Here is a 67,751-nt window from a genome sequence, read left to right on the forward strand (position 1 = left end):
TGAATAGGCCAGAAGAGCTCTTTTGGGCAAGCCTGAGCAAAGCTATTCGATTATAAAGCCTGATATGCCATGACAGGGCTCGATCTACCCCGGCTCGATCTAGGCATGCTCATTGATCATCTCTAATGGAGACATCTATTATTCCGATTTGGCTAGGCTATATATACAGAAAGGAAAAAATAAAAATTTCAATAAGGGCCGTGTGGTCTGTCGAAAACTATAAACAAAAAATTCCTTACAAAATATTATGAAAAGCAAAGCCAAGGAAGGCAAGCACCTCTTCTACCTCTCTCAACTAATGCAATCCTATCCTTTTGTTATCGACAGTCAATTAACTTGTGACATTGTTGACTCTGCATTATTCTAATTACCTCTTTTGTTTCCACGGACACTTAGAATAATTAGACAATATTTTATGTAAGGAAAAAAGTTTCGCATTTGAAACTAGTATAAATGATGTAAGAATTGCTATCATTAAAAGTCTCTCAAATTATACAGAAAATGCAAGGGAATTAGAAAAGAAACTGCATTAAACCATGGCTCTGCGTGATCTAGTGCAGCCATTCGTAGACTGATTACCCCAGCCCAGCTATAATTAATGAGGAGGGCGTAACCGATCAATCTCATCGTCCATCCGGTATGCATTTCAATCAACTTTTACGAATGAATCTCGAAACCCTACTTTCTAATCTATGGATATCTCCACGCGTCATTATCTTTGACATGGTCGCCTTTAAAAAATGCTCTCTTTATGGATATCTCCACGCGTCATTATCTTTGACGTGGCCGCCTTATAAAATGCTTTCTCATGATGGGATAGGGGCTGAAAAGGAACCAATGGTCGGGCTTCTTCGGTAGCACAGAGAAGTTAGTCCCAGATATGACGGAGATTTTGTCGGCGTTCCGCTGACACTCCGTGTTCGCCATTCCCATTCTCGACGTCCTTCCCCCGGATGAGAACGGTGAAACGCCCTTTTCCAAAGCGAAACCGCTTGAAGAGATTTGAGAGTCATTCATAGACCCCACAAGCATCTAAAAAGTCTCAGACATCAACCACTTCAGTCAGCGACCATGTTCGCTGGTCTTGTCTTCATGGGTTTTGCCTTCTAAACCTTGCCCGAGTCATGGTTCAACGTAATTCATGTTCAGAGCAACAGGAAGCTTTAAACGACGAGTGAATCAGGAAGCTTCGTCGTGTACAGCTAATAGAGAGGGGCCTTAGCAGCATAAGAGGACTTACCCATTACAAACGCTTTTGTATCCCAGCCATATTTTAGAGATCACACGCTCGAGATGGATGTATAAATCAAACGAGAGAGACAAAATACATCTGGTGAAGTCGCTCACATCACATTTGGCAACAAACGACGTTGTTGAGTAAGGCAAGTTTCAAGACATCAATATCAATCGATCGATCCATAAAAAGCATTGTAATGTGTCGTGAGAAACAGCTTAGATTCACACAGCCGGCACCATTACTACTAGTCCAAACCAAAAGTAGGGTTTTGAAAAAAAAAAAAAAAAAAGAGTCTCCACCAGCAAAGTGAACATCCCAAGGTGAAAAAACCCACCTTCCTAGAACACACACCAAAAGAGTCCTGCTGCAGCCATGACTGGTCGGTCAATGTTTACGCGACTAATTAATTTAATATCATGTCTCGTCCCTCTCGCACTCCACCGCCCATCAACCCTGTCTTAACTAGTTACTTTGAATTTCATTCCATTACAAACATAGTACTAAGTGGATTGCCCAGTGACTAACAACAGCCATCAAATCACGGAACTATTCATAATTGACAACAAAAACCAATCAGTTCAGATATGGACATGAGATTTGTGTGTGAGTGTGTGTGTGAGAGAGAGAGAGAGAGAGAGAGAGAAACTTTATGGTCAATATAAAGAGAGAAATCGAAATGAAATGGACGCATAAAGGATATCAATCATCGTGATAAAAGGATGTACAAATTCACTGAAATATGCAACGGAATTATGAACATCATGCTGCTGCCTTTATGGTCCTGGAAGAGGTGCACCATCGACAAACTTGACGTGTAATATGCATTTTGGCAGCAGATCCAAGATGAAAGATTTGAAAGCAGCCTCCAAAAAAGTTGCTGTCCACTAAAGATAGAATGATAGTAACTAGTAAGCTACCACGTGATACGAGCAGTGAACAACATGAACCCAAGCATATGGTTACCACTCATATGTCACACGACAAAACTTAACCCACAAAAGCCACACTAATCATTTAGCTATGTTGTGATCTTTCCTCATAAAAGCCTCAGCAATGAAATATCTAAGCACAATAGTACTGGCACTAGCAGTTACAAATCCAAAAGGAGGGGAAAAAGGCAAAGCAAAAGTCTCAGTTAGAGCAACCCGCCGATGTTTTGTTGCATTAGTTAAGCAATCGTCTGCTTAGTCATGATGATGTTCATTTGTATTACTCAAGCATCACTTGAAATTAAAGTCGCCTCTGTATGGTCAACAAACACCATCCTACAACAAAGAAAAAGAGAGTCCGTGGACACCCCAGAGGCAATCGTCCACTGGAAAAAGTACATCATACATCGTTGATATTTCAGGGCGTAATAACATGATCAACCAGCCAATCAAGTGTTCTTGCTTTCATGACACCCCCAATTTCTTGCCGTTCTTTGTCCGAAATTATGATGACCAAAGACGTTTGATTGGTTACATGGTATCATTAACATGTGTATTCTTTACTTGTCCATTGTGCCTCAAACAAAAAAGATTCCGCACAACATTCCATAACAAGCAAGAAAAGTGAAATCAACTGGATGCCAGCATCACAAATTAGTCAACTATGTTGATCAAATGAAATCAAAAGAACAAGCTACCACGAAAGCCAAACAAAAATAATAAAACCATCGCCAAAAACGGGACAAATCTCTTCAACATCCTATCGCAACAAGAAATTGTGCAGAAATGCAGCAGAGCTAAGAGCAATTCTGCTCTCTGAGGTCAAATGTCGATCAAACAAACAGAATCCTGATTGTTATTCCCATGAGAAAGCACTATCCAAATTGAATTCAAAGCCTTAAGAGAAGATGCTAATTTGGTACCTACGTCTTGCTTAGGAGGAGTTTGCCTTTCAGAACCTATTAACATGCCCTCCACAAGAATCTCAGTACGACAGGCAATGCGAAATCTTCAATCGAATTCTGTCCGTCGGGCCAGAGAATTGAACCGCACAATCCAGTCACAATTCTCTATAGATGAAAACTATTACCAGGATTTCGGAGTGGAATTAATTGCGTTTCCACACTTTCATGTTCCTCAAACACAAGTCTTGGCCAAAGAAAACAAAACAACATAATTCTCCTGAAGATGAAATAAACAGCAACTCTTAATAAATGTGACAACTGCATGGTTTCATCCATCTGCCACTTAGGAGAAAGTGCTCCATGTAAACTACACCAGAACTACCAGTCTTGAATCTCTATATCCCGCAGCAGTAGTCCAGCCACCCTAGATCAATAAGCGTCATAGGCAATAAATGCAAATAGGCAATGTGGAAGCATTTTGCCACGGAAATCACCTCATAACAGCCAGCACCACATCCGCAAAATGGGTGAGAAAGGGAAAACGGAGAGGAAAACATAACTCATGTTGCTAGTGCCTCCCATACAAACAATTTTGACTTTTATAACATGGTAAGGATAGCACATAATTATTAGTGTCCTGAGTTACCAACAAGGTAATACATGATGTACAAAAGTTGTCCACAAGGCCGTGGGTACATCCAATCAACAATCATTTTGTCTTCAAACATAAGACCAAGAACGAAAATTAATTTATTTCCCCTCATATTGCTTTCTATTATTCTGAATAACCAGCTTCAGTATTCCTGCATTCAAAGTGAAGTATGCTACATGCAAATTTAACATCCCAATAATAGTGGATGTGAATAAATATTGCCAAGTTTCACTTCAAGTCAGCCAATTCAATAACAAAGAAAGAAAGCATTGAAGAAAATTGGAAAGGACAAAACTCAATTTAATTAGAATCAGCATGGTCAAAGTTTGACCACATGATGTCAAGATCGCAAAAGAAATAATTTAACCTGCATGACTATCTTGAAATTGCATTGTTAAGAGCTATATCAATGAAAGACCGTAAATATCAAACAAGACAAATTCATCTTATAGAGAACGCAAGAGCAATAATGTTTTTTTGACAGGTACAAAGAAACAATATAGCATGAGAATGACAGTTGAAATTGCATTGACAAGATATATATCAAAGCAGTACCCCAAATAACAAGAAGACAGATTCACCATCAAGTTCTGAACTCGATGGTCTAAAGTAGGATGGCTACCATCCTAAGCTGGAATAATAAAGCAACACCACAGGAGACATGCTCTTACAGGGGCTTCCAACAGTATGATCCAACACAAGTCGTAGAAGCAGCTTCTGTACCACGCTGATGTAGTTAGAATATTTAAAAAACCTCTTCCTACATACAAAGAGACGAGGGGGCTTCTATCCACTAAATTTGATGCAGATAGAAGGCGCGAAAAATCGTTGTCTTGAGCCATATGCAAGTTACTAGAGATAAGAGTTGCTTAATAAAAAAATGCGCTAAGAGTTAATAAAGCTTCAAAAGTAATAGCATTATTTTGGCTTCCACTTTTTTCAGGGGTTGCTAGTTACTTATTTGCAAAAGGCATACACGATACCACATCAGGATTTAATTTAAAATTTCACAGAATTGGATAAAGGAGGATATGGAAAATCTGATCTTCACTTTCTAGAGTATCAGGTGCTAAATTGCCAAAAAGGAAGAGTATCAGCTTCTACTTTAACAAACAGTTGTTATCCATCTGGTATTTCATGATTGCCATCCATAGTCCATAAGCACATACACAGATGCAAACTTTGTGAAACAACACTTGGCTTCTTATAATCGAACTTGCAAAGAGTGAAAGAAAAAACAGTCGAAAGTTTCTCCATCGTGCAGGGTGCTAGGGAGAATCAATAGTCGGACATCAAATGCCCCACCCCACTCTCTCTCTCTCTCAGAGTATCAGCTTCAACTTTAACAAACAGTTGTTAACCATCTGGCATTTCAAAATTGCCATCCATAGTCCATAAGGTCAAGCACATACACAGGTGCAAACTTTGCGAAACGACGCTTGGCTTCTTATAATCGAACTTGCAAAGAGTGAAAAAGAAAAAAAAAAAGTTGAAAGTTGCTCCATCGTGAAGGGCGCTCGGGAGAATCAATAGGGACATCAAATAATAACCCCACCCCATCCGCTCTCTCTCTCTCTCTCTCATTTTTCAGCATTAGCAAGGAATAGATGTCAAGAGATCATAGGTTATCTTCATCATTCATATTCTCCATCAAGGTCTTCACGCAACAAAGATAACTTCGGTCATAATGTGTAAATCAGCTGTTTCAGCGAATGTTGCTAGAATTGTCTTCTTCAAAATAGCAAGCCAAGGTTGTAAATTGGCTACCAAAATCACATCTAATGTTTAAGAAGTTTTTGTGACCTCTGCCATGTAGCTAGTCATCTTCCACGAAAATCCAATTCACCGACACTAGAAGAGCAACATGAAGTGACTGAAACAGGTCACTTGAACAAACAGTTCCACCCTGAAGGCCACTCTACTTCTAGTCCTAGTCTTCGAACTTTTGTTAAGCTTATCACATTATTATGCAATTTACATGGTTAGCACAAACTCTCTAACAGCTGAAATTACTTGTACCAAATGGACAGTTGCAAAAGCTCTCACGGGCACCCCCGAATAACTCGGATTGGAAAAGTAGAGACAAAAATTGACTGAATCATATGTGGTACATGTAAGTATTCAAATGCTCCAATGTAGCTCTTGTTCTGGTTATGAAATTCAATCCGAATCATCAATATGATATCTCTGCCACATCGACTGAGCATCCAACCACATAGATATAGATGATAAACTAAAGAATGAATCGATTCAAGTTACTAGATCCGCAGAATTGGCGAGTAATCCGCCAAAATTATTTCATAGATGACAACAATTTCCTCAAGGGCACACTTGTACATATTCATCAATCGAGAAAACCTGTTTGCCGAAAAATGGCGTTACGAACTTGCCTCAGATCCCTCCCCTTGAGTGTCCTCCCAGCGCCTTCAAGCACAGAGCACGCAATCATCGGCGACCGGGCCAAACTCCTCGCCACAATCTCGTGCGGTGGCAACATCGCTCCATCTCCGTCGTCGTCGTCGTCGTAATCATCATCGATCTCACCGAGTTCGCGACATCTCCTCAACATCAACGTCGGCGGGAACGCCGGCACGTTCACCGGCGCCGATCGGTGATACCTCGAGCCGGAGCTGAACGAGGCAACTGGCAACAGGCGCTCCGGTGGAGGCTTCGGAACCGTCGGGATTGAGATCATCCTCGAGGACGAAGCCGAGGAGGAAGCGGACGAAGACGAGGAGGAGATTGACGCTTTGTGGTTGAAGACGGAGCGAGGTTCGTTCTCCGGCAGGGCCGCGAGGACGCCGAAGCTTTCCGACGGACCGACCGGCGACGCCTTGCGGAGGTGATGCCGCGGATCGGAAGGGAAGGAGGAGGGCGGAGGTGCCGACGACGGTGGCTGCGCGCTACCGGCGGCGAAGTCGCCGGTCCAGAAGACGTCGTCTTCGTCGAGCTCATCGCCGCCGGCCGCGGCGGAGGAAGTGCTGGCTCCGGCGGGACGAGGTGGTGGAGCGTGAGGCAACAATGCACCCAGGAGGCGCTCGGCGGAGAAAGATTTTCCTCGGCGGAGCCGGGCGGGCCCGTTTCCTCCCATCGGAGATCCGACCCGGCGGATCTCGCCCGAGTACAGGGGAAGGTGGGGGCACCAGCAGTTGGATGATTTACGCCGGAGACGAAAATGACGTCCTAGATTGGGGGTATATATATATCTATATACACATATAAATTGGAGGGCTAATTACCAAAAACAAAATCCTAACTTTACGTCCAATATCAATTTTGCCCCAAACTTTAGTCCCAAATCTGCCACTGCGATTAAAAATCGCCATTGCCAACGAGAGTATTGATGAATACACAAATTCTAATGATGGAGTTCTAATCGGTAAGGGTGAGTGGTTCCATGGTTGGGCCGGTCCAATCCTAGAACCTACTTGAACAAGATCGGTTCTCTGATTTTGAAATTTGGAACCAACCCCGGTCCAGTCCTACGGTTGATCCAAAAAACTGGCCAACTATTTTTTTTTTTTTGTCAGTTTTTGTAATCCTTTAAAGGATAAACTTACACTTGCAAGGTACATGTCGATGAACACACAATATCTAGAATTGCGATACTTAGCAACAAAACGGTGAGAAATAAAACACCGGTAGAGGCCAAATAGAAATCTAAAGCAATCAGGAATTATCCAACTCATTCCTTAGACAAGCAAAAAGAAAGCCAAAATAACAGTATACATCTCCACTTGCCAAAAGCATCGACTCTAGTGTTAAAAAAAATAAGCAATAAAGAGTTCAATGTACATAACATAAAACATGAATTTTAGAACTTCATTTCTAATTCATCCGTCAATGATTGCTCCAAATTCTAACCAACTGAAAACAAAACAAATAACAAGCATAATTAAAAGGGGTTCAGTTCAGGGGCGTGATAATATTCATGGGCATATTGCATTTGAATAATTTTTGTTGAATGGTGAAATGCAGAATCAAACTTTTAATATTAGTCTTGAAATTGACCCCTTAAAAAAAAGCCAAAAGAAATATATATTAATTTCGGCCCAATTCCAAAAAAAACCCTCAACTTTATACTTTGTCCCAATTATATCCTGAACTTTTTTTTGTCTCAAGAAAAACCACAAAATTTTATCCAAGTCCCAAATCTACCCAACCGTTACAAATCCGTCCATTTAACGTCAAAAAAAAAAAAAAAAAAAAAAAAAAACAGAGAACCGGGAACGAGCGGCGGCCAAGCCTTCGCCGGTGGCCGCCGCCACAGCCGCCGGGAAGGAGCAGCTGCCCTCGCCTAGGCCTTCCGGAGGCGGCGACCCTCGCCGCCCCGGGCGAGTCGCCGGCGAGGGCGTGCGGCCCGATCCGGGCGAGGGTTGCGCCCTCCCCAGATCGGGGTTGCACGCTCTCGCCGGCGACTCGCCCGGGCCGGCGAGGGTCGACGGCCTTCGGCAGGCCTCCCGAGGGCCGGCGACCCTCGCCGCCCCGGCGAGTCGTCGGCGAGGGCGTGCAGCCCCCGATCTCGAGCGAGGGTCGCCGGCCCGGCGACCAGTGCCGGCGGGCGTGCGGCACCCGATCTCGGGGGAGGGTCGCCCTCGCCCAGACGGGGCCGCACACCTCGCGCCGACTCGCCCGGGACCGGCGAGGGTCGCCTGGCCTTGGCTGGGCCTTCCGAGGGCGGCGACCTCGCCGGCCCGGCGAGTCTCCGGCGATTGGCGTGCAGCCCCGATCCGGGGGAGGCGCGACCTCGCCCCCAGATCGGGCCGCATGCCCTCGCCGGCGACTCGCCCCGGGGCCGGCGAGGGTCGCGCCTCGGAAGGCCTGTGGGGCGAGGCGCCCGCTCCTTCCCGGCGGCCGTGGCGCGGCCACCGGCCGAAGGCTTGGCCGCCGCTCCTTCCCGGTTCTCTGGTTTTTTTTTTTTTTCTGACGTTAAATGGACGGATTTGTAACGGTTGGGTAGATTTGGAACTTGGATAAAAGTTTGTGGTTTTTCTTGAGACAAAAAAAAGTTCAGGTTATAATTGGGACAAAGTATAAAGTTGAGGGTTTTTTTTGGAATTGGGCCTATTAATTTCTAAAATTGATCGAGGGTACTTTGGAAACAAAAAAAAACCTTTACAAACACCCATCAACTTTAATACCAAAAATAAACCAAAAGCTAAAAATAACCAAAATAAAAGAAAAAACCTTGCCTACCAACTCTCCACCAAATGAAAACATGAAATGTCGAGCACTGAGCCTCATGATCCTTTTACAATATGGCTATGTGTCCCCTCAGTCCAACTTAATATGTATAGAATTATATCTAATGAACGATGGCTCTAAGTTGCTGATTAAGGTTAACTAATGAAATGATCTTCTCAACTTTGGTTTTCTTATGCATTACTTTTCTGGTATAATGTGTAATGAATATATTCTGGACATTAGAATAAAAAACACTTGTCGACAAGACTTTTATTAAAATAGTTTTGTTTTACTTCGAAAACCAAAATGCACACTCTCTATCTCTTCCTCTGAATTCAAGCTCGACGTCGCTCCTCTTCATCTGTGTTGAAACAGTTTGTTATCGTGAAAATAAGTAATTGTTAGATATGAAAAGAAGTGATTGTTGGATATGAAAAGAAGTTATTATTGACGTGAAAAGGATGGATGGTTGATCATGAAAAGTAGTGTTGGTGAGGATAAGATGTGCTGATTGGTTATTGTGAATATGGACCAAATCACACATTGTTCATAATAACTACGATTGTTCAAAACAACAACTTCTTCTCCATAACTCTCTCTTCTTCTCTTTTCACACACAAATTTTACAACATTTACAAGGTGAAACTCCAAGAGAAAAATTAAATAATTAGCAAACTCGTTTCTTTGTGGCTTTAGTATATATCATAGAAGTATATTTGTTATAAACACGGCAGCAACAATAGTGGGAACAAATACTGTCATAAGAATAATGATTATCACCACGCATCAAAGCATTACGAACTACTACTGCTCTATCTTCATTAGTAATCAAATTTCCCCAACCATCTGTGCACATGAGCTTGTGAAGAATCTCGAGCACAGCGCTCACGGCATCACTCGCGCGGCAACGAGTTCTACGTTGTCACACGAGTTGGCTAACAGGATCCAGGCTTGATCACCCTCCCATACCACATCTAGTCAATGGCGATGGAGATTGAGCGTACAAAGGAAGTGGAGAGAGAGAGAGAGAGAGAGCTCCGGCGATGATCTAGTTGCTAGAGATGGTGGTGGCGAGGACGCCAGCGGGCGGTCAGAGGCTGAGGCGGAGGAGGAGAAAGAGTGCATGCGAAAGTGAAGGATGAACACGGCACAGATTCAATGGCTAGATATGTTTTGCATACCTCTACAGCCGACCAGTTTTGTTTCTATACAACCATAATTGATTCGAGTAGGAATACAGTACGAATGTCTAACATTACAAATGTTATGCTCAAACCAGTACACGCCAATGCGTAGACCATAAAAACTTTATTGCACATCATCAACAAATAAAAAAGTCATCGACTGATGGGATCGAGACGTGACGCTTGTTCCTATAGAACGTCGATCCAAGTCAAAATCATGCGCCGGCGTGCAAAACCGAATAATCAGCCGGAGCACACACCAACTCAACGGGGTTTGTTAACGGCTCGGCAAGATTTCCTGACTTCGCCCGGCAGGCGGCCCTGGAGCGTCCCCAGCTTGACCATGGCGCGGCCGAACTGGGCGGAGAAGTCGGTCGCATTGGCCAGCGTCATCGCCAGGGACTTGCTCAGCTTGTCCACCGCCAGCTCCTGGTCAATCTGCAGAATCCCTCTCCGGAGGAATATCTGCTTGTAGAAGGAGTTGTCGACGATGAGGGCGCTCGAAGCGTTCTGGTCCAGGTTCACGGGGTTGTTGACGGTCGAGAACTTCGGGCACCTCAGTCGGAGGGCGGCCACGAGCTTGGGATCCATGGTCGGGTCGGGCTTCCCCAGTCCGTTGAAGTTGTAGAGCCGGTCTTGGATGAAAGAGCAGTGCGTAACCCCGACAGTGTGGCCACCTACGAACCCAAATTACCCATACATACATTAAGGTTCAGAGTCCTTTTGCATATGTGCCAATTGAGTCTATCTAATCAATTTTGATCGGAAATCGCTGATATGAACGTCGGCTATTATAGTCAATAAAAAGAGAACAACGTACCTAGAAGAACGACCATGTCCGAGATAGTAAATCCCTTCTGAGCAAAGGCCGCAGCAGCCTGAGAAACCGTCATGGAAGAACCTGGGAGATTCACATTTTGGGCTAGCGATACCTTGCCATCAAGCCTTCCTGATTGCACACTATACTTCCCTCCTTTGGCCTGCAGTGAATGTGTTTTGCACGCAAAAAAACAATTTTCAAGATAGCATTCGGGCAAATCCGAACGTCGCGCGATGAAATTCAAATCAAATGTGGCCGAGTTTAAGTCATTTTCCGTTACCAAAGCGACAGCATCCCGAGTTGCCATGACGATGATGTCGGCGCAAGAAACGACTCCCGGACAAATAGCCTCAACCACGGCCTTGACTGCGTCGATAATGTCGTAGCCCCTCACGCTGAAATTCGGCCCTGCGGTTTTCTCGGCTGAGGTCCCATCTATCAGGATCGATGCATCACAGCCCTTCAAGATGAAAAAAAAATTGGTTAACATTAGCATCAATGGGTCATCAGGACAACTTTGGGGTACATTGGAAGTACATGCTCTGGAAAGTATAGGATGAATTATGCGAGATTTACCATGACGAAGCAATCGTGGAACTGCAAGCGGAGCAGCGCGGCGACGATGGACGGGTCCTTGGCGAACCGAGAGGCCATGATGGTCGAGACCACGGACTCAACATCTACGAGGCCGCACTTGTTCTTGTAGTATCCCACCTGGAGAGCGGCGAAGCACGGGGCCGCCAGGGTCGAGAGGACGAGACCCAGGGCCAACGCCAATCTGCCTCCCCTCGACATCGTCGGGTTCGCGATGGTTTCCACTCGAGGGTTTGAATTTTGGTCACGAATTGAAGAGCAAGCCCTTCTTCTTCTTCATGTATAGAGAGAATAGATTAATGCGTTGCACGACCATCACAACGTGGGGTATGATCTCTTCGAATGGTGTAGCTGTTTGACCACCGACGTGCATACAGTGATAAACCCTGAGGCAAGAGAGATACGTATCTATGCGAGATTATACATGTTTATATACTTTACTACACAAATTGCTTGTACGTGGTCCAATTCAAAGGAAGAACGTAAGACGTGTGCACGAATGATGATCTCTGGTTCTTCCATGTTAGCCTTTTTTAATGTTATTTTTTTTTTGGAGTGATTGCCACGTTTTGATCGATTTCTAATGCTCGTTTTTGGAGTGATTATCACGTAGTGATCGGTTTCAATTGAAATTAGACACGGTATACCCTTTTTTTTTTTGGTCAAAAGACACTGTATAATTAAATAGAGGATGAATCGATCTCGTCTCGCATCTTTTAATTATAGGTGCTTGAACGGTCTCACCAAACATTGACTTCAAATTTCGCGACAAATTGCATTCTCCTGCGACTTATATGATCATGGTCGAAATGATCGGGACATCATATCACCAGACTTATTCTTAAACTATAGACTAACTCATTCCCGGGATCAAGTTCCTATACTCAATCGAGGAGCGAGAGAACATGATAAGATAACACAAACGAAACCGGTAGACACGAGTAAACATGAAAACGTACCAAAAATGTGTACGTACCTAACATATAGAGGTAGTGTGTAACAGTGAATAATTTGCCTCATGTTATTAGAATTTCATCGGTACGAAATACTCTTGTATTACAATTAAACAAAAATTATGAATTATGAATGGATTAACATAACTACCTTATTTCCATTACCCAAAAAAAAAAACATAACTACATTATTCCGTTCTCTATTTTTAAGCTTCAACTGAACAATTTTATACTGCTTACAAACTCATAAATTGTAATTAAATAAAATCTAAATGCTAAGGGTTTATATGAGAACACTTCAAATCTTAGTCAATTCAAAAAAGTTGTGCCCCCAAGTAAGATATTAAAATACATCTCGAATATGAGCTCGTGAACAAAACCCGACTTAAGATAAATTATTATTATTTGTGGACGCCTAAATATATACCATGAAAATCAAGATTTTTTGCTGGTATTAAAGAATTCAAGTTGGACAAGGATTTCAGGCAAAATAGGAAAAAGGAAATGTACGAAAATTTAATTTTCTAATGTGCAAGAGTTGGCCGCCAAGAAAAGAAAGAAATTAAAAGGAAAAAAGAAAAGAAAAGAGGAAAGTCCAACTTGGACTATTGACCAAACTACACTATGTGCAGAGGACTGCATCGTGGGTTGGGGTGAGCGGTCCTAGATTTTTTTCCAAATTCTACTTGGAACTTACTCGTCGGAACTTAAATTCTAAAACCTACCATGTCATAGTTTCTAGGATCGATTCTAGAGTCTAACAAATTCCTTTTTTTGTTTCATTTTTAATTAAACAAAACGAAAATGAACGCAACAATAAAAATAAAAGCTTCTCATTTGTTAATAGCAACAATCCATAAAAGATTAATACGTAAAATAAAATAAATAATAAAAAGTTCAATACACGTAACATAAAACCTAAATTATAGAACTTCGGTCCTCAATCATCCATGAATATTTGTTCCAAATTCGAATCACCTGAAATCAAAAGAAACAACAATCATAGTTAATCACTTAATAATAATTTAAAATTTAAAATTACTATTAACTAAACTAAAGTACCTTAGATGTAATGAAGCAAGTGAAGTACCTTCGTCTACTTTGTTTCTCATTTATTAGAGTCGCATCACATAACAGTATCACGGGGTCATTACAGCACCAACGAAAAAATAAAAACAAGCAAACAACACGAGAACAGAACAGCCTACACTTGAGCACATGAACAAACAAGCAAACAATACGAGAACAGAACAATTAAGAGCACTTGAAACTTTCAGAAAGTTATCACCTTTTTCAGTGAAAACGAATTTATGATGCTGATGATATATCTTTCTTCCCTCATTCACAGTGTCGTTGCTCTCCACAAGTTGATTAACAATAAGGTGAGTTACCATACTGAATTATGAAATCAATTATAGGCACATCGTGTTTTATGTATATCATATTTGCTTTCTTGCTCAAGTGCTTCCTGTAAAGTGTGTCAACAAAATATCATTGAAGCACGCTACTTGAATGGATAAGATTTTAGGCAAAGTATGGTTCATAGCTGGGTAGTTTTCCATGGAAATGGCACCTGTTTACAAGCGACCCCGATGGCCTTGATAAAAGAATTTCTGCCCCATGCATTGAACCTTTCTTCAGATATCCTTGTGAATAACTTGACCTGAGAAACTAAGAGCCATGAACTAGCAACTGATGGATTAGTACTATGCTAAAATTGAAATTTAGAACCCATAAGTTCCATTAATGAACAGAAAGCTATGACAAATTTTCATCTTTTGAAGGCGATAATAAGTCGGCGTCAACAGAGGCTTGTTGATATTCTTCCAACTACTATTGTAACGTATAGCTAAAGATTCATGGCTTTTTATTTCAGATTTTGAACAAGGAACATGAGAAGGCGGAAGACTCGAAGCCCGTTGTTGTTCTTGCTGCAGCGGGAAGCTGAATAAGGGACAGTATCAGGCATTGACATGCAGCTAGGGTTTCTCCGTCAACAGTTTGTGCTCGCCATGTCTTTCTGAGCTCACGGCCTAGGAGAAGAAACAGAGGCATGCATGGAAGGAAAGCAGCGGATAATGAAACTTCGCCCAACTTAGATCCAAAACCAGACCAGGCTGAACTAAAAGGACATCCATAAATATGAATAACCCATGAAAATCTAAGTTTTTAGTAAAAAGAAAAACCATGAAAATCTAAGTTATAGATCTTAGAAAACTCCGACCAAGGGTACACTATGGAATCAACCAACACCACTAAACCCAACAACAATCGTCGGCAGCAGACCGAGAGAAGCCTAGAACTAAACCCTAATCTCGCAATCACCAACCCAAAACAACACATACGCAAACTTCAACAGCTAGAGAGAGAGAGAGAGAGGCCGCCGGCGGCAGCGGCGACAACAAATGTGATAAGGTTATTAATATTGATGAACCATCAAAATGCAAAACCAATTTCATTTCTACAGAGTAAGGTGGAGAAAAAAGGGCAAAAGGAATTATTTTCTTTAGAGACAGGTGTCACAAGCCAAACGGAGGAATGCACAACCGTTTGGCTGCCTTAACCCTAGTCCCAGCTGAGTAAATCTAGCTACAGCATGGTAATAGGTTAAGGAATATAAATAGCAGTATGTACTGTAGAATAAAGAGACGAAGGGCCCGTTTGGTTCGACTTTGGGGGAATGCAAATACCTTTGGACTAAAGGATTTTTCCGAAATGTAAATAGTGTTTGGTAAATATTTTTTTAAAATCACATTTGAAAGCAACTTTGGCCTAAATACCGTTTGGTAAAAACTATATTTTGTAAAGGACTTTTGCTAATATTTAAAAAAAAAAATTCGGTGGAGCTCAATCACCGACTGCCACCGTCGGCCAGTTCTGGTCGTCGGCCACCACCGCCTGACCTCAGGCGAGGCGACCTGAGGTCGCACGACCTCAAGCGTCACCTAGGTCGCGCAACCCAGGTGACGCCTAAGGTCCGGCAACAATCGCCTGGGATCGCGCAACCACAAGCGACGGTCGTTAGGGTCACGTGACCACAGGCGACGGTTGTTGGGGTCGCGCGACCCCGGCGACCACAGGCGACGGTCGTTGGGGTCGCGCAACCCCGGTGACTGCCGCCTAGGGTCGCTGGACCTCGGCGACCACCACCTGGGGTCGCGCGACCTCAGGCGGCCGTAACCAAGGTCGCGCTACCCCCAAGCAGTGGTCGCTAGGGTCGGGCTAGCCCTCAGGCGGTGGTCGCCGGCGGCCGAACCTACTGTCTGGGGAAGATGAATGGTGCGCGATGAACAGTGCAAGTTGCATTCAAAAAATGCAACTTTCCAAGGCACCTCCAATCTTGCATTGGCCAAAAGTCCCTTGGAGAGCATTAGAAATGCAATTGCATCTCCCCAAAGTGAGTAAAAAAAGTTGCCGAACACCATTTGCATTTGGCCAAGAGACTTTAGAACCCAAATGAGCATTCCAAATGCTGAACCAAACGGGGCCGAAGTGTTATGGCATTCAATGAAGAACATTCTTCTCCTAGGAACTTTACCTTTGAATCATTATCTTCTTAATTCCTCTGATTTTCTTCATGGTATCAGAGCTTGATACTAAGAGCCGGTTTTACCATATTTGTTTTCTTCCTTTTCCTTGAGTTCATCTCTTCTCCATCTACACAATCATGATGGAAAACCCAAATCCGAGATACCCATACCCTATACACGTAAACCTCTCAAACTTTGTGACTATCAAACTTTCCGAAGGAAATTTCCTTCTATGGTAGACACAATTTCTTCGCTTCATTAGAAGCCAGGATCTGTTGGGTTTCATCAATGGTCAAATTCAACTTCCACCACTCAGAATCTCACGCACAGAAGGGGAAAAGTCTAAAGATGTCCTTAATCCGGAGATCAGCAATGGTATCGTACTGACCAACTTGTTTCGTCGTGGATCTGTGTCCGAGGATGTGCTGGGACTCATAATTGGTCTTGAATCGGCTTCTGAGGTATGGAATACATTGTGTAATCGTTTTACTCAGAGATCTGTGGCCAAAGAATTCGAATTAAGGGGTAAGCTTCAATCCTGTCAAAAGCATAATAGGCCCTTCACTGAGTATTTGCGTGAGTTCAAATTGATTTGTGACCAATTGAACGCGATCGGGAAACCGGTTAATGAAATCACAAAGGTCTTCGGTGTTTTAGAGGGTCTCGGAAGTGACTATGAGACATTTAAGACAACTATGTATTGTCTTAAACCCGAGCCGAGCTATGAAGACGTTATTGCTCAACTCGAGAGATATGAAGTGCGACATCAAAATTATTTGTTGAATCAAATAAACCCTAATTTGGCATTTACTGGTGAAAAGATTGATCAATCTAAACTAAGCAGTGAGGATGATTCGAGTTCATTTGATTCAACATTTGTTTTTGCTGGCCAAAGAAATTTTAACGGAGGTTTTGTAGGAAGGAATGGGAGGTTTGACAATAGAGGAAGAGGCTATGGTTTTCGTGGAAGGAGGTTCGGAAATTATCCCAAATTCCAAAACTATGGACCCTTAGGAACTTTTGGTGATTCATTCGGTGGTTATCAATCTTGTGGAAATTATAGACCAAATTCACCTCCTCAGAATTAAGGCTTCCGACCCTATACAAACACTCCGACTAAGGTTGCTGATTCAAAGGAGTATCCGCCTGTGAGTGGTAAATTTGCTTCGGACAGACAGTTTTATGTGGATAATGCCAAGCTTCAATGTCAGATATGCAAGAGGCCGGGACATGACACTCTACGTTGTTGGTACCGCTTTGATAATTCTTATCAAAGCGCGCTAATACCAACTGCCTCAGCTGCTCTTCACTTGGAGGATGATCAAGGAGGAGATTGGCTCCCGGATTCTGAGGCAACAGCCCATATCACATCATCGACTGGTAACCTCCATTCTTTCTCTCCCTCCTATGGTTCAGACACAATAATGGTAGGGAATGGAGTTTGTTTGCCCATTACCCATATTGGCTTAACATCTTTATCTACTAAACTGCATTCATTTCGTTTAAATGAGGTTTTGGTTGTCCCAGAGATTAAGAAAAACTTGATTTCAATGTCTAAGTTGACTGACAATTACCCTTGCTCACTAATCTTTGACTTGGTGTATCTATTAAGGACCATCTAACGGATTCGGTAATCAATCTGGGAAAGAAATGTGGGGGTCTTTACAAGGTAAATCAAGCACAAACAGCATGGTACTCTCAAAGATAGCGAACCGTCAGTAGTGAAGTATGGCACCTTCGGCTTGGGCACACAAACTTTCAAATAATAAAGTTTCTAGAGAACAACAACAAGATCAAATCTACAAAGGTGACGAAGAGCATATGTGGAAGCTACCAAGTTGGAAAAAGAAGCAAGCTGCCCTTCAATATCTCGGAATTCCTAGCTAGTAAACCACTTGAAAAAATCTATTGTGATGTGTGGGGGCTTGCCCCGGTAGAATCTTTTCAACAGTTTAAATTCTATGTAGTCTTCATAGACAGTTTTTCACGGTTCTCATGGGTGTATACAATGAAGAGAAAGTTTGAGTTCTTTTCCATCTTTGTCATGTTCCAAAATCTTGTTGAGAACCAATTTGAAAGTCGAATTAAATCTTTCCAATGCGACGGTGGAGAGGAATTCAATATCAACCAGTTTGTTAATCATTTGAATGAGAAAGGAATTAAAATGTTGGTCTCCTGCCCATATACGCCAGAACATAATGGAAATGCCGAAAGGAAACATCGGGATATCGTTGAGTTGGGTCTTTCTATGCTCTACCACGCACGGGTACCGTTGATTGATTGGGTCGATGCATTTCTGACTGCCACATTTCTCATCAATATGCTGCCATCACCAATGTTGGGAATGAGTCATCCATTTGGTAAACTCTTTGGTAAAGAGCCCGACTATGGGTTTCTTCGAGTCTTCGGGTGTGAGTGCTATCCACACCTTAGACCATATGGTGTAACAAAGTTCGATCCGCTCTCATTACCCTGTGTTTTTCTTGGGTACAATCGGAGACATAAAGGTTATTGATGTCTTTATCCGCCTACAGGAAGGGTGTATGTAAGTCGTCACATGATATTTGATGAGACGAGATTCCCATTTTTTGCTAAATTGGGAACTGTTTTTCCTGGGTATTCACAGTTGTATCCGACTTGGTTACAAGGGGTGGAATTCTTTACTAGACAATCTGAAACAACAATGAGTGAAGAGCAAACATCACAACACATGAGCATGGGATTTCTATTTGATGAGAACAGCTCTGGACAACAAAATTATGAGCTGCCTAACAAAACAAATGTGCAGCAACTACAGTTGGGTTCACAAGAACCATGCACAGACTGTGAAACACATGACGAAGCAAGAGTCTCTGCCTCAAGTGATTTTCCAAACATTGACTTCAAGTTTCGCAACAATGAAAAAATAAAAACAAGCAAACAACACGAGAACAGAACAGCCTGCACTTGAGCACCGGAACAAACAAGTAAACAACACGAGAACAGAACAGCCAAGAGCACTTGAGCATTTAAAACTTTCATATAAGTTATCACCTTTTGCAGTGAAAACGAATGATATGATGTGTGATATATCTTTCTTCCCTCATTCACAGTGTCGTTGCTCTCCACAACTTGATTAACAATAAGGTGAGTTACCATACTGAATTATGAAATCAATTATGGGCACATCGTGTTTTATGTATATCATATTTGCTTTCTTTCTCAAGTGCTTCCTGTAAAGTGTGTCAACAAAATATCATTGAAGCAAACTACTTTTCTTTTTCTTTTTTTTGTCGACGAATCACACTACTTGAATGGATAAGATTTTACGCAAAGTATGGTTCATAGCTGGGTAGTTCTCCATGGAAATTGCCCCTAGGAAACCCAATGGTCTTAATAAAAAAATTTCTGCCCGATGCATTCACCTTTCTTCTGATATCCTTGTGAATAACCTGACTTGAGAAACTAAGAGCCATGATCTCGCAACTGATGGATTAGAACTTTGTTAAAATTGCAATTTAGAACCCATAAGTTCCATTAGTGAACAGAAAGCTATGACCAATTTTCATCTTTAGAAGGCAATAATAAGTTTACGACCAAAAAAAAAAAAAAAGAAGGCAATAATAAGTTGGCGTCAATAGAGGCTTGCTGATATTCTCCGAGCTGCTATTGTTACGTATAGCTGAAGATTTATGGCTTTTTATTTCAGATTTTGAACAAGGAACATGAGAAGGCGGAAGTGTTAGAAATATTAAAATTGTTTTTGTTTTTTTTGTAACTTTCCTTGAGGAGCAAGTTGAACTACAATCTTCTGCCGCAAAATGATTCAAAACTTAGTCTTCAAGTTGACAAGTCAAATTTGCTTAATAAAGAAGAAAGCATCACCGCCTTAGGAGTAGTATAAATAGGCATGTCCCTCTCCATTTGTGTTAACGTGTAGAAAGCCTTAGAAATAAGAGAGAGTTGAGAAAAAAAGCTTGTAGAGCTAAGCTTGTATCTTCCCTGTGTAAAGCCTACGCAAAAAGGCATTTTGAATATTATTCTCTCTTGTTTGTGTATTTGTGAGCCCCTTAACAAAATCTTCAAAGTTTCTCTATATCCTTTTTGATTCCAACAGGAAGACTCGAAGCTCGTTGTTGTTCTAGCTGCAGCGGGAAGCTGAATAAGGGACAGTATCATGTGTTGACATTCAACTAGTGTTTCTCCATCAATAGTTTGCGCTCGCCATGTCTTTCTGAGCTCACGGCCTTGGAGAAGAAACAGAGGCATGCATGGAAGGAAAGCAGTGGATAATGAAACTTTGCCCAACTTAGATCCAAAACCAGACCAGGCTGAACTAAAAGGACATCCATATATGAATAACCCATGAAAATCTATGTTAGAAAACTCCGACCAAGAGTAGGCTATGGAATCAACCAACACTACTAAACCCAACAACAATCGCGTCGGCAGTAGACCAAGAGAAGCCCATAACTAAACCCTGATCTCGCAATCACCAATCCAAAACAACGCATGCACAAACTTCAACAACTAGAGAGAGAGAGAGAGAGAGAGAGGCCGGTTGCGGCGACAGCAAACGAAGGGCTCAGCGACGATAGAGAAGCGGAAACAAAGTGAGTCGGAGAAGCAAGACAGAGATGAGATGCATTGACGTAGCGTCGCGGAAGGAAAGACAGAGATGAGAAGTGGAAAAAAAAAAAAGGAAAGTGAGTCTGGGAACAAGGGAAGATAATTAGGGATTTAGAGCTGCCAGTCGAGTTCTCTTCCTAGTTCCTGGTTTCCAACAATTCCTAAAAAAAAGGAACCGGGAACCGACCCTCTCTCCCTAGAATCGGGAACTGGATCGGTTTCCACCGGTCCGATTCTTCGATTCTCGGTTCTACCTTAGAACTATGCTTACTCGTAATTGTGAGGTTTCAAATTTCCAATAATTACATCCGGGTGCTAGTATTTAATAGACAATTGAATCTTGTGTTAATATTGGTTAATTCATTTATGAGATTGAGAGATTATTTTGTGAAGAATTATTAGGCGAAACATTGTGTGAGTTATTAAGTTTAATTGGGGCTTGAGAAACACTAAGAGTGTTTACGAACTCAAGTGTAGTTATAATTTCCGTTATATCGTTTGATCTACAGTAGAATTGTTTTCTGCTCTTCCCGTGGACGTAACAATCACGTAAATTCGGTATTCGATTTATCTTCTTGTTGTCTATTTTTTTGCTCCTTTTTTTTGTGAAGATATTTTATTATTTGATCGCTTGCTTTCGCAACATAAGAATTCAAGATAAATCGTAGGTAATACCAAATTTCACGAGAAAAAATGTGCATTGCTTCTTTGATAAAGAAATAAGGGAAAAAACCACCAAAAACCCCAAATTTTGCCATCTGTGACACATTTACCCCGAACTTTTTTTTGTGACACCAAAAACCCCGAATTTTGCTTTTTGTGACACATTTACCCCAATGTATTTAGTCCATGGGCATTTTCGTCTTTTTTGCTTTTTTTTTTTTTCCTTTCCGGCGAGGGGGGCCCTCGCCGGCGTCGAGCGAGGGCGGCCCTCGCCAGATCCGGCGAGGTTCACCCTCGCCGGCGTCGGGCGAGGTCCGCCCTGGCCTGGGCAAGCGAGGGCGGCCCTCGCCCGATCTGGCGAGGTCGACCCTCGCTGGCGTCGAGCGAGGGTGGCCCTCGCTGAGATCCGGCGAGGCCGCCCTCGCCGGATCGGGCGAGGGCGACCCTCGCTCGACGCCCGCGAGGTCGCCCTCACCCGGGCGAGCGAGGGTGGCCCTCGCCGACGCCGGCGAGGGCCGCCCTCGCCGAGATCGGCGAGGGCGACCTCACTCGACGCCGGCGAGGGTCGCCCTCGCCCGATCCGGCGAGGGCGGCCCTCGCTCGCCGTGCGAGGGCCGACCTCGCCCGACGCCGGCGAGGGTCGCCCTCGCCGGGCGAGCGAGGGCGGCCTCGCCCGACCCGTGCGAGGTCGACCCTCGCCGACGCCGGCGAGGGTAGACCTCGCCGGGTCGGGCGAGGGCCGCCCTCGCTCGCCAGCGAGGGCGAACCTCGCCCGACGCCGGCGAGGGCCGCCCTCGCCGGATCTAGCGAGGGCCGCCCTCGCTCGACGCCGGCGAGGGTCGCCTTCGCCGGAAAGGAAAAAAAAGAAAAAAAAAAAAGAAAAAGCAAAAAAGACGAAAATGCCCATGGACTAAATACATTGGGGTAAATGTGTCACAAAAAGCAAAGTTCGGGGTTTTTGGTGTCACAAAAAAAAGTTCGGGGTAAATGTGTCACAGATGGCAAAGTTTGGGGTTTTTGGTGGTTTTTTCCCAAGAAATAACTTTGAAGGGCATTTATGTTGTGGTTTATTTAATTTTCATCTCTACTCCCAACAAATAGATGAACGACTATAACCGTTTGATCTTTGCAACTTATTTAAGAACTGGGATAAATTGTTATCTGCATCGCATTTCGATATCCAGAATACTAGGATGCTATCACATTTACAATTAACTTATGGGTTGTACGTGATCATTCGCAATACCGCACCACTTGTCATGGTCCCATCACAACACCGCGAAGGCCCGTCTAAGTGGCCATCGCAATGAAAATGTGACATGAAAGGCCAAAACTCTGTCATAATTTTGCATCAAAGTGAGTTGCATTCGAGCACGATCCCATCACATCACTTGCGACTTCCGGGCATTTTCCCATTTTCCACTTTTGGGGGCAAACTTTTGCCACTTTACTTTTGCATTACTTGCTCCTCTGTCCGGCTCTCCCCCGCAAGTGAATTGCCCAAAATGACCCTCCCGGTCTCCCCAAGAACGAGGACCCCCGCGCGCAACCACCCAGGGGCACTTTCGTCAACGCAAGTTTCTCCTCCTCTCCCACTTCACTAGTTCACTCCCTCACGTCGCTCTGCTCACTATCTTCTTCCCCCGAAGCAAAATACCGGGAGATCCGATGGGCAAAAAGGTCAAATGGTCGTGGACCTCCGCCCTAATCGGCGCGGCATCCGCCGCCGCGGCCACGGCGGTGTTCCTGGCGAGGCCCAAGGACCCGACCTTCCACCTCGTCTCCATCGGCCTCACCTCCTTCAAGCTCAACCCCCCTGTCCTCGACGCCGAGCTCCTCCTCACCGTCCACGTCACCAACCCCAACGTCGCCCCCGTCCACTACCCCTCCGCCACCGTGTCCATCCTCTACGGCGGCTCCCCCCTCGGCACCGCCGACGTCGCCGCCGGCTCCCAGCCCCCGCGGTCCTGCCGGCTGCTCCGCCTCCCGGCGCGGCTCGACGGGCTCGAGCTGGCCCGCCGCCACGCGGGGAGGTTCTTCGCCGACGTGGCGCGGCGGGAGATGGTGCTGGACGCGGAGGTGGACCTGGCGGGGGTCGCGAGGTTGCTGTGGTGGGACCACCGCTTCCGGGTGCACGTGGAGAGCCACGTGACGGTCGACCCGGTGTTCCTCGACGTGATCGAGCAGGAGAACCGGTCGGAGCTGGAGGTGTTCCTCGCCTAGCTTCGTTTTTACGAAAACGCCCTCCCGTGGATTTAGCGGCCCTGTAATTTTTCATTGTCCGAAGGTCCGGATTGGGAATTGTATTATATTAAATATTAATCGAAAAATCGGAAGATTTGATGGTTTGTTATTTGAATTTTACCCCGATCCCTCTATTCACCAAGTCTCTTATCCGATATTACATGTCGATCGGCATCCCAATATATTTCGATAATCGATACTTGCCTCCTCTAGATACGTTAGGAAAAACGACACAAATGGTGAATGAATTTTTGTCCGATATACAATGCCATATCTGAAATTTTTAATTTGTTTATTGTGGTCCTTAAGCTTTGGTCGAGTGTGCAGTGTCGTCCTCGAATTTTTAATTTATTCGATGTAATCTCTGAAATATTGGTAAATGTTTAATTTGGTCCCTAAATTATGTGAGAATGACGCAAACGGAAGGATTACATTGAATATTTACCGATATTTCAGGAACCACATTGATCAAGTTAAAAGTCAATGAACAATATTGCACATTGGATCAAAATTCATGAATTGTATTGCATAAATTAAAAGTCTAGAAATAATATTACACATTGGGCAAAAATCATGAATTGCACTGCACAAATTAAAAGTCCATGAACAACATTGCATATTGAGCCAATGTTTATGGACTATTGTGTTGTTATCCCTATATATTAACTGTTGAAATACAGCCGAGACACCAATAAGAGCATTGCGTGACATAAAGTATCTCCAGTCTGGCGCAAGACCGTATGTCACAATACAAATGAATCTTCTAACCTTAGCCCCGGCCTGAGTCGATAGCCATGTGAATTTGAATCTTAGAGGTGACTTGTGTATTTCGCTTTTCTTACCGACGGCATGCTAATCTCACTTCATCATTTGCATCTCGAGCGATCACGATTTTCCAATTGCAATTTGAGACTGAACGTAACTACGACTCCATCTAGCACCGATGTAGAAGAGAACGAGCCCCACTTTCATTTTTTTCCTGAAAGGATCTCGTCCAAACGAGCTCTTGGGTACGCCTTGATCCGAACGCTTTATTCAGCAGTACATGTGTTTTAGACCGGCGTGCAATGATCGATCGCGACCCAAATTAACAAGGCCACAAAAGGAGAAAGAAAGAGCCGTGGATGGACCATGCCTTCCGGTCTCTCTGCTCTAAAACACGAATCAACACCCAATTACGATCTTGGATTTTAGCACAAGGGACCAAAAAGGCTTGGCGATCACGCTTCCGGGGCCAAGAATGATGATGGGGGGTGGCCAAGCACGCCCACGAAGCGCGAACCCCATTGGACATCCTAGATCTGTCTGTACTATTACTCCAAATCCTGGCGCGACAGCATGCACGATGATGATGATGGGACACAGAAAGAGAGAGAAAGAGAGAGAGAGAGAGAGACAGAGGAAGATGCTTCAAGAGATTCCGACTCCAAAGAGGGGGAGAGCAGGTGGCCGCCAGTGGATCTGGTCACCGGAAGCAGAAACTGTGCGGGGGCTCTGTCATCTCCCTCAACCCCAAAAAACAGTGTTTCTTCCCTGCGATTCAGTGTGTACTAAAAGATCACAGCAGCACGGGAATAGAAAAAAGAAGGGCATTTTGAAAAAGGGTAGAATTTGATATTCCTTGTATCTGAAGATCTCTCTGCCTCTGTCTCTCTGCTTTTAAAATCAATTACAGCAGGTGAACGGCTCACGATCCAGCTAAACTCCAATTCAATCTCAGTGCATTGTGTCACTAAAAGAGAGAGAGAGAGAGAGAGAGAGAGAGACATCGCTGGAGCTTAAGCCACATGCAAAAGATCAGAGGATACATTCACAGCAGAAAAGGACAGGAAAGCTTTTTCCCCATTCTGTGAAGTCGTGGAAATGATGCAATCCGTGCGGTGAATTTTGAGTGCCCCTGGATAAGTTTGTAACCCGAAAGAGTTTCGCATTAGAGAGTCTCGATAAAACTCATTTTGGCCCGTCTCCATCTCGGCCGCCCCCTTTTTTTTCTTTTTTTCGATTAACTAATTCAAATATCATTCGCTCTTCGATATATTATTTTATCACTCCGTCCTCTCGTCGTTTTGAATTGCAAAAAAACTATATAAAAAAAATTAGAAATCACAGTTCATAACAGCTTATGAGCACGCAATTAAAAAAAAAATTTCCGCTATATATAATTGGATTGATGCAAATTGCCAAAACGTTACGAGTGAGACATAAAGCACATTAAAATTCGAAAGAAGAACAGAATTCGGAAAGTAAATAAATAAACAAAATAAAAAATAAAAAAAACAGTTTCCATTTCCACCAATAACCTCCCCTCCCTCCCTTCCTCCAGAGCCATAACCATCATCATCTTCATCTTCATCTTCATCTTCCCCTACTATATTGGGCCTCTGTAATCCTCTGAAACCAAGAAAATCAAGATCCGCTTCCAGCCCGGGGGCAGAACCAGAAGCAATCTCCCTGCTCAGTGCTCCCCACTCTTCTTCTTGCTCCTTCCCTTCCCTTCCCTCCACAGACCCACTTCCCGTAAACCCCGCAAATTTCCGCTCTCTTGATTTTCCACCACCCCCCAAGAAGGGGAAATCAAGAAAGCAACCGCCATTTCCGCTTCCCCCCACCCACCGCCGGAGCGAGCTCAGCGATGGCCGAGGTGGTTCTCCACTCGCCCTCGCATTTCCCGTCCTCCCCGGCCTCCCCTTCCTCCTCCACCTCCTCCTCCCTGTCCTGCGCCCCCCGCCCCGGCCCCGGCGGCGACGCCCTCCTCGCCCTCGGCGCCCCGGCCTCGCCGCCCTCGTCGGCCGCGGCGGACTACGGCGGCGACTCCTCCGCGGCGGCGGAGGAGGGGGAGGAGGGGGAGGAGGAGGAGGAGTGCGTCTCCAAGGAGGGGGACGGGCGGGAGGGGGACCAGCTCTCGCTGCTGGCGTTGCTGTTCGCCATCTTCAGGAAGTCCCTGGTCGCGTGCAAGAGCGACCGGAGGGAGATTTGCGCGATGGAGATCGGGTGGCCGACCAACGTGCGCCACGTCGCCCACGTCACCTTCGACCGGTTCAACGGGTTCCTCGGCTTGCCCGTCGAGTTGGAGCCCGAGGTGCCCACGCGAGCCCCTAGCGCCAGGTACATTTCGGATTTTCACCCCTCGAATCCGTCGTTTTCGCCGTTCTTGATGTCGCATTGAGCGTTGCTGTTCCTGGAATTGCGATTTCCTATTTTCATTGTTGTCCGATTTTGTGCTGGAGATGACTGTGTTGTGTGTAACTGCTGTTAGCGGCCATTCTCTGATTGTGGTGTGGCCTCTGGGTTATGAATCTATGATGGTTACTTTTCTTCCCGATGTGTTGCCTATGTGAATTTCGAGTTATCGGCTTAGGATAGTAGTCTCATTTAGCATCTTGCCATAAGAGGTATGAACCGTAGAATGACAAAGATTGCTGCCATTTGTTTTTATCTGTTCTTTTAGGAAATTTTGTGATACATAACATATGGATGCACTTTTTGAAAGTTTAAACTTTGGGTCGCGACTCCAAACTCTTCCCGGTAGTTTTTGGTAGTCACAATTGGAGGGCTTTGCAATTTACCTACGGAATAACCCAGCAATGACATTTTGAGGGCTAGTTGTATCATTTCGGCTAAGCAAAGTTAGCAGTCGCAACTTACCCCGCTTTAGTTCTCCTGCGTTTTCTCACCTTGCTTGTTCATGGATTAGGATGGTTTCTTTCATCTGTATTACTAGAAAATTGACATCTTTTAGGATCATATTCAAAATGTTTGCTTGTAGTCTTTTAGAACAATATTCATGGGTTTCCCCGAGATTTTGTTGAACTTTGCCAAGCTCTCTTCATTTATTTGTGGATTAAAATATAATTAACAAAGAATGAAGTTGTGACTCTGTTCACACTTCACAAGACACAGAGGGTCTTTTGAGTCGTCAAGTCTCTATTGGACTGATATGATTATTAAAGATATAAACTATGTCTCTTCTGCAAACTGCAATTGACAACAACTCAGAAGGGGCAACGTTCACTGGACAATTCACGCTAACCTGTTAACTTTTCAAAGCAACTGCCTGTGCCTACTTACTTTGTTCACATCAGATTATATGATATGCTCTGCTTTTGTCGAGGCTTCAAAGTCAGTTAATGTTGTCTGAATAGTTTTTAGTTATCTATGTCTTCTGTGAGAATGGTCACCAATTGTAACTAGATGTATTCCTTTTGAAACCTGTATATATTCTGATCCAATATTCCTGAACCAGTGCACATGTTTTTGGAGTCTCGACGGAATCCATGCAGTTATCTTATGACTCTAGAGGGAACAGTGTGCCAACAATACTGCTGCTTATGCAACGAAAGCTGTATTCTCAAGGAGGTTTACAGGTTCGTCATGATCTTATCTCTTAGCCCGGGATCATTTTCAAGTTAGATCCACTCTCGTTTTGCACTAGAAAGCGGAGATAGCCGTTCATATATACCAGGGTTTTGATTGAATCACATATATTCACATCCTTTTTGGCAGTAGTCAAATTCAAGCCGGTTTAGTTTGTAAATTTAGTATAGTCATTAAACGTGTTTTCTATTGCAGGCAGAAGGTATTTTCAGGATAAATGCAGAAAACAGTCAGGAGGAGTCCGTTAGAGACCAATTAAATAGGGGAGTGGTACCTGAGGGCATCGATGTGCATTGCCTAGCTGGACTTATCAAGGTGTAAGCTTTGATCACTACTGTATAAGCTCTTACTTCTTTTCCTCTCTGTAGTCGCATTTCCCATTTTATGGCACCAATACCGCTCATGACCTGCCGAATGGTTAAGTTCATGGGTAGGACTTTGTGCAGGAATATATTTCACATAACTGGCCATCTTTGTGTAGTACTTAAAGTGGTTTGTGTTTTTTTTTTTTCGATGTGGAGACTGGATAAGGGGAATGTGAAAATATTTTGAAGGGGAGTGGGTAAGTGCACAGAATAAAGCTATGGGAAAAAATGTGCATGCTACAGTCTAATGCCATTTTTTATACTGAATGCTGCATCATATGCCTTCTCATTGGGATTTGTTTTAGGTGCATCATGTGGTCTCCTATCTTCTACTAAGGGTATTCCAGGTACCATTGTCAAAAAGAGATCTCCACAGTGCCCAAGAATCTGGTCTGTGGTCTTTATTATTATAGAGAAATGATACTCCCTTGATTACATTATTCCTGCTGCTCAGTCAGACCTACTTCTTCATGGTGTACACCATGCTTTGCAGCACAAAATACTCTCACCTTGAACACGATGAGATGTGATGTGAAAAATTTTGCTTAGTTGTGTCTTGACGTCATACAGTTTAAAGATGCAAATTAAGATCCCAAAATAATGTTTACACATGCGCGAGTTTTTAATTTGTTTCCTCTTTGAATGCAAGATGTCCGAATACAAAAGATTATATTCCATTTTCTCTTATCAATAGAAGATAAAGTAGACTTATTTTGTGTCAAATTGTAGGCATGGTTTCGAGAACTTCCGACTGGTGTGCTGGATCCTATTTCACCAGAGCAAGTAATGCAATGCCAGACTGAGGAAGAATGTGCCGAACTTGTGACAGTTCTACCTCCAACAGAAGCTGCATTACTGGATTGGGCAGTTAACCTCATGGCTGATGTTGCTCAGATGGAGCATTTAAACAAAATGAATGCGCGCAATATCGCCATGGTTTTTGCTCCAAATATGACTCAGGTTAATTTTCTTCCATGGACAATTACTGGTCCATAACTATAGACACCGCAAGTGAATGTTACTTCTGTTCTTAAGTTGTGAAGATCAGTATCTGGCCTGCCTGCTTTGCACAGTTGATTCATGCTTTGGTGCTGCCATATAAAGTAGGTCTCTTTTCATCCTTCAAGTGCATTTCCATCAGACATCGCATACTTCAGTGAAGGTTTCTCGTTTGAAATGGCCTGCAAATGCTGCATTATGCATCAGTTTGATTTGATACAGTGAACTCATGATCTTGTTAACAACAAAGTTGATAAAAGGAGAGGTTTTCATGTAGATATAAGAAACTGTGCATTAGGCCAAGAACTTCTATCTTGGCTGGTTGCATCTTACAGCTACTGACAAATCATTTACAACATGTACTATATCGATTGTGTTGTCGGGAATTGAATGAGCAAACATGGAAAAAAATCTACAGAATATGCTTTAGGTGACTGTCTTTATCATTTTGCAGATGGCAGATCCCTTAACTGCTTTGATGTATGCTGTCCAAGTGATGAATTTCCTCAAGATGCTAATAATAAGAACCCTGCGAGAAAGAGAGGACTCTTCAGTGGAACCAGCTCGGGCTTCCAGTCTTGAGCCTTTTGATGAGAGTGGACACCAGAGTCCTTCCCAGCCCTGTCTAGGAGATACTGCCCAGGATAATGAAGAAAGCGAGCGAGTTTTTGCTGCTGAAGAACCCGATACGGATGGCTTATCTAACTCAGATGAAAAGGCGAGCATCAGTGAAGGAGAATTATGTCGTCATGAGGAGGTGATGGAACTCGACATCTTTAACTGTGAGACGGAGGCCAAAATGTTTGGTACTATCAAGAGCAGAATCCAAGAGGATGGAAGGAAGGCCAGCTTTGGCCAATCTAGTGATACAGACTTTGAGAAGAGTCCTTTAATGATGGACTTGCATCAACCTGCATTCCAGGTGACGATGCCTGTAGAGAAGAGTAGGGTGATTGGTGGCTTAAGCCGTATAGATTCAAGAACGGAGTGGATTGAGGCATGGAGATGAAATATTTCTGCACTTCTAGGGAACAAGCTTCTAGATGACCTCATCGAGTGTAAGTTTGTATGAATCGGAGTCGGGGCAAGGTTTTGTGAAAGATTTGTGTTCTGTTTCACGGTGCCAGATTTTAGGATTGTTTGATACTGTCTAATGTTGCAACAACATTCCACTTGTGATCATACTAACTCAGTGGAGATTCACTCGTCTTTGCTTGTCGTTTGATCATTGTTTTGCTCGAGCTGCCGTTTATTGTGGCACTGCTTTCCCTCTCTCTCTCTCTCTCTTCCCAACCTACATAAAGACTTGCATTTCCCGACATTCAACTATCCTAGATAGAAAATAGGACTAGTCCATGAAATGAGTGCCCAATTTATGGCACGATGGTGTTGATGTTAATTGGAATGTAATCAGCATGCAGTACTTGGTTGTCACTGGCACTCTCCCATGCGAGCACTCTCCCATCCAATTCGCAGAGGGATGGTGTCGTCATTAACCTTGGAATGCATTCGTGCCGCTCTCAAATCTGAAGCAATGCGCCCTCACATATGTTAACATGCATTATTCCACCTAATGAATGAACTCTGTGGAGAAACTCCCAAAATTTACTCAAAGTATGATCAAGGAATTGAGATGAGCCAGCAATAGTCAATCCCCAGAGTACAAGAAATTCACTTTGAACGAGCCAACCTCAGTATATGTCCACCATTAGGACTAGCTAGCAGCTAAGCAACACGCCATCTGATATTGATTTCTCTCATATCGCATGAGGGCACCCGAATGCAATCCACTTTCAGAATTCTCTCAGAAACAAACATGACTAAAACAAAAAGGCGGCCAATATAATCAATCCCTCAATTTCACTGTAAATAGGGTGTCTTTCACATGTGAAGCCTATGCAGAGTGCCAAGCTTTCTTTACTGGAAATCATTCGGGCGAGCGCTCTATAATTATTCAATTCTCCTCGTAAAAGTAGCATACTTCTCTTTTCAGTTATTTTCTTCCTTGAGCAGAAGGATTATCCCGATCACAAGGAATCAAGAAGGCACCATGCAATCACGTTCGAGGATTGCTTCCATCCAAGGTGAGAAGCACCTTGTATAGGTCTGGACGTCGATCTCGAAATATTCCCCAGCTGTGTCTCTTGCTTTTTATATTAGCCAGATCAAATTCCGCCACAAGAACAGCTTCCTCTTTGTCATTAGCACTTGCCACGATTTCTCCCGTTGGTCCTGTGCAATATGTAATTCTAATTCAAAATATTGTTCACAAGCAGAATAACTCTATTCTAGAATTACTTGCAATTGTCGACCTAATACCTGCGATGAAAGAGTTGCCGTAGAATGTGATCTCACTCTTTCCATGCTCTGTCTGTATTACTTCTTTCCCTATGCGATTTGAAGCCACCAGAGGTACCTACGTTTGTCGAAGTCAAATGAGATTACTTCGCAAGAAGTACTTATATGACATGGGACAATTATTGACTATTCATTATCGGGGTTTCCCAATCTATACTCAAACAATAATCAACTACGTGACCTCAAAAGAGGAAGACTAGGGAGAGCAAATCGCAATACAGCAGATTTTTCTCGCGGACATGATACAGTGGAGCAGATGCATAATGGAACAAGAAATTGCTCTAGGCCAAGTAATCGATATTACTCATTGGCTAAAGGAAAAAAGGTCAGAAATATTACTCAGACCAGATAAGCATGTTCATGAAAAAGTTGACACTCATTTACTTTCACAAGTTTGCTTGTCGAACACTAATCAGGCAACTTAAATGTCCCAACATTATTCACTAGTACACGATTCGATCAAGCAGAGAACGTACCAGATTAGCCCCAGCATGTCCTTGCATAACTCTTTTCCAGTGGTCTCTAGAATCAAGTCCTTGATCCTGTGGTTCAGAACCAATAGCAGTTGGGTATAACAATATTTCTGCCCCTTGCAAGACCATTGCTCGAGCTGCCTCAGGAAACCACTGGTCCCAACAAATTGCTGACAAAGATAACAAAGTTGATCAACCTATCATATCTTACCCTTCAAATTTGACTTATGGAATCAGCCTGAAATGTTACAAGTTGCAAGAAATACTATCAAACCAAGATTACAAGTTCAAGCTCAAAAAAGAGGACCTTGCAAGAAGGCAATTACTATTTGTTCCAGGCGATTTCTCATGGATTTTGAACATAGTATAGCAACAGGCAGGTTACACAGAGAACAAAAAAGCTGCAGGTATAACATATAAAGCTCCTTACCAACTCCAATCTTGGCAAATTTTGTCTCGAAAACCTGTTTAGCCAGAGAATCAAAGTCAATCTTATGGAATAACTTTGGTTAATCTCACTGTTACAGTCCATAGCTAAGAAGTAAGGAGATTGAAGATTGACTAATACAATTGCTCGTACACACCTTAAAGCCAGTGTCCCCTGGATTGAAGTAGAACTTCTCTTGGTAACCTGTGGATGCACGTCCCTGTGAACTCATCATTTATGAAGCAAATAAACACTCATGACATGGAAAGATAGAGAAATTTATGCACCTGGTCCATCGGGGATGTGCGACTTTCTATACAATCCAAGGTCACTCCCATCAGCATCAATTATAGCTATAGAGTTGTAATGAGCATTATTTGCCTCTTCAAAGAAGCTGACAGGTATCACTACACCCAGCTCTTTCGCAAGTTTCTGCATCCTGTGTAACATGGAAAAAAGCAAAAGGTTTACTGCAACCGTGTCATGTTGCTGGAAAATAGAATATCAAAAGAACAATAAGGCCTCAAACATGTCAGGAGAAGCAGGGACAATCTGCATGCCAAACAGAGCACTCTGTCTAACGAGCTCTTCTGGTAATCCAAAATGACATACACAATTTACCTCATAATAGTTGGGTGGCCCTTGTAAGGCTTTGCTCGCTGAAAGAAATCTTCCCTCTGTGCTTGACAAAAGTAGTATCCTTCAAAAAGTTCCTGAACGCAAAAGTTAGGACATCACACTGACATTTTGAGCCTCAAGGCCATAAATATTCCTCCTATGATAATATGGCAGAGTGGCAGTAACTAGAATAAAGTCAAGGACTTTCTTGAGGAAAATACTTCAAGAATGACTACCATTAGTATACTAAGCTTTACAAGGACAAAAGGTTCCGAGTTCAAGAGCTCATACCTGAATGAGAATGATGTTTGCACCCTTCCCATGAGCAGCTCTAACCAACCTGCATTGGAAAACATCTTTCATCAATCTTGGTGTAACGCATCATTGCACTCCATGAACCAAATTCGAATTGTATTTAGTGACAAGCGTTTGCCCCAGACTTGCGCAAAGGTGACCCGAGGTGGAACGCCAAGAAGGTGGAAACAAGCTGTAGCGGTTTCAATCTATTGTAGGGCCATTGACATCAATAAAGAAATGTGATGTTTGCACCACGTCCCCATTTCGTTTTTTTAGTGATTCCAATTTCCTTTGTGATAGCTCTCTTTCGCAAATTGACTAAAATCATATCCCACCAAGAAAGAAACCCAACTCTAGTTCCTTCTTTGTTTGTCTTTTCTTCAGAGGCCGGGCAACAAGCAGCCATTTTTGGGCCGGTGAGGGGGCTAAAGCAAAAGCTTCGTCAGCTCAATGCTCCGCTCTAACGCGCAAAAAGAGGAGCTAAAAACCCATTATGAAGTTCGAGGACATCAATGAACCGTAATTGCAAGCTGGAAGAACAAATACAGAGAGACAACAAAGAAGAAAACAACACCCACAAACCCGTAAAAAAAAAAAGCTTTTTTTTTGGGCATAATGGAGGAGGAGGAGGAGGAGGACCTCTCGGCAGTGGAGACGTTAGTGGCGACGTCGTCGGTGCAAGAGAACTGCAGAGCAGAGACCGCCACTTTCTGTCCTCCTTCCATCGGAGCGAGGTTCAAATTCGACCCTTTTCCGTCAATCGCTCTTTTTTAGGGTTGATGCACACCACAGCAGAGCAGAGCAGAGAGAAGAGGAAGGCCCTAACTTTGACTGCTCGGTCTTCACCAGTCGTAGGATGACTTCATCGTGCGGTGCCGCCGGATTCTAGAGAGAGAAAGGAAGAAGAAGAAGAAAAACAACGTTTGAGTTTGACTACTGAGTGACAGTGAAAATGATGGGGATCGGGTATGTTATTGTTTCTGAGGATGTCATGCGCGGTTCCTGTCGATCGTATAATATATAGCTTGCTAAGCATACTGGACCCAAAGAACATCTCAATATTTAATTAATTTTACGTAACGGGCGATTAATATTTTGAAAAGAGAAAATTTGAATTAAGGACCCTAAACAGGATTTTTTTCTCAAAAAAGGATTTTAAGTGGATATAGTGTTAAATAAGGGCATGAAGTGTCCAATCAGTCTCAAATAAGAACCCGAAGTATCCAATTAGTCTCAAGTAAGGACTTGGATTCGCCGGCCGGTCAAATGCTCACCGGCCGGCAAGCACGTTACTGTTCCGGCGATCGGAACAAGGGTAATTTCATCTTTTTCTTTTTAATTTTTTCCTTTTTTTGTTTTTTTCTTTTCCTTTTCCTTTTCCTTTTCTGTTTTTTTTTTTCCTCTCTTCCCTTCACCGGCCATAGCCGTGGCCAACAGAGGTCGCCGGCCTCAAGCGGAGGCTGTCCTCGCCAGCGTCGAGCAAGGGCCGCCCTCGCCAGATCCGGCAAGGGCAACCCTCGCCCGAAGCCAGAGAGGGCAGCCCTCGCCCGACGCCGGCGAGGGCGGCCTCCGCTTGAGGCCGGCGACCTCCGCCGGCCCCGGCTATGGCCGGCGGAGGGAAGAGAGGAAAAAAAAAATAGAAAAGGAAAAGGAAAAGAAAAAAACAGAAAAAGGAAAAAAAAAGAAAAAAATTAAAAAGAAAAAGACGAAATTCCGGTTACCGGAACAGTAATGTGCTCGCCGGCCGGTGAGTATTTGATCGGCAGGCAAACCCAGGCCCTTACTTGAAGCTACTTGGGCACTTCGGGTCCTTATTTGAGACTGATTGAACATTTCAAGCCTTTATTTAATACTATGTCCACTTGGGGTCCTTTTTTGAAAAAAAGACCCTACTTGGGATCCTTAATTGGAATTTTTCCTTTTGAAAATTATGACCTTTCTCGTAACCAATGCGTCGAAGCACTCGTTATTGAAAATATAAAGATCGATATTTCGATACTGTCTCGTTTTAGATAATTTCGAATCTACACGCCTTTTTAATTAGTTAAGCAACTTTATTAATCATCACTTAACATTTACCCTTCTGAGTCTTGGGTCGGTGATTTGGTGGTATAGCTATCAACAATAGCTGTGATGTGATGGCTTTTGGGCTTTGATTTTTTAGGAAATGGTTAATATAACGAAAAACATAAAACCGGTACACCTGTAATAAATTTATATTCCGTTAATTTTCGTTAAATTTTATTATCGAATTGCTTAGTTAAATAACACGTGGCAGTTTACGGATATACTAGTTTGGGATTTTAACAGGTGTACTAATTTATGATTTTTTTTATATTAATAAAATTTAACGGAATATAAATTTGTCACAAATGTATCGGTTTGGAATTTTTGGTGGTCAAAAAATTAGTTTGGGATAAATTTATTACGAGAGTATCAGTTTGGGATTTTTTGTGGTCAAAAAATTAATTTGAGATAAATTTATTACATGTATATAAGTTTGGTGTTTTTCATTAACCCTTTTGGAAAACATCTTCTTCATGGAAAGTCCCTTAAGTGTTCTTCAAGCTTTCTTAAGAAAAATATTGTCATTTGGCGAACCCACCATGACGTTTTGCTGTCTTCGTACATCGGCGTAAAGTCGCCATGAATTGGACCTTTCTGTACTTTTGATAGTTCATTCCAAAAACAGAGTAAACAAGAGCAGGAATCCCAAAATGGTCCATTCCTCCTCTTTCTTTGACCTACCAAGATATACTAGTCGGCAGGCAGGCAAATGCCTAACTAGAATGCCCATTGGTATCTTTTCCGTGTTACGCGAACTTTGCAAGCCTCTGAGGGCGAGACCAACTCCTGGTCCATCTCATTTGTTGTGTGAGCGGGCGCGTGCAAAAGTCCGCTTAGATGCTTGTCCGGGTAGGAGAATGACTAACAGAGGTTGCTGCAAATGTCTGATCTTTTCCCAATCGCTCCGACAACCCTATCGTGCAAGGATAAGAATGATGAGGGATTTGCAAAAAAGCATCGACTTTGCTCGACACGGGTCTCTAACGATAAATGCGAAGGCTCCGCTAGTATCTGCCTTCCTGACCTACAAGGCATGGAATTCACCAGGAGACTAGAAAATCATCTAGGAATAATTCCCAGCATTAAGGAGTTTTCCATTTGAGCAACATGACTCCGTGCCTATCTCAACAGAAACTACTGACAAGTTCTAGCAAAGAAATCCTCCTAAGCCAAGATCACACGAAAAGAACCAATGTGGGGTGAAGCCACAGGAGATGCACAATCGACGTTGCAAAAATAATGGTCGACATAGGCAACAGAATGTGGGCAAGATCACGGTATCCATGAGCTACAAAAGTTACCTGTTCGAGGACCAGCTAATATTAATGAAAACATATGAAGCAAGAACAATACAATGTACCTAATAACACTGGCACCACTCCACTGATCATTACTAACTGAACATATAAGCTGTTCTAACCACTGGCGTCACACTGCACGTTACTGATAGAAGAAGCTCTTGTATGCTAAACTGTTCTTGGAGGGAGTGAGCTCACTCTAAGCATGCCCCAGCTCACGAAGCTCGACTTTGATGACCTCAGTAGATATATATGGATGTGTTTCTTCCATTGGATGCCTCAGTTTGATGCTGCTGCTTGCTGATAGGAACCCCTAATTTGTCCAGTCAAATACCCTTTCGACTCACATCAAGATCAACCTACCCCACCCAGACGTTAACCTCAATTAGACTTCATTCTTCAGAGCCCTTACTAATGCCTCCATTTTTCTTTTTCTTGCCACCTTCTTTGGTTTGGGAAGGTTCCCCCTCCATCTTTCTCTTGGTAGATTCTTTGGCCTTAGCTTTGTCTTTAACCACAGTTCCACTTTCTTCTTCAGTTCCATTACTAGTGCCTCCATTTTTCTTTCTCTCGCCATCTCCTTTTGCTTGGGAAGGTTCTCCCTCCATCTTTCTCTTGGTCGATTCTTTAGCCTTAGCCTTGTCTTTAACCACAGTTCCACTTTCTTTTTCAGTTCCATTACTTGTGCCTCCATTTTTCTTTCTCTCGCCATCTCCTTTTGCTTGGGAAGGTTCTCCCTCCGTCTTTCTCTTGGTTGATTCTTTAGCCTTAGCCTTGTCTTTAACCACAGTTCCACTTTCTTTTTCAGTTCCATTACTTGTGCCTCCATTTTTCTTTCTCTCGCCATCTCCTTTTGCTTGGGAAGGTTCTCCCTCCATCTTCTTCTTCATCGATTCTTTTGTCTTAGCCTTGTCTTTAACCACAGTTCCACTTTCTTCTTCAGTGCCATTACTAGTGCCTCCATTTTTCTCTCTCTCACCATCTCCTTTTGCTTGTGAAGGTTCTCCCTCCATCTTCTTCTTCATCGATTCTTTTGCCTTAGCCATTTCCTTCTTTCCAGCATTTTTCTTCCTGAACTCTAGGAAATCAAGAAAAAAGAAGTTGTGCAACTTTTCCATCATCCGAAAGCAGTATAATTTGACATGAAAACAAAAAATAAGCAAAATCCTGTAGCTACGCAGCCCAAGACACTTCAAAGAAATGCACAGAATTCAGCGGCAATGCAGTTGAGGACAACCAAGTGTAATTATTTGAAAAACAAAACCAATGGAGACCATAACCCTGTGTCTGGTCACCGCTTCATCCGCCAATTGAAAGATAAATGACGGAAATTTAGGCATAAACCTCGAACACTGAAGACCGACAAGAGAAGGAAAAACTACAGTTCAAGCTAAAAAGCCTGTGCACTAAATTAATTGATTTGCCTAATATTTCATTAAAAAAGATATTTTAGCAGAGGACCCAGTATTGCACCGAAATCATAACATAATATATAGAAATGTTAATAGCAAACCAAGAAGGCACTGGAAACTTGCATAAGTAACATATTTGTGGCATGCAAGCATCAAAATCTTTGCTGCTCTAGCATGGGGGATACAGTTGCAGAGTTCTTGCACACTAAAGCTATGACCAATAATACACAGTGTTAACGATCTTAACTTTTGGGAAAATCTAATGCATACATGGCTGTAGCAAAAATGTAGTTCAGTCTGTCAACTGGATAAACCACTGGCAGGACAAATATGATGCCCTATGCAGTTGCAAGTGTAGAAGTCGTTGAAACGCAAGGAAATCATGTCAAATTTGCCACGTTCCTAGGAAGATGGGCAAACAAAAAAAGATCAAAAAAATTTCCACCATCTGATCGGTAAAGCAAATACTATCAATTCTTCAGACATATAATTTCCTTCCAACAACACCAATTCCTGCCGCAGGTATAGGACGCCAAAGTATAGGTAATGTGTACAAACACAATATCCCGAATGCAACCTAACCATGAATAGGAGGCCCGATGCTGACAAAATTTCCCAGAAAAGACAGAAGACTCTCATCACGCCTCATCTCCAAACGTAAAATGCATGAAGGGTCATAATTCAGCGATTATCTGCAAGCAGCTTTCATAAGAAGCAAATGATGAACTCCAGCAGTGCATAAATCGCACTAACCATCCAGAGATGCTCTAAGAGGGCCGATGAACTCGGGAAATTCCATCTCCTCCAGCGCCTTCAATACGTCGTCGGCGTTAATAGTTTGCCTTTTCGATTCTTTGCATATGTCGTTCGCTCTGCCGTGAAGCAAAAATCGAACAATGTCAAACACTAAATACTTGTGTCCAATTCCAGAACCAGCAAAGAGACGCAAGCTCTTCGATTTCAGCATCCCGAATATTCCCCAAATTTCAAAGGTTGGTAGCTCATCAAGAGCTGCTCATGGTTTGGAAGCTACGTTAAGAATTAAGATAAACAAAACAAGAACTGAACACTTGAACATCGCAGGAAATGAAGAGAACTACGGCTATCACGCTGCAACACCGAAGGAATCATCGAAACCAAGAAACGAAGAAAGAAATCGACGGGGCCCTGCGCCGTATCATCAGGGTCAACGCGGGCGAAACCCTAGGGAACAAGAACCAGAGAGGGAGGGAGGGGGAGGGCGGAGATGCGTACGTGGCGGAGAGGTAGTGGATGAAGATGCGAGCGCTCTCGGAGAAGGCGAGGAGGGCGTCCTTGTGGAGGGAGACGACGCCGCCGTCGTCGGAGCACGCGGAGAGCTTCTCCTTCACGACGCGGCGGACGATGGTCTTGGGGAGCTCCTCCGCCTCGCCCACCACCTTCGCCGCCGTCTCCATCTGGGGGGGATCCCCGTGCCGGTGCGGTTCGCGCGGATCGCGGCGAATTCGAGGAGGAGGCGGAGGCGGAGGAGGAGGAGGAGGGGGTGGTGATTTGGCTCGCGAGCTCGGGGTTAGGGCTTAAGTTTCCCGCCAACAATGACACGGAGAAGGAGGGAGGGAGAGAGAAAGAGAGAGGGGCCTTCCGTTTGTGGGCTTTCGCAGTGAATTCCGGGCTTTCTAGCGACAAAGCCCGGCCCATTAGCAAACAGATGAATAATTTTTTATTATTTTATTAGTTGATAATTTTTAACGTGGAAAAGTAAGAAAACGAGATAACAGCACCTTATGGTCCTTGAAACTTTGATCTGACGTGCAACGTCGTCCATAAACTTTTGATTTATGCAACGTGGTCCTTGAATTTTGAGCCAATGTGCAATGTCGTCATTAGATATTTAATTTGTTCAATGTGGTTCCTGAACTGTGCGTAAATGTTCAATGTAATCTCTAGACTATATGAAAATGTTTTAAAGTGCATGGATCATATCGAACATTTGACTAAAGTGCATGAAGCATATTGAATAAATTAAAAATTCCAAAAAGATATTATACATTAGATCCATTTTCCTTAAGAAAATTGAGTAGAACTCATTAAGAGTGAGCATAGTTCCAGGGTAGAACTGGGAACCGAAGAATGGGACCAGAGCTAGTCCGGTTCTACGTTCTAAAAATTAGGGAACCTAGAACAAGTCTTTGTGTTTTTTCTTGTTCTATGTCTTTGCACAATCCTGAAATATTCCATAATGTTCGATGATGAAGGTGTAATCTGGAACCACTAGTCTAAGCTTCCATTTTCGGCGATATCAATTACCGAAACTTTTACTTTGTTATTGTTTCATATTTTGCATATTTCTAAATATGAGTCGTGCTTAGTGAATTATAACAGCAAATGATAGTTACTCTAATCGTTCAATTAAGAATACAAGTGGAACCTGATAGATCTTGAAACCAATTCTTGAACTTTTAACAGGGAGGTTCCAAGTAGGTTCTAAAGTATGTACGATAGGTTTCAAGTTTCAAATTAGAAATTAGTCATCGTCACCCGGAATTTTCGGCTGTTATTCCAAAATGTGTTAAAAAAAGCGAGCATACGACAAAAACAGCCGACCATTTTTTTTTGTCATAAAACAGCCGACGTTAATCACCACCATCTCAGACACATTCCTCGTGAACGACCGTGTCGAACCGTCTTAGTTGTCGTCAGTCGTCACCTTCTTCCTCGATTTCTCAATCACTCCGTCCTCTTCTTCTCCGCAATCTCCAAACGGGCCGAACCTTCCTCGAGTTTCTTCATGTCGTCCTCCTACGGCGGTCGCAACGACCGGCCTCCTCCTCCTCCTCAATCTTACGCACTCTCAGCTCCGGCCCTGCCCGACCCCTACGGCTACGGCCAGCAGCAGCAGCTTCAGCAGTATCCACCTCAGCCTCCGTACGGGTCGTCGGCATCATCGTCGTTCGGGTCCGGGTATTGTCAGTCGTTCCCCCCAGGGACCCGGATGCGATTCGGAGCTTCGAGATGGCTGACAGGGATTGGAGCGGGTACATTGACGAGAAGGAATTGCAACAGGCTCTCTGTTCCGTGTCGTATCAGAGGTTCAGCATCAAAACCGTTCGGTTGCTCATGTTCCTGCTTAAGAATCCCAATGACCATCTTCGACTAGGTGGATTGTTCTTTCCTTTTTTATATATCACTTGGTTGATTCTTGTTCGGGGGTTTGTGCAATTTGGCTTCAACTCTGTTTTATCATTGAGTGATGCATTAAGGATAAAAAGCTCTAAAGCTCACGACTTTTAGCCATCGTGTGTCACTTTCAAAGGCTGCCAGTAAATTAGAAGACAGAAAAAACAAAGGGATGCTGAATTCTGATGCAGTCTGCGCTAAAATTTACCCGTGTCAATACGTTTCAGGCTCCAAAGAGCTCGCTGCTTTGTGGAGCTGCCTCAGTCAGTGGAGGGTAAGTTTCGCTTTTGTTTAGCAGCTTAAGCTTTCGTTTAGGTCAGTTGGCACAAAGTTCCGAAGTAATGCCTTTGACTCATCAATCAGTATATGTTGCTCTACTTTGTTTTAGCAAACAGATTGGTCATTTTTTCCCTAGTTACTGTTGCATTTCCTACTTGACCATAGTTTGTTTAGCAAAGTCAACTTGACATGAGATATTTCACTGATACAAACATGACATGAGTGCTTTATTAGGGAGTTCTGTGGCATTTGTCACGCAGAACTTTGTCTATCACTCTGTATAATTGAACATTTATTGTAGTGATAGGCTTTTAGAGAGAATCTTCACTCAAAATAGCATACTGATTCTGTTTGAGATTACCCTCTAGCTAGCATTGTAGTAGCAGGACGAAATCCAATGCAGACACTGTTTAAAAACACTATCCTCTAAATGGTTCGGATGTAAGTCGAGGTGAAGTAGCATAGTTGGTTATTCTGTGGGTCTTCTTATGTTGTACGTGGTAATTAAGAATGATTCACATGCAAAATGGTGACTGCAGGCCATATTTGAGAGATTTGATAGAGACAGAAGTGGAAAACTTGACTTGACAGAACTAAGAAATGCTCTTTACAGTCTAGGCTATGTGATCCCGCCATCTGTTCTTCAAGTTCTGATGTCTAAATATGATGACATCAGTGGCAGGACATGCGAACTTAATTTTGATGCTTTTGTCGAGTATGCACCTTCTTGCCTTCTAGCCTTCAGCCCACTTGAGTTGAGAAGAATCGGATTTAAATACAGAACTTACTAATGTTATGTTGGATGTGCAGGTGCGGAATGATTGTGAAGGTACTATATCGACTATATGAACTATGTCATGAGTACGGTATGCACAGATGCTTCAATGGCTAATTGAGTGATCTTCTCGTTACTTAACATTGCATTTCAGGGTCTGACAGAGAAATTCAAAGAGAAAGATCCGCGGTACACAGGATTGGCGACACTCGGATATGATGAGTTCATGTCTATGATCCTTCCTTTTCTGGTATCATAAGATTGACGGGAAAGTATCATACTTCTTTTGGCGTGTAAATACTGGAGAATAAGGCCCAACGGAGGTTCATCACTCTGTAACTTTAGATTCTTGGGAGGCCTCTTGTCTGCTATTATAAGCAGAAACATTTCAGTATGTGTGCTGTTATGCTTGTTGTATACTGAGAGGTGATGTTTCTATTGATCAATTTCTGCATAGTGATCCGCAATCCTCTCCAGGTTTACAGAGACTTTGGCTTTCTAGTTGTCAAATCGAAATGATCGTGGGTATTTTCGCCATTCTTCTCGTCGAGATTGAGCTGGGGATTGGACAATGGACAATGAAGTGGACTTCTAGGAGAAACACTACAAAAAAACATGATTATTGCGACGGAAATTTGTGACGGATTATTTTCGTCGCAAATTTGCGACTGATTAAATCCATCGCAAATTTGCGACGAAAATAATCCGTCACAAATTTGCGACGGAAAGTTGCTCGTTGCTAGTTCCGTCGCAAATTTGTGACGACTAATTTTCCATCGCAAATGTGTGACGGATTTATTTTCCGTCGCGACGAATATTTTATCCGTCGCAATTTGCGACGGATTTTGCAACGAAAAAGGGTTCGTCGCTAATTTGTGACGGAAAATTAATTTTTTGATATGCACCCCACCCCACTCGTCAATTTCTCTCTCTCTCTCTCAGTAGTGATTCGTCAGGTCGCCCGCTTTTCTCTCACCTTCTCCTTCTATCATTTCTCTCAATAATCCGTACGTCTAGAAATCAATCTCGGTGAAGCTTTTCCACCGGTAAGTATCGTAGCTAATTTCGTGACTAAACATGCAACTAATATGGTCATGTCCTTCTGATTCATCGTTGGATGCGAATTTTTTTTTATTGACATTTTTTTCTGTTTTTGTTGTTCCGGCGACCGGCCACCAATTTGCGACGGACCTAGACCGTCCTTCGCAAATTTGCGACGAACACACCTGGGCGAGGTGCCGGTCGACCTCGCCACCATGGCGGCTTCGACCCATGGCCGGCGAGGCTGCGCGGGGTGGCCATGGCCGCGGGTCGACCTCGCCGTCGCCTAGCTGGGCGACGGCGAATCGGCGACCGGAGAAAATTGTAAGAAAATTTTTGTTTTTTTTTAAATTCGGAAAAAAATAAAAAAATTATTTAAAAATGAATGTTAAGTGATTTTGCTTTTATTTAGGTACGTGTCCAATTGAAGGTCTCGCAATCCAAGTGAACTTTGCAATTCTCTTCAAATTGATCACTTTCTGCTATCAAGATTTCAGTCAAATATCTGGGTAAGTCTTCTTTACATGGTAATTTTTTCATTTTTTAAAATTTCAAAGTAATTGTTGCGTGAAAAACAAAATTTTAATTTTCATAAATTTTTTTTAATTAACAACAGTAGATATGATATTTTAAATATTTTACGAGATTTTTTTATTTTAATACAGACACAATGCAAAGAAACAGGGCTTGGATGTATAATAAGAACTTACCTGGACGTCAAGGATTGACCGATGAGTTTCGTACTGGGTTGGAACTATTTTTAGACTTTGCTAGTAGTAAATATGAGTTCATGGATGGAAATAAGTTAAGGTGTCAGTGTAGAAAGTGCAGTAATGGTAAATTTCATGTGCGTGATACAGTTGGAGAACATATTTGTAGATTTGGGTTTACTCCGAATTATTATAATTGGACTTGCCATGGTGAACCATTTACATCTGATGAAGGATATCGAAGAAGTGACCAATTTTTAGTTAGGGAAGAATGTAGCTATTATGAGCAATTGAACCTATACGAGAGGATGGTGATTGATGCAGCTGGTCAGAATTTTGTTTCAGATTCGAGCCATGCAAGTACTAGTTTTACTCCTACACATGAACAAGTGAGTACTAGTCATGCATCACAAATGAAAGAGATAGGAGTAACGGGTTTTGATGAGAATGTGTGTAATGGAGCTTTTTCATCTAATCAGTTCTGGGAAGTGTTGAAAGCAGCAGATGAACCTTTATGGCCAGGTTGTGACAACCATACTAAGTTATCAGTGACAGCAAGACTGTTAAATATCAAGGCAGAGCATAATGTGTCGCAAGATTGCTTCAACTCTTTTGTTAAAGTAATGCGGGAAACAATGCCTCGTGATAACAGCATGCCAAGTGATTGTTACGATATGAAAAAGCTAGTGGATAACTTAGGTCTTCCGGTTGTAAGGATTGATGTATGTAGTAGGGGCTGTATGTTATATTGGAGAGATGATGAAAATGTAGAATCTTGCAAATTCTGTAGCCAACCTAAGTACAAGATTAACAGGAGGCATGGTCGTAATCAGAAGCGTAGACCATGCAAGCAAATGTTTTATCTGCCCTTAATCCCCAGATTGCAAAGGCTTTATGCGTCTCAAGCCACAGCTGAACACATGACTTGGCACACAAATCATGAAACAGAAGAGGATCTAATGTGTTATCCTTCAGATGCAGAGGCATGGAAGCATTTTGATAGAACGTACCCTGAGTTTGCGATAGAGCCTCGAAACATCAGGTTAGGTCTCTGTGCTGATGGATTTGCCCCATTTGGGAAATCAGGAAAAAGTTATTCATGTTGGCCAGTTATTTTAACGCCGTACAATCTTCCACCTGGTATGTGCATGAAGACACCTTATATGTTTTTGACATTGATCGTGCCTGGCCCGCAAAATCCGAAAAAGTTAATAGATATTTATATGCAACCATTGATTGAAGAGTTACAACGGTTATGGGAGGAAGGTGTCCTTACATATGATGTTTCTACCGATCAAACATTTGTAATGAAGGCTGCTCTTCTTTGGACGATAAATGACTTTCCAGCTTACGGAATGTTATCTGGATGGAGTACAGCTGGGATCTTAGGATGTCCGATATGTTTGGAGAGATCAAAGTCATTTAGATTAAAACATGGAAAGAAGCCCAGCTATTTTGACTGTCACAGACAATTTTTACCGATAAATCATACATTCAAAAGGAATAAAAAAGAGATCATGAAGAATAGGACTGAAAGAACACGTGGGAGCGAGTGCAGGACTTTCCAACTGTTGTTCAGAACCCTAACGACACGACTTTTGCGTACGGAAGTACACATAAGTGGACAAAACGCAGTATATTTTGGGATCTACCATATTGGAAGGCCCATCTTATTCATCATAATCTTGACGTCATGCACATAGAAAAGAATGTTTTCGACAATGTCATAAATACTGTGATGGATGTCACCGGAAAAACAAAAGACAACTTGAACGCAAGAAAAGATATGAGAGATATCTGTGATCGACCAACACTAGATGTGGATGCAAGCAGCAGGGGACCAAAACCAAAAGCAGTTTATACATTGGATAAGGAGCAGAGTCGAGTTGTTTGTCAATGGTTGAAATCTGTGCGGTTTCCTGATGGATATGCTTCGAACCTCGAAAGATGTGTTGATTTGAATGAATGCAAGTTGACAGGTTTGAAGAGTCATGATTGTCACATATTGATGGAAAGACTAATGCCAATAGCTTTCAAGGAAGTTCTACCGAATTTTGTTTGGGGCTCCATTACAGAGTTAAGCAATTTCATGCATGATATTTGCTCGACAGTGTTAAAAGCATCGCACATGGACAAACTAGAGAGAGATATTCCAATTATTTTTTGCAACTTAGAAAGGATATTTCCTTCATCATTTTTTGATTCGATGGAGCATCTCTTAGTTCACTTGCCTTATGAGGCCAAAGTTGCAGGTCCCGTACAATTTCGATGGAAGTATCTATTTGAGAGGTAAATTTTTTTTTAAAATTAAAGTTCAAATTACTTTATTATATATTATGCTCCGATAAACTTCTTTCTATTGCAACTAGATTCTTATATCATTTGAAGAAAAAAGTGAAGAATAAGGCACGTGTTGAAGCTTCAATTTGTAATGCATATATTGTGAAAGAAGTGACAACATTTGCATCATACTATTTTGAGCCGCACGTACAGTGCAAGAGGCGGAGAGCAGGCAGAAATGATGAGGGCCTCATTGATCCCAATTGCAAAGTATTCTCTATTTTCAATTATCTGGGTCGACCAAGCAGCGCATGTCAGTCTCGTTACCTAACAGGTGAAGAATTGCATGCAGCCCATATATATATTTTACTGAACTACCCAGAAGTCGAGCCATACTTCGAGTAAGTGTAAATTTGCAAATATATGTATTGTGTGTCAAATATTTGCTAATATATAAATGGTATTTATTACTAGGATTTTCCAAACTTCAATGTATGGACTACCACAAAATGAGTTTGACCGTATGTGCGACGAACAATTTGCAGCATGGTTCAAAACATATATAAGTTGCCTATGGACCGTTCACTTGCCTTATTAAAATTTTATACATCATTTATTGAAGTATATATTATTGACTTTGCGTGTGTAACCTTAGGTTCACAATAATCATGATGAACTTGGAGAGCAAGGATTGCTATATTATCTGTCATGGGGTTCACAGTTAAGAGTGCGGAGTTGGCCAGCATATTTCATAAATGGATATAATTTTCACACTCAAGAATATGGAATGGGAAAAGCCACAATGAATAGTGGTGTGTCTGTTCGGTCATCCAATGGTGGCAGTTCAAAAGATGATTTTTATGAATTGTTGGGTGAAATCATAGAGATAGAGTACCCTGGACCATTAATGATGCGGGTTGTGTTATTTAAGTGCAAGTGGTTCGACCCCGTCAAAGGAATGAAGGTGCATATGAAGTTTAATTTGGTTGAAATAAATCACAAGAAAATGTATATGAAATATGAACCATTTGTCTTGGCACAACAAGCAATTCAAGTATGTTATGCATCATATCCTAATTTGAAACTTGATAAAGCTGATTGGTGGGCTGTATGTAAAATCAAAACACGGAGAAAAATCAAGGAACACTAGAAGGATAGAGCCTATCAACAAGAGGAAATTTGTAACACGGTTGAAACTGAGGAATATAACATTCCAACTTTACGAGATCCATGTGGAGCTATGATAGATGTGGATCCAACAGAAATTTGCGAATTAAATGTAGAAGACTGTTCAGAATCTGATTTTGAGACAGATGATGAAGACGAAGAGCAGGACGAAGATGAATTGGAAGACGAAGACGAAGACGAAGACGAAGACAAAGACAAAGACGAAGACGCAGACGCAGACGAAGACGCAGACGCAGACGAAGACGCAGACGCAGACGAAGACGAAGACGAAGATTAAAATTTTTGTGACAAAACACTAATGATGAGTAATTATTATTGCTACAAGTGTTATTTTGGTTGTCATAATTATTATTATTGTTATTGTTATTAACATTATTGTTGTTGATATTACTATTGTTGTCGCTTATTCTTCCTAATTTAATTAATCGTCGGAAAATTTATCGCTAAATGACGACAAGTCAAATATTATTCGTGCGATGACATTTGCAATATTATATTTTCCGTTGGATTTGGATCGTCGCTCATTTTACGACAACAACTTATTCGTGATTACTGTACATCGAAGAATTATTGACGGAACCAAAAAATTCATGGCAATTGTTCGAATCCGTCGCAAAATTTGCGATGGATTCGAAAATGTCCTTTATTTTTGGAATCCGAAATAAATCCGTGGGAAATTTGCGACGGAAAAATATTGTCCGTCGCAAAATTGTGGATGGGAAAAAAATACGTCGCAAATTTGCGACGGACGACGGACCAACATAATGTCTGTTGCAAATTTGCGACGGACACAACAAAGTCCGTCGCAAATTTGCGACGGACACATCAAAGTCCGTCGCAAATTTGCGACACAACAAAGTCTGTCGGCAAAAAATTCCCGACGGAAATTTGCAACGGACCAACATGATGTCCGTCGCAAATTTGCTACGGACACAACAAAGTCCGTCGCAAATTTGCGACGGACACAACCGTTGACACCTAAATTTCGGCACATCATTTAGTGGTTAATTGCATAGAAAATTAGAGATTAAATTTTAACCCCTAAACAAAAATATTAAAATTGCATAGCATATAGTTTAGGTTCATATAGATTAATTGCATTCCACATCGGATCGGCGGTGGCAAGCAAGCTTAAAATTCATCACGTAAATCGAGCTCGGGCACCGAACGAAACTCGACTCACTCGAAAGACGAGGGGCCGAAAATCACACGTCAAAAGGGCTCGGTTGTCTTAATTTGAGCTTCAATTAGCCCATCAAGTTAATTGAATAAAAGCCTGAATTAATTCAGCCAATTTGGAATTAAATGAAAATTAAAGCCTAAGCCCAAGCCTAAGCCCATTAGGACTAGAAAGCCCGGATAATTAACCTAGGGTTGCGATATAAATACATGGCTATGCGTCATAATCAAGGGGGCTCTCAGAATTTTTCAAATAAAATTTTTAGAGAGAGCAAAAGGGAGAGAAAAAGTGAGAGAAAGAGAGAGAGACCGGCGAAGCCACCGCCGTTCGCGCTCCTCCCACTGTGCCTATGCCCGTGCTTAGCCGCATGCCCGTGCGTAGCCGCTGCCCCTGGCGTTGTCCCTCCGCTGCACCACATATGCTGCCGCCCCGCTCCGTGACGTCCAACTACGCATTGCGATGACGAAGTTGCCCTTGATTCTGCACCAAGAAATTTGCAACTACTCCGTCCCGTGATCGACAACGTTGCTGCGCTGGCGTCACACTGACCACCCCTTTGTGCTCTTCGTGATAAAGTTGTTCTTGTGCCTTTGCAGATTAAAGAAAATTTCCAAGCAAAGGTCAAGAGGGCTTTAATGAAGTTGAATTAAAAAATAGTAATCAGAGGCAATCCAACGTGGAGGACGCTCAGCAAAGAAGAAAAGAGTCACTTGGAGATTTCTGGTCGTGTTCGAAAATACCAACGCAGCCCCCACCGAGCTGGGTGTCCACGCGATAAGGGCATCACCACGATCAGCTTAGCCGTGTTCAGTCAAGTCCAACCACGAAGCCTCGTGAGTCACCACCACGACCGTCGTTGAGCGAAGCGTCCCTATAGTGCCAAACACCATCGCATGCGTCATCGTCGCCGCCGCTTCTGACACCGCGCCGCCGCTCCCGACGCACCGCCGATCCGCAATCCTGATCCGCTACAGATTCAAATTAGGAAAGAAATCTGCAAATAAGGTAATTATCATATCCCGATTTGATTCGAATATTTGGTTGCTTAATTTGTACTTATTGATATCTAATTTTGCATATTTGGATAATAAGCATTATTTCAATTAGGATTTTATTTCCTTTTTTGAAATCTTGAATATCTATTACTTTTCAAATTTGGATAGAGTTTAGAATTTTCAAAATCTTTTGAATATATCCAAGATATTTAAGATATCTAAATTTTTTTCAAGATGTGATCGATTAGGAAAATTTCCTAATCCGCAACCGCACACGTGGAAATAAATCTATCTATCAGGTTTTAGATAGAGTTATTTTCATAGCGGGTATTTCGAATTTTAGGATCGATCTGTCAGGCTTCAGATCGAAACTTAATTCGAAAGATTTAGCGGTTATATTTTTTACTTGATTTTAATTTCGAATTTCGATAAAAAAAAATACCAAAAAGATTACTCTAGAATAGGTTAAGTTCTTTAGTTTAAAATTGCATGTTTAGATAATTGGCATTTTTAATTCCGAATTTCATTAAAGAAAAAAATACAAAAAAAATAATATGCCCGTCATTAGAAATAGATCACGTCGTCGCATGACATATAGTTTGCATGTTAGGTTGCATTAATCACATGTCAATTTTTGCACGTCATTACATATAGGTTAGCTTTCATTTAAATAAATAAAAAAATCAAAAAAGAAAATTTCTGCACCTTTGAACTCTAAGTCAGGATTTATCAAAATTGTCCAATTGAGTATTTTTCTTGAAATTGGTACCGAAAGGGCGTTAGGGAATCTAGCGTAACCAAGTCCCCGAATTTATAATTTCTGGTTCGCAGAAATAAAATAGTACTCCCGCTATTTTATTTAGGTTTCTAATCAACCTACCTTAAATGATTAGTGGCGACTCCCATTGAAAATATTTGCATGCTCACAATTGGACCTAAGTTGCGATTTGGTAGAGTTTGGGAGAACTCGAGCTAGGTTAGTTAATTTAATTGATCTAGTAATCCATTAGCCTAAGATCGAAAATCCGATTTTTTTTTAGGTCGAGACAACAACAAAGTTCATCGCAAATTTACAACAGAAAAAAAAAATTCCTTCGCAAATTTGCGACGGACCAAAAAAAGTCCGTCGCAAATTTGGGACGGGAAAAAATTCCCTCCCAAATTTGCGACGGATAGAAAAGTCCGTCGCAAATTTCCGACGGACTATTTAACGTCCGTCGCAAATTTGGGACGGGAATTTTTTCCCGTCCCAAATTTGCGACGGGAAAAAGAGTCCGTCGCAAATTTACGACGGACTCACAGGAAATGTGCGTCCGTCGCAAATTTGTGACGGGAAAAAAAGTCCATCGCAAATTTGCGACGGACGAAAAATGTCCATCGCAAATTTGCGACGGACAAAACAGTCCGTCGCAAATTTGCGACGGACTCACCGGAAATGTGCGTTCGTCGCAAATTTGCGACGGACGGGAGTTGTCTGTCGCAAATTTGCTTTCCCGCCTTCACGCGCACGTGCCCCCATTAACTTTTCTTCTCTGACAATGTTTGTTGTCTTCCTCCTCTTCTTCTTCTTTTTCTTCGTCTTCCTGCAGGTTGTCTTCGCTGAGTGCACTGATCCGCCGCTGCCGTCGCCGCAACCGCCGTCGTCGTTGCCCCCGTCGCCGTCGCCGCCGTCCCCGTCGTCGTATGCCCGCGCGTGGGGTCGCCGCTCGCCACCTCCTTGCTTGCCCGCGCGCCTTCTTCGGCCGCCTCGCGGCCGCCCTGAAGCCGTCGTCGCCTAGCCTCGCCCGAGCTCGTCGTCGTCGGCCCGCCCGGCCCGCCGCTCGGCCCGTCGCCGCCAGCCCGGCCGCCCGGCCTCGTCGAGCTCCCCGTCGCCGCCGCCGCCCAACCGTCGCCGCCCGGCCGCCGCCCAACCGTCGCCGCCTAGCGGCCGCCCGGACTCGCCAGAGCTTGCCGTCCTCGCCCGGCCGTCGCCCGGTCCGTCGCCGCCCGGCCTCGTCGAGCTCACAGTCCCCCGCCCGGCCCCGCCCAAGGCCGTCGCCGCCCTAGCTCGCCGCCGCCCGGTCCGTCGTAGCCCAGCCGCCCGGCCTCGCCCGAGCTCGCTCGCCGGCAGCGCCTTGATCGCCGCCAGCCGTCGCCTTGATGCTCGCCGCCGTCCGGCCCCGCCGCCCGGCCGCCGCCGTCGCCGCCACCTAGCCGCTGCTCAGCCGCCGCCGCCCAGCCGCCGGCCGACGCCTGTGCCGAGCCCACCACTATTAACCAGGCCAAAATCTAATTATTGTTGGGTTTTTCTTGGCCTTGAACCAAGTAAGCAACTCTCTAAATCCTACCTACTATAATGAGTATTAATCGGACTTGTTTATGGATTGTTTAGTATATGATTAGTTGGCTAAGTTATGGGTCGATTTCAGGATTGCATGTGGCTTTGATCGATGTTGGACTGGTTAATTTGTCCATTATATCGTCGATTAAGCGTTTAATGATCATCGGGTGATTGATTAAGCGTTTATTCAGAAAATGCATTAAAATTGAACAATTCTAGAAAAATTCCGAAAAATTTCGTGAAAATTTAATAAAGTCATATTTTGGGAAAATATTAAATTTGGTGAATTTTTTTTTAAAATTAAAAAAACCAAAATTTCAAAATATCACAAAATGGAAAAAAATAACTGTGGCCACCCAATTTGAGTGAAATTTAATTTTTTTTAGGTGCCCGAAAAAGGAATAATAATAAAAAATTCAAAATTTTCAAAATATTATAAAATGGCTTAAAATACCCGTGGCCACCCATTTTGAGAGAAATTGTAAATTTTTTAGGTGCACAAAAAATGTAAAAATAATAATAAAATAAACAATTGCAAAACTTCACAGAATGACTTAGAATACATGTGGCCATCGACTTTGAGTGAAAAATAATTTTTTTAGGTGGCCAAAAAAAATTAAATATTTAAAAAATTTGAAAACTTCACAGAATTGCTTATAATACCTGTGGCCACTCACTTTGAGTGAAATTTAATTTTTTTTACGTCGCCAAAAAAATTAAAATATACAAAAAAAATATATTTTAAAACTTTACAGAATGGCTTAGAATACCCGTGGTCACACACATAAGTGACATTTAAATTTTTTTAAGTGCCCAAAAAATTGCAAAAAATAATAAAATTAATTTTATTATAAAACTTCACGGAATGGCTTAGAATACTTGTGACCAGCCACTTTGAGTGAAATTTCAATTTTTTTAGGTGCCCAAAAAAAATTTTAAAAAATCAAAAATTTGAAAACTTCACAGAATGGCTTATAATACACGTGGCCACCCACTTTTAGTGAAATTTACATTTTTTTTAGGTGCCCAAAAAAATTAAAAAATAATGAAATAACAAAATTTCAAAACTTTACATAATGGCTTAGAATACCTGTGGCCATCCACTTTGAGTGAAATTTAAATTTTTTTAAATGCCCAAAAAAATTAATGGCTTATAACGCCTGTGGCCAGCCACTTTGATTGATAATCGTGTGGCCAAGAACGAAGATCATGTGGCTGAAATTGATGTTTCATGGTTGTTTTTGTACTTGATGAATTATCGTGTGGTTTGAAAGTGGATCGTCTGGTTAATTATGACTAATGTCGGCTTACCATGGCATATCGTGCTCATATATTGATGTTTGATATCAAATTGAGTGCGATTCATAGTATATTTGTTTGTAGGTAATTGCACGTCATAAACACTCGGCATTGGCTAATTAAGAGGGAACATTTTCTGCTTGTCAACCAAAATGGTAAGTTTCGTCATGTACGTCATTATGTGTCCGTAATACGTGTTCATATTTTTTTACATATTTGTCTAACCTTTCTACTTGTTAGTATAAACGTGGAGGTCACATGCATAGAAGACCAGCCTCTTCAACGGGGTTGTCCCCGGCCCTTTCCTCGTCTCCTGTCGGTTCATCTAACCCGCAACCACAATATGCTGATGGACAATATGGACACGTTGGTCCTTCCTCCAATGCTCAAGAATATGTTATGGGACTTGGCCACATGCCAACTCAATCTCCTCCAGTTCCATCTCCTTTGGCTCCCTCTCTTTCCGTTCCACCTTATTATTCAGCGCAACATTCGCATAATGACGGAAACGAAGGTGAAGAAGATAACCGATTCCTGATATGTCCATTTGGAGATTCGTAAGTACTTCAATTTTTTTTTAGTATATGTAATATTTATGGCTTTCGATATGGATGTCAACTGAATTGTCGATGTTGCACAATATCCGTATGTTTGCAGATTCACGGATGCTACGTTTGTTGTGAGGGAACTGAATAAAATAGTCAAAAACTATTGGATGGGGGAGTATGTTAATTACAGAAGTGTTCCACAAGAGGTGAAAGATTTGTGGTGGAATGAGTTCAAGGTAAGTTTTAGATATTCTATTTTCTTACCAACTAAGTTCGGTGTAGTATATTGATGGTCAAGAATGATGTAAAGGGACCAGAACAGCTCTTTACTTTTCGGTACTAAAGGGACCAGATATTTTCCCCGATATGAACTTAACAAAGTCTATCGCCGAATTGTCTGGTGCATGGTAATGGATATGTGACCATCATAATAACTTTCAGTTTTGCTTGTAATGATTGCAGCGGAAGTTCATGTGGGATGACCAGCAAGAGAATGAAGTGAGAAGAATTTTTCAGAAGAAAGTCAGTGATCACATACGAAATGTGATGAATAGAGCGAAGAGCAGGAAAGTGAAGCCGGCTTTCATTACAGCTAACAATTGGGCGGAAATTAACAGAATTTGGGAAACTGAGAAGAGTCAGCAAATCAGTCAGCAGAATAAAAAGAATCGATCTTCCAGTTCTAGTGAAGGGTCTGCCACATATGTTGGGGGCTGTATCAACATTGGGGAGCATCGCAAACGACTGGTAAGTTTGTTAAATAAGTTATAAGTTAATTTAATTCAATTACTCATGTTTACATTTTGTAGGCACAAGAATTGGGGACGGAACCGACATTTGCAGCTACATTTGAACGGACATTTCAAAAGAAAGATAAGACATGGATTGACGATCGAGCAAAAGCTATCAATGTATGTAAAGTTATACTTTGGGCTTTATGGAAACTAGAATGAAAACCGTGAATGCTTTTAATATTTATGGTATATATATAAAGTTATTTTATTTTCATCTATATTGTTAATGTAGGAAAAATATGTTGAACTTTTAATGGGCAATGCTAGTGGTAGTGATGGTTCTGCAAGTGCGTCTGAGCCAGCAGTTGACAGTATGCCATTATGGGTGGAGGCAACGAGTGGGGTGAAAAAAGGAAAAATATTTGGGATGGAATCCTTGTCAAGGATGTTCATGCCGAATCAAGCTGGAACTTCATCATCCAATGCAACTGGTCGAAGGAGGACACGACATGACGAGCAATTGACCCAAGAAGTGAACCAATTGAAAAATATAATTGTAGAGAGGGACGAAGAATTAAATGATTTGAAACAGCAAATGCAAATCGTTATGCGACACCTCAACATCAATCGCGGTGAGGTTCCTCCTGTACCCCCTGCCAATCCAATAGGTGATGAGCACAATGATGCTGACATTGATGATGATGCTGATGATTTTCTCGGTCATTTCTAGTTAAAATTGCCAAAATCGGGGGTAAGCTTGTTTCACAATCTTATATGACATAAGTGCAGTTTCACCCAATTTGTTCCTACCCTACAATTACTTTTTGTGCATAACTTTCTTACTGACAGGTTCAACGATCTAATTTTTCCTATGTGACAGAAATACGGTTTACAAGGGTGAAAAAACTACAGTGGATGTCAAAGTTGACTCATACTCATATGTAAGAACATTAATGTTCGTCCTGAAACGTTTTTTTGTTAACCCTCTTACTTGTTTTTTTATACCTAATTCCACATCCATGCATAAGCACTTCTTTTATATTCTTGACTAATTGAATATCTTTATTTATGTATCTACATTTCATCAGGTGTCGACAAAAGTGACTGCTTTTAGTGTCCTGCCGAGTACCACAGCTGCCCAATCTTGTGTCTGGTTTGTCGATTTTTCGTTTTCTAAGCAGAATCTATGGTTGTCCCGCCTCCTATGAATGTTTTGAATGTATTATAAGATTTGATATCAAATATCATCGTGTCAGGCTTTGCAACTTTGCATATATCATTATTTTTTGCGGACTAGCATCTTTCCTTCAGTTACATTTTTCAATTATATGGCATTGTGTCTAGTTTGTTCGTATTCTGTTTCTGAAGCGGAATCTATGATTTTCTCGTGTCCTTTGATTGTTTTCAATGTATTACATGATGTTCATTAATGCGTAGCAATTGATATGGACAAGATTTGATAGCCGAAATGCTGTAAAATTTGCGACGAATATTTATATACGAATTTTGCGACCATTACAGTTCGTGGCTAATTTGCGACGAATAAGTAGTGACGAATCAAGTTCGTGCCTAATTTCCGTCCAATACATTTTGCGACGGATTTTGCGACGAATTTTGCGACGGATTTTGCTAAGGATTTCACGATGAATTTTGCGACGAATAAAGTTCGTGGCTAATTTGCGACGAATTATGCGACGGATTTTGCGACGAATTTTGCGACGAACTTTGCGACGGATAGCGTTCGTGGCTAGTTTGCGACGATTTTTGCGATGAATTTTGCGACGAATTTTTTTTTCGTCGCAAATTTGAGACGAAAATTGAAATTTTTTGCGACGACCTAGTAGCAACGGAATTTTTTCCGTCGCTAAATTCGTCGCAAAAACGATTTGCGACGGATTTTTGCGATTTTTTCGTCGCAAAATCCGTCGCAAAAAACATGTTTTTTTGTAGTGAAATCTCATCAAATTCAACAAATTTGTCCTCCATAACATTACCCCATTGTTCGACCAAAAAAAAAACATTACCCCATTGTAGTATTGCGATTGCATTTATCATCAATAGCTTTCTACCCTTCGTTTACATTGTGAAGAACATAGAACTCATACAGTTAGCAACTGAGGAAGGGAAAAATTATCCAAAAAGTTATAAACCTACTGTAAAATGGTCAATTCAATTATAAGCCTTTTAATTGTGCCTATTTAGTCCTAAACCTTTCAAAAACTTGCCAATTCAGTTCTAAACCTTTCAATTGTGCAAATTTAATAATCAATTTTTTTGATAATTGTCAAATTAACTCTTCCGGCCAATTTTTGCCAGAAATCGCTGATGTGGTGGCCTAGTCAACGCCGGCCATCCTACGTCGGCGCTAACGTAAACAATTTTAATAATTTTTTTAATTTTATGATTTTTTTCTTTTTTCTTTTCCGTTTTTTCCTCTGTCGGCCTTCGTTGATGGCCGGCAACTCTACCGACCTCAGGCGAGGGCCGCCCACGCGAGGGTCGCCCTTGCCTACAGAGGCGCGGGTGGCCATTGTCACGCCGCGCTTTTCACGCTCCTTTGGAGATACTTTCGTTCGTCACAAATGACTGTCCCAAAATGGGCTACTAAAGTCCGAAATGGATATTTCCCCCAAACGTCCCATAGACATCCCATCACTAGACAAACGAGGGTCTCTCCCAGACCATACCTCACGAGATAATGGGTATTTATTTATTTTAATCTTTTCTATTTAGCCTAAGTTTTAATTTGGAGTCGCCACTAGTCATTATTGGTAGGTTAACTAGAAACCTAATCGAGGTATGGGAGAAGTGCCACGATTCTGCGAACCAGAGATTACATGGGTAAGGAGACTTAGTTACGTTAATGATTCCGAATCAATATCTCTAACGTTCTTTCAGTATCTAAAACGATACGAAGTGTCCAAAGTGTCACGCGAGTTCGCAAGGCCTATCCACTAATTCTAATCATTCTAATATGGAGAAATTAATCAATTAATGATTAAATGCACAATCAATTTCAATCACACAAAACAATCCTAAAATGGTCTCTAAAATGTAAAATCAATCAAAACACCCAATGCCTAATGAAGCCCTAATGGCTTATTTATTCAATGAATTATGTTGTTTTAGGGTTTTTTAGGGGTTGAGACCCCTTTTGGGGGTTAAATCCCTTTTAGGTTTTTTAGAGGTTAAGACCCCTTTGAGCGCCTAAATTGAGAAGCTCCCAATAATACCACTTAGGCACTTCAAAAAATTCAAATTTTACTCAAATTAGGTGGCCACAGGGTTTTTAAGCCATTATGTGAATTTTTGAAATTTTTTTATTTTTTTTTTAGAATTTTTACTTTCCTGGAAACTGATTTTTTATCTTCTGAAATTTTTTTATTATTTTTTTTATGGATTTTCCAAAATTTCCAAATTTTAGAGGTTTTCTGAATTTTTTGATTTCTTTTTTTAAATTTTTCTGAATTTTTTATGATTTTCTGTAATTTTCTAAATTTTTATATGATTTTCTGGAATTTTCTAATTTTTTTTATGATTTTCTGGAATTTTCTATTTTTTTTTTTATGATTTTCTGGAATTTTTCGAATTTTTTTATTTGAATTTTTTATTTCCCGCAGAAAAGGCGAATCGGACCAAACCGGTTCAAACCGGTCTGACCAAGTCGAACCGACTTGATCGGCGCCAGTCGGCACTCCGGTAGAACGATGCAAAAACGGCACCGTTTCCTTCATTTTCTCTTCGGCATTTTGCTGAACACCTGGTATGCATGAATCTGGTTTTAGTGTTATTAAGGCCGCCGAGTCGGACTAAGTTCCAATGACCTTTCGGCAAGTTTCTGACCATCCTCATGACTCCTAAACCTTCTACCTTATATCCTCTAATCAACTAACACAACCAAATCTCCTTTGGACCTCTTTCGGCCGGTGAAAAACCGAGACTAAAAGTAACCCAAAACTGTCTTAGATAAGCATTTCTAACGTTTATATCATCAAACAAATGCCCTAGCCGTTTCTAACGCTTAAAACAATCATCAAAGCATGAAACAAGGTCAGAATCCCACTAATTTGAGTGGCGATTGGCCACATACGACACTCCGGTGAGGCTTGAGAGCTCCGGTGTGGGTTTCATGGCGGCCAACTCAGTCAAATGCAATTTCAATGATTCAAAATGCAGGAAACAATGAAACACATGATCAGAAACTTGTTTTAAACATCAATAGTCTCAAAATCACAAAGGAAATTACATAATCAAATATGATAGAGCTTGAACACCTATTCCGGAATTTTATCAAACTATGATCATGGAGCCAACTTTACCTTCTTCGTAGAGGCTTGATTCTGAAATTCCGAATCAAATGACAATCGTGACGTGATTCTATGATATTTGATCTTCAAGCTGATGAGCTCCTCTGAGTCGAGAAGGTCCTGGATCGACTAGCCGAAGCTTACTTTCAGAGCTTCGCAGTCGACTTTGTTGCAGGGCTTCTGGTGAGGAGGTTCGCCGTTGAGATCGATTTGCCGGGGCTTTTCCGACCACACGATTTCTATCTTTCTCTCTCTAACTTTCTCTCTCTCTCTCTCTCTCTCTCTCTCTCTCTCTCTCTCTCTCTCTCTCTCTCTCTCTCTAGATTTTTGTCGAACAGCTTGTATGCTCGGATAATGACTTTCCCACCCTCTTTCTAGCCTTTGTCGGAATGATTCCTGCCTCCCACCAACTTCTGAGTTTGTTATGACGGATAACTATTAACAACCGGAGATTCTCCAGCTGTTAGATTTGTATTTCTTACGTGTTTATTGTGGGATCAAGATCAGTGAAGACGCGGCCTCAAGAAGATATTTTCTTCTTTCCCGGGCATTGCCCAGTCGAGCGAAGGAGAAGGCTAACCCGGGTCGGGTTGGGTCAATCCGACCAACCCGGCAGACCCGGGTTGGTCCAAATTCGCGAATTAAGCTCCATTATGACCCAATTTTTCAAATTTAACCCCATAATTGGATTCCTCGGCACATTTTGCATCAAGATATGAGATTTGTACCAATTTTTGTTACAATTAAACCCAAAAAAATTCCAAGTTTGAATTCGAATCAATAGGGTTTTTGTTCAATTCAATGTCCAAATGGCCTGATTAGGAAAAATTAAGGCCAAAATTGACTTACCCATAACTTATTAACCCTAGGGAAGGTGTGGGTCTTGATTGGAAATTTCAAATTGAATGGAATCCCCCAACTTGGGTATTAAAATCCCTAATTTTCAATTAATTTTTGGGGCTTTTCAATTATTTTGTTAAATTGTGAAATTGGACCGACCAATATGCAATTCAAGGTCCCAGAATAAATTTTGTGAAGACACTATGGCCTAAAAATGACTAAAAATGACTCAATTGAATTTTTGGTTCAATTAGGGTATGAATTTACCCAATTTTTGGGAAAAACATATCCCCAACTGAAATTTTCCAAAATTGAAGCTGTAGTGATGAAATTGAAATTGAAATAATGCCAATGGCTATTTTTGTGGAATTTTTGAGTTCCATTTGGTATTTTTCTTGATTTTTCACTCATTTTAGCCAAAAGAAAATAAGGAAAAATTCACGAAAATTATAAAAAATTTATTTTTGGTTTAGAATTAGGTTCCTAAGTATGGCCAAGGTTCCTAATCCTAATTTTGTGATTTTTAGAAAATTTAAAAAATGGGCTAAAAATCAAGTGTCAACAGCCGTCACCTGAGCCTGGCTGCCAATCATCGACGAGGCTTGGCGATGACTAGTGGAGGGAAAAAGGAAAAAGGAAAAGGAAAGAAAAGGAAAAAGCCGTAAAATTATTTAAAAAATTGTAAAAATTATCCACGTTACCGCCCGCCATGCCATGTAGAACGGCCGGTACTAACTATAACACCACGTCAGCGATTTTCGGCCAAAATTGGTCAGAATGACATGTAGAACGGCCGGTACTAACTATAACACCACGTCAGCGATTTTCGGCCAAAATTGGTCAGAATGACTAACTTGGCAAATCGTTAAAAGGTTTATGACTAAATTGGCAAATCATCAAAAGATTTAGGATTAAATTGACACAATTGAAAAGTTTAGAACTAAATTGGCTTGTTAAAAGATTTATGACTAAATTGTGCTACTTCACTGCCGTACAATAAGTTTAGAACTTTTTGGACAATTTTTCCATCGAAAAAGGGATCAACCTGCAATTCTACTAAACTGTATCTGACCCAGGATGGACTGGTGATGAGAAACTAGCCAATAAAGAGTAGGATCGTTGCTCGATTGAACCAGCTGGGCTGGTTGAGGGTCAATCACAGTGTGAACTACTAATGTACTAATGCCGCAAGCAATACAAGATATTGCTTTTTACGACAGAACCATTTGATTAGGCATCTCCTAAGACGGGCTTAAGAGATTTCTCAGCGTCTGAGTGTACAATGACTTGTTACAAGCAGCATGTGGGTTCCAATGTAGATCGTCCGCGACGATCAAATTGAAGAACGATAACCAAATGGTGTTTCAAAAGTTGAAAAAGCATATACGATGACGAATGAAAAGGCGAACCATGAGAAATCCACAATCTATCCGGTACTACTCATTGTCCATCTTATTGAATGAGGCGAAAATAATAAAGTCCATACGCCTCCAGGAAGGCAAAGACAAACAACGAAAGAGTTCAACCCTCTTTCACATCGGCGTGTCTCCCTCCCGGGAACGTGTTCGTACAAGATTGTATCGACCCCGCTATGCCCAACGCTGTTATTGTATAAGCTATGTCATGAATCAGTGTGTTAATTTCCTAGGATCCTACACTTTAGTAAGCAATTTTGTGTTTTTCGCTATAAACGACAGACGACGACGTACTAGTACACTCCTCAAGTTAAACATCTGTTGAAGCTGAATAATCTCCGCGGCTTTCATCTCGCAATGTGTAAACTCTCTGCAATCTCCTGCAAAAGAAGGGGATATAACGTTTTGATGGTTAGTGAAAACACAAGCAACAGAATATTACATTGCTAATGATCGATAAATAAAAAAAAAAGACAACTTTCTGCATTTAATTAAATCACTATCAAGTAGTGGGTGTCTCCTGAAGTCAAAGCTTCTTCCTAATTTGAATGATTTTTAGACTCTTGGTCCTGTGCACTTTACTGGTGTCATGACAAGGACATAAAATACAAGCTCAAAATGAATCATATATAAATGATCCTCCAGCAATATAATAACGACCCCAGATACGGGTAGGCATCACGTCATTATATTTATGGTGAATATTGAGGGACTTGTCTGTCTGTCAAATCTTATCCCTTTCTCTTTCAGACCATTGCTGGAATCTACAAAAGCAGAGAGCCAGATCACCCTGACGTAGAAGCCAGCAATCGGCACTTTGTGAATGGTGTGACTCAAGGGCGGCAAAAATGTCATTTCCCATTCCCATGTTCTGTTCTGTTGGTTAATGACTACAAGTTGAATCACATTGGATAACACCTTTGGAGGGAAAGCTCTACTTTGCTTCTGTTTTGACCTTTCAAATTCAACAAAGGCTGCATTCACCAGAGGGGGTTGTTGGGGTTTGTTTCCTTAGACATTTTTAGCAGGCAAGTGGTGATTGGCGAACTGTCTCTGGGTGTTCATGTATGACCTTTTCAAATTCCTGTCGATCGTTCATTTATGGGTTGGAAAGAGTGGGAGGGACCACAAAATTCTTGATATCTTGAAAATAACCCAAGTCGTATACCTTTTAAGGTTCTCAAGACACTTTCCAACTTAGGCTGCTTCTACAAAGAATTCTTATTGGAGACCAGAACAAAAGCATAGGTCATTACAGAGAGAGAGAGAGAGAGAGAGAGAGAGAGAGAGAGATTTGGAAGGAACTTAAAGACAACTGGGGAAGGGTCAAAGTTAGGGCCAACTTGGGGAAATAAAATAAGGCTGCAGACGGACGAATTCGGCCGACTATCTCGTTTTTCATGATAGAAACCGGCTTGGACTTTTGTATAGCTGAAGACAAGAAGAATTTTGCCCCATGAAGATTCACGAGCATGATAGAAAGTAGAGATAAAGGTGACAGAGACCCATTACCACATCTTTTCATACATGGTGATCAAAAGGAGGATTGAGCTTGTAGGGCAGAAATTTAAAGAAGAGAGGGCCATTACACGCGTATCTTTCATAAATAATGAATATAAGGAGATTGCGTTCCTATGGCAGAAATACAAAGCGGGAACAGTAAAAGAAAAAGGCCCGCCTATTTTGACATGCTAAAACAACCATAGCACGCTAATCTTATGTTTAATAGAATTAGCAGTCATGCTGAGCCAATCTACTGTATAATATGAATCCAGTTCTAAAGTCCTCTGTCACTGTAAATATGAATGCCGGGTCCACGAATTAGCCTGTCTTCAGAATCAAGTGAAGATAAAGAATACCAGCTATGTGCACCTTGAAGCAGATTTAATTCAAAGAAAATGAATGGGAAGTGCCTTTTTTCTTCCTTCTTAGTGCATGTTCCTCGAACTCGTCAAGATGCTAAGCCAGGAGTGAACTCCCATTTTACTAGACAAACATTTGATCATTCAATAGAGAGAGAGAGGAAAAAAAACCACGAAGAGTAACAAGTTGGATACTCGGCAATACTGGGCAGAGAAGATGATCAGCACAAATATAAATGATGAAATGCTCAGAAATGCTCACCTAAAAGGTTGGTTTGACGTGGAGAGAATCTCCAGATGTTTTGTCAAAATCTTTCCTTGGTAAACAGAGTAGCATGCTCTCAAATGCACATTAAGAATGTCACGATGGATACTAAAACAACAAAGAAAGGCAATACCTGCAAAAACACAGGAGCCGAAGAAAACATCATCAGGTTCTCATCTAGCTGTGATTGCCCAATAAATTAAGCAAGAAAATGAATGTCTTACTCTTGTCCCAGCCGCTGAGTATAGTTCTGGAAGATAAACTTGCAAGCCAACGTTATACACCGGAGTACCATCTGGATAGTAGAGTCCATAATTCCTCTCCGATGTCGGACCAGGCTTCATGTTCTCGTTAAATAGCGCGAACACGTATATGTCTATAGGCACCGACGGCTTAGCTGGGGTACCTTGTTTCTGCTCTATCCTCTGCAACAGATTCCCATTGTACATCTGTGCATTCTCCAGAGTAGCCCCCGGCTCATCAGCATCACCCTTGGACGGCCAACCTGTCTCAGAAATCCTGACGTCGATATCAGTGTGTCCCATTGCTTTAATAGCTGAATAAACCGCATCAATTTGAGCGTACAACATGTTATCATAGTGTAAGTTGGTGAGGGGATCGGTCAGCCCTTCGTTAGGCTGGAAAAGCACATAATTCAGCTGCACCTCGCTCGGATTATACTTATACGCAAAGTAAGGATACGCGTTTATGAGAAATGGAGTATTTATCTGCGACTGGAAATTCAACAGGGGTTGGAGGTACACGGCAAGATCTGGCCTGAAAGCACCTGCAGAGGGGGGGTATGAAGTAGCTAAAATATTGAGCGAATGCGCGGTTGTGACCGCGACTTGCTTACTCAGTCCAAGGTTGGAAAGGGATAAATATACAGTTTGCATCGCCGGGAGGAGATAAGTCATCCACTGGGTATTGTTGTCATTGAACACTTCGTTACCGACCAGTATGCAGGTGATCTGGGTTTGGCCAATGTAAGGTTGGACGTTCTGTTGGATCCAATCTTGGGCCTTGACGGGATCAGTCATATTCTGGAGATACTCATTGCCTAGACCTATGATGAATTCAACATTGGAATTGGAAAATGCGAGGAGGACATTAGGATCTGCATCATACAACTTTACTCTGCTGACGTTGAGGGATCCGAGGAGGGTGGCGACGCGAGAAGGCGAGGGCAGGTTGTTCGCTATTTGGCCATAATTAATCCCGAATTGGAGGCCCAGAATTTGAATTGCAGAATCTGAAACACAAAGGAAGAAACAGAGTCGGAACCAGAAGCATGTAAAAATGGAGAGACAGAGATCACCAGAAAACTATTCAAACCATCAAACCAGAATCTCCACACATCCATATTTGTTACTGGAGCAACTTCCCTTTCAAGAAGCAAACTTTCGTCACATCACATTAGTATGTGGGAATTGTTAGTGCCAATCTCGTCTCGCTCTCATCAAAATTTGGCACTACCAAAGTAAAAAAAAAAAAAAAAAACCGCACAGCTAATATGAAGTGAAATGAATCCATATTGATTTTTCCCTCAAAGCCCGGAAAGTATGGAAAACAAAAACGGTGATAAGATTAGCAAACGGAAGAAAATCTACCAGAGCCCAATCAAGAAAGCAACACGTGACCCTCATTTATCGAGTCTTTTCCGCTTTCTAAAAAGACAAGAGGGCTCGGATTTCCCGAAAGAAGAGCCATCTTTCTCACTAGCAGTAAGCAGCTGATCAGGAGGAGCTGAAAAGGCAGTGACAAAGACCAGCGGATGGGAAGAGAGAGAGAACGAACCTGAGAGGGAAAGGAAGAGGAGAAAGACGAGCCTGAGGAGTGCGGAAGAGGAAGCCATTGACGGGTTCTTGATCCCAGACACCTCCCGCCCCCGACACCCACCAAGAAAAGAAAAAGGGTGTCAGCAACTCTTCTGCAGCAACCCACCCTCCACGCAGAGACAGAGACAGAGAGGGAGGGCGTGGTTACGTAAAATTGCTGTCACTTCCACCAAACGATTCTCATCCCCCACTTTATACTTATTTCGCCAATGAAAAGATAAAGATAAAAAAAAAAGACAAGCTCTCTCTGCGGTGTGGATGTGTGGGGCAGCTTGACTTCTTTCTTGGAAGAGGCTCGCCGTGAAGCTTGATCTTCCTGCAATTTATAATAATACGATAGCGTCCTGGATGGGTTGAGATGGACGGAGACGATGATGGGATTGATCTTTGGGGATTTTGGTCGTACTTCAACAGGTGATTTTACCGACACAGTTCCACTCCAATTTCCCTTCGGACTTTGCAGTCCCATGTGCTTGCCTTTTTATATTTGGTGCCCCAATTACCGGGGAAAGATATCTCACGATTCGTTCCCATTTCCTTCTTTTTTTCTTCCGTTCGATCTTGTTCATAAATAGTATCCGTGTAGGTGCCGGACGTGTCGGACACCAACCCTTATTCGACATGCAAAGTGATAGACATCCAACACTAGGTTAACGCTCTGGAGATGCCAGCAACACGCGAGTCCAACATCCAGATAATAGAGGTGAGTATGGTTCCATGATAGAATATGAAACTTGAGAACCGGACCAGTGGGAACCTGTCGGTTTCAGATTCCAAGGTATGCAAGATCGGTTCCAGGTTCCAAAAATTGGAGAATCTATTTCGACGGGTAAGTTCAAGGCTCTAGGTAGGTGAAACCTGGAATATAAAACAAGTTTTTATGTTTTTCTTGGTCTTTCTCCATTCATTATATGCGAAATGATAGAAAGATTGGTCAATGAAGGCTTTCTATTGAGCGACGGATATGCTTTTTATTCCGATCGCTTTCCTTTCGCTACACCGCCGAGTTTGTAGAAAAAGCCCTAGCTTTTGAGCAACCAAAAGACAAAATAGACAAACGAGCTCATGATACCGACCGATTTTCTTTACTTTAATGGAAAAGTAGGTTTTCCACCTTCTGGCCAAGAAGATATTGCGTCAAGGATATTATTGGCCAACAGATATTTCATGGCGTCGGATGATGAGTGTATAATTTGGAACCACTAGTCTAAGCTTCAATTTTATGATTGAGACTTTTACTTTGTTAATGTTTCATATTCTTTATATGTCTAAATATAAGTTTTGATCAATGGATTATAGTAGCAAGTGGTGGTCATTAAAGGTAATGATTCACTGCAATCGTTTAATTAATAATACAGATGGGACCCGGGTAGACCTTGGAATTAACCTTAGAACCTGTGATAGGGTAGGTTCCAGGTTCCAAAAAATGCGGAACCTATTCCCACGGTAGGTTTTAGATTTCAAGTAGAACCTATACGGAACTTGGAACCACTTATCCTTATCAGACACACCATTCCGACACGCACAATTTAATTTTAAACATTTTCAATAAATTAGGGGTCAAAATGTAAATTCATTCCAGGCTTTTTTTTATTATTTATTTATTTGTTTATTTGAATCAAATTAATTCGATTGAAATAATCATAAAAATGATAATTTATCATGTATATATAAAAATATACATCTAATATACAATGTGTCCCAACGTGTCGGAATCCGCTATTTTTTGAGAAATGAGGTATTGACGTGTCGTGTCGTGTCGCGTGTCGGTGCTACTTAGTTATTTTCTACATTTTCGAGCCCATTTATTTCTCTACTTTTCGTATAAGTAGTCGTTATAGTCTTTTATTGACATTTCATTATAATTCAAAAACTTTATTTGACATTCGAGAAAATTATGTCCAATTCTGTGTCACGCTATTAGCACCTATTTAAAAGGGTCAATGCCACAAAGAGCCCCAAACTATGCTCACAACAGTCTTAGACCTGATCCACATTTATAACTTTCTTTTCACTTTCTCTCTCTCTCATCCCCACTTGATCTCGTGCTTGCTCATTTCGTGCTTTCATTTCAGTTTGGATACGAATTTTCCCAGATTTGGTTAAATTCGGAAATGTTTTAATAAATATGAATCGTGAGTCGCTAGATTTGTATTGAATCAAAACGAGTTAAATAGGTCAATTTGAATCGGACCATTTTTTACCCGACTCTACTCACCAGTTCGACGGTCGGCCCCCCCAGAGTCGACTCAGCAAGAACCGAGAAAGCCACCGGACTATTTCGGGAGTGGTACATGATGTCCGTTCGCACGTCTCCCAAGGACTTTCACCGATACATCTCAAATTAATTAAATTTCTTTTTTGTTTTCTTGTTGGCGGGGGGGGGGGGGGGGGTGGCTATGATTATAATTATTTTATCTTCTTTTGTCAATCGCTTTTTCAACGATCGCTAATTAAAATAATATTAATCGAGGAGAGCGATATTAAAATACGGCGGGAGTTGCTGCTGACGCGAATCTTACTAGATA

The 67,751-nt window shown here is 42.0% G+C and overlaps 8 protein-coding genes across 12 annotated transcripts; 3 read left to right on the plus strand and 5 right to left on the minus strand.

Moving 5' to 3' along the window:
- Positions 1-5,800: 5,800 nt before the first annotated feature.
- LOC115677000 (protein S40-7-like) lies at positions 5,801-6,898 on the minus strand. The gene has a single exon (XM_030600053.2). It carries the CDS (start codon positions 6,812-6,814, stop codon positions 6,068-6,070), a length of 747 nt encoding a protein of 248 aa, XP_030455913.2. The 5' UTR covers positions 6,815-6,898; the 3' UTR covers positions 5,801-6,067.
- A 3,318-nt stretch (positions 6,899-10,216) lies between these two features.
- On the minus strand, positions 10,217-11,727 carry LOC115666281 (peroxidase 60-like). The gene is made up of 4 exons (XM_030588034.2): positions 11,488-11,727; positions 11,192-11,371; positions 10,912-11,071; positions 10,217-10,768 (listed from the first exon to the last, which is right to left on the minus strand). Exons 1-4 carry the CDS (start codon positions 11,704-11,706, stop codon positions 10,356-10,358), a joined length of 972 nt encoding a protein of 323 aa, XP_030443894.1. The 5' UTR covers positions 11,707-11,727; the 3' UTR covers positions 10,217-10,355.
- An 11,149-nt stretch (positions 11,728-22,876) lies between these two features.
- LOC115668580 (uncharacterized) lies at positions 22,877-23,608 on the plus strand. The gene has a single exon (XM_030590017.2). The coding sequence runs from the start codon at positions 22,928-22,930 to the stop codon at positions 23,480-23,482; it is 555 nt and encodes a 184-aa protein (XP_030445877.2). The 5' UTR covers positions 22,877-22,927; the 3' UTR covers positions 23,483-23,608.
- Positions 23,609-25,876: 2,268 nt separating this feature from the next.
- LOC115675851 (rho GTPase-activating protein 1-like) lies at positions 25,877-30,447 on the plus strand. The gene is made up of 5 exons (XM_030598636.2): positions 25,877-26,608; positions 27,747-27,867; positions 28,073-28,192; positions 28,972-29,202; positions 29,696-30,447. Exons 1-5 carry the CDS (start codon positions 26,136-26,138, stop codon positions 30,248-30,250), a joined length of 1,500 nt encoding a protein of 499 aa, XP_030454496.2. The 5' UTR covers positions 25,877-26,135; the 3' UTR covers positions 30,251-30,447.
- A 632-nt stretch (positions 30,448-31,079) lies between these two features.
- On the minus strand, positions 31,080-34,373 carry LOC115678090 (N-carbamoylputrescine amidase). Of its 2 annotated transcripts, none has more exons than XM_030601397.2 (9): positions 34,054-34,373; positions 33,409-33,457; positions 33,121-33,212; positions 32,787-32,938; positions 32,657-32,703; positions 32,503-32,536; positions 32,076-32,242; positions 31,561-31,657; positions 31,080-31,473 (listed from the first exon to the last, which is right to left on the minus strand). In XM_030601397.2, exons 1-9 carry the CDS (start codon positions 34,137-34,139, stop codon positions 31,298-31,300), a joined length of 900 nt encoding a protein of 299 aa, XP_030457257.1. In that variant the 5' UTR covers positions 34,140-34,373; the 3' UTR covers positions 31,080-31,297. The 2 variants fall into 2 exon arrangements, with proteins under 2 accessions (XP_030457257.1, XP_056169097.1); XM_056313122.1 differs by having other exon boundaries at positions 33,354-33,457; positions 34,054-34,371.
- A 2,336-nt stretch (positions 34,374-36,709) lies between these two features.
- Positions 36,710-39,713, minus strand: LOC115676174 (DNA polymerase II subunit B4). Its single transcript, XM_030599062.2, has 3 exons — positions 39,446-39,713; positions 38,945-39,063; positions 36,710-37,857 (listed from the first exon to the last, which is right to left on the minus strand). The coding sequence occupies exons 1-3, from the start codon at positions 39,625-39,627 to the stop codon at positions 37,172-37,174; spliced, it is 987 nt and encodes a 328-aa protein (XP_030454922.1). The 5' UTR covers positions 39,628-39,713; the 3' UTR covers positions 36,710-37,171.
- A 1,245-nt stretch (positions 39,714-40,958) lies between these two features.
- On the plus strand, positions 40,959-42,660 carry LOC115676761 (probable calcium-binding protein CML48). The gene is given in 6 exon segments (XM_030599749.2): positions 40,959-41,151; positions 41,154-41,327; positions 41,575-41,621; positions 42,166-42,341; positions 42,437-42,455; positions 42,556-42,660. Coding segments are annotated over 6 exon segments (714 nt in total).
- An 18,610-nt stretch (positions 42,661-61,270) lies between these two features.
- On the minus strand, positions 61,271-65,346 carry LOC115675296 (glucan endo-1,3-beta-glucosidase 14). 4 transcript variants are annotated; one of them, XR_008816975.1, is made up of 4 exons: positions 65,183-65,346; positions 63,610-64,637; positions 63,383-63,518; positions 61,271-61,638 (listed from the first exon to the last, which is right to left on the minus strand). XR_008816975.1 is itself a non-coding variant. In XM_056313264.1 (3 exons), the coding sequence occupies exons 1-3, from the start codon at positions 65,238-65,240 to the stop codon at positions 63,462-63,464; spliced, it is 1,143 nt and encodes a 380-aa protein (XP_056169239.1). In that variant the 5' UTR covers positions 65,241-65,346; the 3' UTR covers positions 62,857-63,461. The 4 variants fall into 4 exon arrangements, 1 of the variants encoding a protein (XP_056169239.1); XR_008816977.1 differs by lacking the exon at positions 61,271-61,638 and adding an exon at positions 61,720-62,022; XR_008816976.1 differs by lacking the exon at positions 61,271-61,638 and adding an exon at positions 62,857-63,244.
- Between the last annotated feature and the right edge of the window lie 2,405 nt (positions 65,347-67,751).

Source organism: Syzygium oleosum, unplaced genomic scaffold (assembly GCF_021117445.2).
Source record: "Syzygium oleosum isolate NSW1041296 unplaced genomic scaffold, Sole_v2.1 Sole_v2.07, whole genome shotgun sequence".
Taxonomy (NCBI): domain Eukaryota; kingdom Viridiplantae; phylum Streptophyta; class Magnoliopsida; order Myrtales; family Myrtaceae; genus Syzygium; species Syzygium oleosum.

Coding starts and splice junctions, on each gene's coding strand:
- LOC115666281 (XM_030588034.2), bottom strand. CDS start 11,706: ATGTCGAGGGGAGGCAGATTGGCGTTGGCCCTGGGTCTCGTCCTCTCG. Junction 11,072..11,191: donor CTCGGGATGCTGTCGCTTTG/GTAACGGAAAAT, acceptor CATTCACTGCAG/GCCAAAGGAGGGAAGTATAG. Junction 10,769..10,911: donor GGACATGGTCGTTCTTCTAG/GTACGTTGTTCT, acceptor TTGGGTTCGTAG/GTGGCCACACTGTCGGGGTT.
- LOC115677000 (XM_030600053.2), bottom strand. CDS start 6,814: ATGGGAGGAAACGGGCCCGCCCGGCTCCGCCGAGGAAAATCTTTCTCC.
- LOC115676174 (XM_030599062.2), bottom strand. CDS start 39,627: ATGGAGACGGCGGCGAAGGTGGTGGGCGAGGCGGAGGAGCTCCCCAAG. Junction 39,064..39,445: donor ATCCACTACCTCTCCGCCAC/GTACGCATCTCC, acceptor GCTTCACGGCAG/AGCGAACGACATATGCAAAG. Junction 37,858..38,944: donor TCTTAGAGCATCTCTGGATG/GTTAGTGCGATT, acceptor TTGATTTCCTAG/AGTTCAGGAAGAAAAATGCT.
- LOC115678090 (XM_030601397.2), bottom strand. CDS start 34,139: ATGGAAGGAGGACAGAAAGTGGCGGTCTCTGCTCTGCAGTTCTCTTGC. Junction 32,704..32,786: donor GCACATCCCCGATGGACCAG/GTGCATAAATTT, acceptor GTGCATCCACAG/GTTACCAAGAGAAGTTCTAC. Junction 32,243..32,502: donor ATTTGCCAAGATTGGAGTTG/GTAAGGAGCTTT, acceptor TATCTTTGTCAG/CAATTTGTTGGGACCAGTGG.
- LOC115675296 (XM_056313264.1), bottom strand. CDS start 65,240: ATGGCTTCCTCTTCCGCACTCCTCAGGCTCGTCTTTCTCCTCTTCCTT. Junction 64,638..65,182: donor CCTCTTCCTTTCCCTCTCAG/GTTCGTTCTCTC, acceptor TTTGTGTTTCAG/ATTCTGCAATTCAAATTCTG. Junction 63,519..63,609: donor ACTCAGCGGCTGGGACAAGA/GTAAGACATTCA, acceptor GTGTTTTTGCAG/GTATTGCCTTTCTTTGTTGT.
- LOC115668580 (XM_030590017.2), top strand. CDS start 22,928: ATGGGCAAAAAGGTCAAATGGTCGTGGACCTCCGCCCTAATCGGCGCG.
- LOC115675851 (XM_030598636.2), top strand. CDS start 26,136: ATGGCCGAGGTGGTTCTCCACTCGCCCTCGCATTTCCCGTCCTCCCCG. Junction 27,868..28,072: donor ATTCTCAAGGAGGTTTACAG/GTTCGTCATGAT, acceptor TTTCTATTGCAG/GCAGAAGGTATTTTCAGGAT. Junction 29,203..29,695: donor TTGCTCCAAATATGACTCAG/GTTAATTTTCTT, acceptor ATCATTTTGCAG/ATGGCAGATCCCTTAACTGC.